General features: G+C 43.6%; 2 protein-coding genes across 5 annotated transcripts; both read right to left on the bottom strand.

Annotated features, from left to right (window-relative positions):
* Positions 1-418: 418 nt before the first annotated feature.
* LOC122751853 (zinc finger protein 260-like) lies at positions 419-18,581 on the bottom strand. 4 transcript variants are annotated; one of them, XM_043999060.1, is made up of 5 exons: positions 18,449-18,581; positions 13,669-13,738; positions 11,103-11,229; positions 10,378-10,473; positions 419-3,892 (listed from the first exon to the last, which is right to left on the bottom strand). In XM_043999060.1, exons 2-5 carry the CDS (start codon positions 13,699-13,701, stop codon positions 1,962-1,964), a joined length of 2,187 nt encoding a protein of 728 aa, XP_043854995.1. In that variant the 5' UTR covers positions 13,702-13,738; positions 18,449-18,581; the 3' UTR covers positions 419-1,961. The 4 variants fall into 4 exon arrangements, with proteins under 4 accessions (XP_043854995.1, XP_043854994.1, XP_043854996.1 ...); XM_043999059.1 differs by lacking the exon at positions 18,449-18,581 and adding an exon at positions 18,289-18,415; XM_043999061.1 differs by lacking the exon at positions 18,449-18,581 and adding an exon at positions 18,289-18,333 and having other exon boundaries at positions 11,103-11,252.
* Positions 18,582-32,133: 13,552 nt separating this feature from the next.
* On the bottom strand, positions 32,134-43,154 carry LOC122751862 (zinc finger protein 883-like). The gene is made up of 4 exons (XM_043999088.1): positions 42,980-43,154; positions 38,374-38,500; positions 37,648-37,743; positions 32,134-34,892 (listed from the first exon to the last, which is right to left on the bottom strand). The coding sequence occupies exons 1-4, from the start codon at positions 43,010-43,012 to the stop codon at positions 33,316-33,318; spliced, it is 1,833 nt and encodes a 610-aa protein (XP_043855023.1). The 5' UTR covers positions 43,013-43,154; the 3' UTR covers positions 32,134-33,315.
* Between the last annotated feature and the right edge of the window lie 17,794 nt (positions 43,155-60,948).

Below are 60,948 nucleotides of genomic sequence, written 5' to 3'. Positions count from 1 at the left end.
CAAGAAAAAAAAAAGAAAGAAAGAATTGTGGAGTATAGATGCTGAATGAACCATACAATTTCTTTTGTTTTTCGTGCTGTTGTTTTTCCTATTTTGAGGATTTTCATCATTGCTCTGATGTTTCTCTTATAACATGACTAATACAGAAATATGTTTAATGTTATTATGTGTATATATAACCTATATCTGATTACCTGCTGTCTAGGGGAGGGGGGAGGGAGGGGAAGGAGGGAGAAAAATCTGAAATTGGAAAGCTTGTATAAACAAAAGTTGAAAACTATCTTTACATGTAACGGGAAAAAAAATACTTTATTAATTAAAAAAAACTTTTGGGCTGGGGCAGCTAGGTGGCTCAGTGGATAGAGCACTGGCCCTGGACTCAGGAGGACCTGAGTTCAAATCTGGCCTCAGACACTTAACACTTAATTAGCTGTGTGAACCTAGGCAAGTCATGTAACCCCAATTGCCTCACCCCCCAAAGAAAAAAAAAAGACTTTTGGGCTACAAAATCCTTTGGGGGGGAAAAAAGACTGCTGTTTTTCTCATAAGTTTCTAAGGTATGGGGGGACATCTCAGGTCTTTAAAGAAAAGTAATAAAGAAATTACAAACATTAGCTGGGAAACTCACCACTTTATAAAATGTACTATGTGAATTTACGGGTAAGTCTTTTTCTTTTAAAGTGCTAAAAGTATTAGGCCTTTGAAAATTAACATGTTCCATTTATTGTCTGATAAGACATAATGATTGAACCATACCCAGCCCCTGCCCCCCCCCCCAGTTTCAGGAAGCACGTGATTATTTATTTATTTGTTTGTTTATTTATTTTGCAGGGCAATGGGGGTTAAGTGACTTGCTCAGGGTCACACAGCCAGTAAGTGTCAAGTGTCTGAGGCTGGATTTGAACTCATATACTCCTAAATCCAGGGCCGGTGCTTTATCCACTGCACCACCTAGCCACCCCTAAGAAGCATGTGATTTTAAGGTTTCTGTGTAAAAGTATATACGACTGAATTAAGAACACCTGATTGGTAATTAATTGGTTTGGTTTCAAATATTTTTTTTAAAAATCCAAATATTGTTTGAAGGTATTATGTTTGTAAAAATCCTTATGATATAATTGGTGAATGATTGTATCAGCTATGGTGGAAAAGGAATTTCTCTTATATCTGGATGTCAAATTTAAAAAATTTCTGTTAAAATGGGAAATCTGAGTTTACCTATGTTTGATATTTAATCACCTTAAAAATGTTCCCACTGGGGGTTTTTTTATATATTTTTCTTTTTTTAGTGAGGCAATTGGAGTTCAGTGACTTGCCTAGGGTCATACAGGTAGTAAGTGTTAAGTGACTGAGGCCAGATTTGAACTCAGGTACTCCTGACTCCAGGGCTGGTGCTCTATCCACTGCACCAAATAGCTGCCCCTGTTCCCACTGTTTTAAGGAATTCTGAAGGCACTATACCTATCCCAATTCTTTTGTTCGTTATTAAGCATCTTATAGCAAAATCCATTTGTGTAATACTAACTTAAGGATGAAAAGCATCTGACATTATGGGACTCATGTTAATCTGAATCTAATTCCAAGCATGTTCATTGAGAAATACAACTTATTTGACATGCACTCTTGCCCCTATAAGTTCTTTTTTTTTTTTTTGGTGAGGCAATTGGGGTTAAGTGACTTGCCTAGGGTCACACAGCTATTAAGTGCTGAGTGTCTGAGCTCGGATTCGAACTCAGGTCCTTCTGACTCCAGGGCCAGTGCTCTATCCACTGAGCCACCTAGCTGCCCTCTGCTTAAGTCCTTTTTGATTCTTGCCCTTGCCACTTTAAGCTCTCCTTAAAGTCATCCAGGCTCATGGCTTCAATCTCATGGCAAAGCCCATGATTTTCTTACACTATATAATAGAAATTCTCAGATGGGAAGTAAGAGATGGTTATTGCCTGAAGGTCTGACCACATTAATTATATTTCTAAGATTTCTTTGCAGTGTGGATTCCCTTCTGTGCACAGCAAGACTGGAGCTGCATCTGAACTTCTTTCCACACTGATTGCATTCAAAAGGTTCTCTCCAGTGTGGATTCTCTTATGCTTATGAAGACTGGAATTCTGTGTGAAAGCCTTTCCACACTGATCACATTCATAAGGTTTCTCTCCAGCATGGATTTTCTGATGTCTAGCAAGATTAGAGCTCAATGTGAAAGCCCTTCCACACTGATCACATTCATAAGGTTTCTCTCCAGCATGGATTTTCTGATGTGTAGCAAGATTAGAGCAAAATGTGAAAGTCTTTCCACACTGATTACACTCATAAGGTTTCTCTCCAGTGTGGATTCTCTGATGTGCAGCAAGACTGGACCTCACTGTGAAAGCCCTTCCACACTGATTACACTCATAAGGTTTCTCTCCAGTGTGGATTCTCTTATGCGTCGTAAGATGAGAACTCTCTGTGAAAGTCTTTCCACAGTGATTACATTCAAAAGGTTTCTCTCCAGTGTGGATTCTCTTATGCTTAGCAAGAGTGGACCTCTCTGAGAAAGACTTTCCACAGTGATTACACTCAAAAGGTTTCTCTCCAATGTGGGCTTTCTGATGGTAAGAAAGACTGGAAATCTGTGCAAAAGCCTTTCCACACTGATTACACTCATAAGGTTTCTCTCCAGTGTGGAGTCTCTGATGCTTAGCAAGAGTGGACCTCATTGTGAAAGCCTTCCCACACTGATTGCATTCATAAGGTTTCTCTCCAATATGGGCTTTCTGATGGTTAGAAAGACCAGAAATCTTTGCAAAAGCCTTTCCACACTGATTACACTCATAAGGTTTCTCTCCAGTGTGGATTCTCTGATGTGCAGCAAGACTGGAGCCTGCTGTGAAAGCCTTTCCACACTGATTACATTCATAAGGTTTCTCTCCAGTGTGGATTCTCTGATGTGCAGCAAGACTGGAGCTCACTGTGAAAGCCTTTCCACACTGATTACATTCATAAGGTTTCTCTCCAGTGTGGATTCTCTGATGTGCAAGAAGATGGGAGCTCTGTGTGAAAGCCTGTCCACACTGATTACATTCATAAGGTTTCTCTCCAGTGTGGATTCTCTTATGCTTAGCAAGATTGGAACTCTTTGTGAAAGTCTTTCCACACTGATAACATTCATAAGTTTTCTCTTCAGTATGGATTCTCTGATGCACAACAAGATGCCATACCTGTGTGAAAGTCTTTCCACACTCATTACATTCATAAAACTTTTTTCCAGTGTGAATGTTCTGATGACTAATAAGATCTGAGTTTGAAGCAAAGGCCTTTCCACAATGATGACATGCATATCTTTTCATTCCATGGTCAAATGCAGCATGGCAAGGAAGAGATGAGTGAAGGGAGAAGGTTGCTTTACATTCATTGTATTCAACGGCTTCCTTTCTACTGTGAATTTTCTGAAGAGTAATGAGCTTAGAGCTCTGACTGAAGGCCTTTCCATGTTTGTCAGCTACATAAGGCATTTCTCCAGTGTCACTTTTCTGATGTCTAATGAGATCAGAATTTAAATTTAAGGCCATTTCCAGATGATTACCTTGATCCATTTGCATTTGTAGAGACTTCTCATGAGCCTTTAGTTGTTGAGGAAACCATTTATTATCTTCACTGTCCTGAACACCTTCATTCCATGAAATCCTTCTCTTACTGTTATTTAAGACTGAAGACTGTGTGAAGGCCTCTCCAATTTCACCAAACTCCCAGATACTCTTAGTATTTTTATCCACCTTGGTATTAGAGCCACAGATGTCTCTCAAACTGAAGTCACAGGCACCATTTTTACTCTGAAATCTCTGATAGAAACATTCTTCCACAACAATGTCCACCTTTGTAGTCATCTCCTTCACTTCAAACCTGGTCTCTGCACCTGAAGGAATCAATTATGTATTAACAGAAAGACAGATACACCTAAATATGTTCTGTTCTCTAATGGCGTCATGGAAACTCATTCATATTCTACTTCCTCAGTCAAAATGAAGAATTTTCCATTTAAAATAAGCAAAATCAATCTTTGGAAACACCTGCAAGATGGCTTATTTGATTTTGTAAATAGTATTTTCTTTTTTCCAATTACATGTAAAGGTAGCTTTCAAAATTTATTTCCCATTCAATTTTGAGCTTCCAATTTTTTCTCCCTCCCTCTTTTTCCTTTCCTCTCCTGAAGATGGCAATCAATCTGATAGAACTTATACATGTGGAACCATGCATATACATTTCCACATTGGTTATGTTATGAAAGACACAGGACAAAAGGGAAAAACCACTTTTGGGAAAATTTCAAAGTCCCAGGGTTAGACAAAGAAAGTGAAAAGAAAATAGGTTTATTGAAAGAGGGATCCTTCCTCACGGTAAAGCTGGAGCTATCAAGACTTTCCACCATATTGGTTAAGCTTGGCTTTCCAACTTCTCTCCAGCTCTGACTGGTCCCTTATACTTCAGAAGTTACTATTTTAGCTATCTGACCTTTAAGCTGATTGATTTCTATATATAACCACAACTGGAAGTCAGGTAGTTGAATATTTGGTTTAAGTTTGTAGGCAAGTTAGCATTTGCCTTAGCTCCTTTCTTTCTTTCTTTTTTTTGTCCTTTATTTTTTGGGGGGCAATGAGGGTTAAGTGACTTGCCCAGGGTCAAACAGCTAGTAAGTGTCAAGTGTCTGAGGACAGATTTGAACTTAGGTCCTCCTGAAATCAAGGCCAGTGCTTTATCCACTGTGCCACCTAGCTGCCCCCTTAGCTCCTTAAAATCTATCATACTTACTTCATTATCATTTTAAGCTACTAAAGAATATCTAAATCTTTTAAATCACATGTAGTAGTGTATAAACCGATTAGTATTACTGTTAAATCACTCATATTTAAGGGGTGGGGAAAAATCTCACACTATGAGAAAGAGAAAACAGAAAAAAAAAGTCAAAATAGTATGTCTCAAACTTTTTTCAGATTGCATATTTTTTTCTTTGGAAGTAGAGAGGGGGCAGCTAGGTGGTACAGTGGATAAAGCACCACCCTGGATTCAGGAGGACCTGAGTTCAAATGTGACCTCAGATACTTGACACTAGCTGTGTGACCCTGGCAAGTCACTTAACTCTCATTGCCCCACCCCCACCCCCTCAAAAAAAGAAAAGAAAAGGAGGTGGAGAGCATTTTCCATGATGAGTCCTTTGGAGTTGTCTTAGAGCATAGTATTGCTGAGAACAGCTAAGTCTATCATAGTTGATTATAGCACAGTGTTGCTGTTACTGTGTACAATGTTCTCCTGGTTCTGCTCACTTCACTCACAGTTAAGTATTTCCAGGTTTTTCTGATATCTGCCTGCTCATCATTTTTTAAAATAATGATAGGATTTTATTACATTCATATTCCACAATTCATTCAGCCATTCCCTAATCAATGGGCATTCCTTCCCTTTCCAGTTATTTGCAACAGCAAAAAAAGCATCTACAAATATTTTTGTACATGTAGGTTTCTTTTTTATGATCTTTTTGGCATACAGATTTAGTAATGCTATTGCTGGATCAAAGACTGTGGAGTTTTATTGCCCTTTGGGCATATTTACAAATTGCTCTGCACAACCGTTGTGTCATGAAAATTTCTAAGTCTGAGGAAGAAAAGAAATAGTGAAGTCTCCAAGCTGTAGAAATATAGATTTACTGATAGGGGGATCCTGTCTCACAATAAAGCCAGTATCAGGTTTAGGACCCAGAAACATAGAGCAGTACCGGTCTAAGATTTTTACACTACTATGAGGCTTAAATGCTTATATGCCTTACTATTTTTAAACAATCTCCTCCCATTTTACAGTCCACCAAGAAACATAATAAAGTCAATCAAAATAATATACAGACTATTGCAGACAGTCAACAAATGAACATATTGCCATGAAAATGGGACAGTCTGACTTTTTAATTTGTCTAAAAAGAGATTCACAGAATCAAACAATTGTGAAATTGTCTATAATAAGTATTGTCAAGGCTGAAGTCAATCTTGTCTTCATTTAACATTTTATAAGCACTGCTGCCTTATTTGCTCTATAAGAAATACTTAAACAGGTTAAATCACAATTTATACACTATATGCTGATTATTAAATCATAACTTGTAATATATAATATTGATTAAGTCACTTATACCTTAAAAAAACATCCTATATCAAAGGGTTGGGAAAAATTTCACTCAGTTGAATCAGTTCACAACTCTACCAACAATGCATTAGTGTTTTAATTTTCCCACATCTCCAACAGTTATTTTCCTTTTCTGTCATATTAGCCAATCTGAGAGGTGTCAGGTGGTACTTCAGAGTTCTTTGAATTTTTATCTCTCTAATCAAAAGTGATTCAGATTTGCATTTCTCTAATCAATGGTTCAATCTGAAAATTGCCTGTTCATATCCTTTGATCATTTCTCAATTGAGGAATGACTTGCATTCTTATAAATTTTATCTAGTTCCCTATATATTTTATTTAACTTTTTTCTTTTTTTTTTTGAAGTATCACCTCACACCTTTCAGATTGGCAAATATGACAAAAAGGAAAATAATAAATATTTGAGCAGATATGGAAAAATTGGAACACTAAAGCAATGTTGGTGGAGTTTCGAAATGACCCAACCATTTTGGATAGCAATTTGGAACTATGCCAAAAGGGCTCAGGGACTATGCATACCCTTTGACCCAGTAATGCCACTACTAGATCTGTATCCCCAAAAAATCATAAAAAAGGGAAAATGACCCACATGTTGAAAAATATTTTAGCAGCTCTCTTTGTGATAGCAAAGAATTGGGTATTGAGGGGATGCCCATCAATTGGAGAATGGCTGAACAAGTTGTGGTATATGAATATAATGGAATACGACTGTGATATAAGAAATGATGAGCAGGAAGATTTCAGGGGAAAAAAAAGCAAACAAACAAACCTGGAAAGACTTAAGTGGACTGATACTGAGTGAAGTGAGCAGAACCAGAACATTGTACACATTAACAGCAACATTGTGTGGTGGTCAGTTGTGATAGACTTAGCACTTCTCAGCAATACAGTGATCCAAAACAATTCCAAAGGATACATGAAGAAAAATGCTCTCCACATCCAGAAAAAGGACTGTGGAATCTGAATGCAGATTTAACCATAGTATTTTTACTATTTTTTTCTTTATTGAGTTTTTCTCTTTTGTTCTGATTCTTCTTTCACAACATGACTAATATGGAAATATGCTTAATGTGAATGTACATATATGACCTATATCAGATTGCTTGCCATCTTGTGGAGGAGAGAGAGAGGGAGAAAATTTTGGAGCTTAAAATCTTATTAAAATAAACATTGGGGGCAGCTAGGTGGTGCAGTGGATAGAGCATCAGCCCTGGACTCAGGAGTACCTGAGTTCAAATCCGGCCTCAGACACTTAACACTTACTAGCTGTGTGACCCTGGGCAAGTCACTTAACCCCAATTGCCTCACTAAAAACAAAACAAACAAAAAAATAAAATAAAATAAACATTGAAAACTAACAGAATAGAATATCATGGGGAAGGGAATAGGATGGAAGGGAAACAGTTAACAATAGTAATCACGAAAAAGAGAAAAGGGGGAAAAATTGTACAAAAAATATTTATAGCAACTCTTGGTGGAGGCTAAGAATTGAGAATCAAGGGAATGTCCATCAATTGAGGAATGATGGAAAAAGCTTTGTTATATGATTGTAGTGGAATGGTCTTGTGTTACAGGAAATGAAAAACAGGATGATCCCCGAAAAACCTGGAAAGACTAATGAACATCAATGTATAGTGAAGTGAGCAGAGCTGGGAGGACATTGTGCATAGTGACATCAGTATTGTTTAATGAGTAATTGTGAATGACTTAACTACTCTCAGCAGTACAATGATCCAAGACAATCTCAAGGAACTAATGAGGAAGCTTACTATGCACCCCTATAGAAAGAACTGATAAAAAGAACACTTGTGGATTGTACATATATAACCTGACTGTGATCTTGTGGAGGGGGGAGGAAAGGGAGAGAGGGAGGGAGGGAGAAAAATTTGGAACTCTAAATCTTATGAAAATGAATGTTGAAAACTACCCTTACATGTAACTGGAAAAGAAAATAAATGTTTGTTGCTGGAAAAAAAAAAGTAAAACTAAGGGGTCAGAGGAATGCATTGAGACAGAATGGAAAGGGAGAGGGGGAATGGGGTAAAGTATCTCACATAAAAGAAACAAGAAAAAGCTTATGGAAGGGAGGGGAAGATGGGGGAGGGGCTGGGGAGTGAGTGAGCCTTTCTCTCATCAGACTTGGCTCAAAGAGGGGATAACATACACACTCAATTGGGTATAATAATGTCTTACCCTGCAGGAAAGTAGGAGGGGAAGGGGATAAGAGGGGAGGGGTGAAAGAAGGGAGGACAGATTGGGGTGGGGGCAGTTAGAAGTAAAACACTTTTGAGAAGGGATAGGGTAAAAAAACCGAAAATAGAGTAAATGTCATGGAGAGGGAGTATGATGGAGGGAAACACAGCAATAGTAACTGAAAAAAAATCTGAAGCGGGAGACAAGAGCCATGTAAGATGATGATGATGATAAAACATGGTACTTTACTGGGCTATTGTGAAGAAAATTCTTTCTCAGGTATAAGGTACTGTATAAATGTTATCTATTATTGTTTTTGGAATAATCAACCTAGTGGGTTTATTGTAAGGAAATCTCTCTATAAAGTACTATATAAATGTAGTTTACTATTAAGAAAATAAAAAAGATGAACAGGATGCTATCAGAAAAACCTGGAAACACTTACATGAGCTGATGCAAAGTGAAGTGTACTGTATACAAAATTACAGCAATATTGTAAGATGAACTTCTGTGAATGACTTAGATTTTTCCAACAATACAATGATCCAAGACAATTCTGAAGAACTCTACAGAGAATGAACTGATGGTATCTGAACTCAGATTGAAGCATAATTTGTTAGTTGCTTTTTCTAAAGTTTTTATTTCTGTTTTCTTTCTCAACCTGACTAATGTGGAAACGTTTTATATGACTACACATGTACAACTTTTATTGAATTGCTTGCATTCTTAAGGAGGAGTGGAGATAGAGGGAGGAAGAGAATTTGGAACACAAAGGTTAAAAATTGATGTTAATATTTGTTTTTACATGTAATTTAGGAAAAAAATTCTAAATAATATAAAATAAATTTAAAATGATTTAATGGCACCTTATGGAGTAAAGAATTGCCATGGTATGTTTGCCATATATTTTTCCCATGGAACAACAAGTAGATGCTTGTTTGAGGCATTAATATATTTCACTGTGTAGTGATTTCCAACCCTTATGATTAGGCACAAAATGATGTTATTACAAAAAGACATTTGGTCGGTACCACTGCTTCAAGTCTCTCATTCTAATCCCCCACCCAACTATCAAATTCATCTACTACAGGACACTTCCAATCATGTCACTGCTCACTCGATAAAACATCCTATTACCAGGATCAAATATAAAATCCTTTGCTTGGCTCTTAAGGCCCTTTATCATCAGCCCCTCTCTGACCGACCCACTCTTTTTACTCCTTACTCTCCTTCCACATGTGTAATCATCAGTGACACAGGTTTCTTTGTTTCTTGACCCGCAGCATCTCCTGACTACAAGTTCTCTCTGGATGCCCCTCAAGCTTGCTCTGGCTTCCCTGAAGCGCCACATAGAATTCCTCCTTTTATAGTAAGTCTTCCCCAGTCTTTCCTACCCATAGGGCCTCCCCTCTCTTGATTATCTCCAATTCATCCTGAATATATTGGTTTTGTAGATAGTTGTTTACAAGGTGTCTCCCTGGGGCAGCTAGGTGGCGCAGTAGATAGAGCACTGGCCCTGGATTCAGGAGTACCTGAGTTCAAATCCGACCTCAGACACTTAACACTTACTAGCTGTGAGACCCTGGGCAAGTCACTTAACCCCAACTGCCTTACCAAAAAAAAAACACCACACACACACACACACACACACACACACACACAAATAAAACAACTTGTCTTCCCCATTAGACTGAAGTCCTTGAGAGCAAAGCCTATCTCTTGCCATTCTTTGTCTTTCTGGTGAGGTGCTTAGCAGCGTCTGGAACATGGTTGGTGCTTAATAAATGTTTTCTTTTATCACTACAGGGGAACTGAAAGGCAAGTCCCCTGTATTATAGGTGAGGAAAGTGGGGCTGAGAGGATCAGTTCCTTCCCCAGGATCCCACTGCTGAAATGGGTCTAAAACCCACTTCCACATCAGACCTTCCTGCCCACAAGTCTAGCACTCCCTGCACCACAACACTCAGAGACCTCTTATGAGAGCAACCCTCAAACACCTGCTTTTATGTCACTCACCTGGACAGGAGCTCCTTGCACCTTTTTCTTCTACCATCCCTGGTGCTTCCCCTTCCTGGAAAGGGGAAGGCAAATCTTCTCTAGAAACTGGAAATCCTGGGAATACAGAGTAAGGAAAGAATGAAAAGATACAATTTACTCCTCTTGAGGGAAAGGAGACACGCAAGCAAAGATGACAGGATGGTTCCCAGGGTATTGCTTGTTGGGATCTCTGGAGGCAGACGGACATCACCCAGCCCACTGGGAATCAGAAAACTCCACCTTTATTCCCCTCTTTCCTAGAAGGACGACAGGCACAATGACTAGCTTCCATTACCTAGAAATTAGAGGCTGCTGTAGTGCAGGGGTAAAAGCCCTGTGCCTGCAGTCAGAAAAACCAGGTCAAACCCATGTCAGACACATGGTAGCTGTGACCCCTGGGCAAGCTGTGTAACCTCTGTTTGCCTCACTTCCCTCAACTGTGAAATGGGCTTAATAATACTAGAAAAATCGTAGGGATATTGTGGAGACCAAATGAGAGTGATTCTAATACACTTTGCCCAGTGCTGGATATAAAGCAGGTATACATAAATGGCTATTCCATTATCTTCCTTTCCCAACATCTGGACTGGAATTTGAGGGAACAAAGAGGGAAGAATCAGGACAAACTTGCTAGGCCTGGCAGGATGAGGAGCAGGGAGCTGCCATGTGAGTAGCTCACAGTCACCAGGGGCAAAGGTCCTTACCCACAGAGAGCAGGGTCTGGACATTCTCCAGCATGACCTCCTTGTACAGCTCTCTCTGAGAATGGTCCAAGAGGCGCCACTCCTCCTGGGTGAAATCCACAGCCACATCCTTGAAGGTCACCAACTCCTGAGCCATCAAAAGTCCCATCACTTACAAGAGAACAAGAATTCACAATTCATCTAGTCCAACCCTCATCGACACAGAGAAGAAACTGAAGCACAGAAGGGAGGGCCCCAAAGCTCCTTTAATCTTGATGAGAGTCAGAGAGAACACTTGACACCATGTCTAATAAAAGCCCAGTGGAATGTGGAGAAAACATCTATATCTGAACTGAGAATCATGATGGAATACTAAATGTTAAAGTGAAGAAAAGTTACATACTGTAATATTGAGGGATTGGGGTAACATGGGGTATGATATGTTATAACCAAAATAAATCTTATTTCTTTGCTTTATGATTGTTTTCACTAGTTTATAGAATATATTCATTCATGTTAATATTTAGTTATATAGAAATAAGAGTACCTGTGATGAGGAAAGGAGAACTCATTCATTTATAAAAAAAATACATTTTTATATATATATTTTTTTCTTGACTGGGGTTTGAGATTGAGCTAATTCATATATTAACTATTTATGAAAAAGAAATTCTCTCAACTTACCCCTAAAACGTTAGAACATTTGGGACCAAGAGTCAAGACAAACAGTTAAGAAGCAGACTGATGAATAACAGACAAGAGAGCAGCTACATCTGCAAGTCCTTTGATACTTGGGGAGGTTCCTCTATTTGTCCAATCTGCTACATGCAGAACCAGAATTTGGCCAATGAACTTGGTTTTTGATGCTCTTCCATCTCTAGTAGAATGATAGGATCAACTTTTTTTATCACCCACTCTGGGAGGGTGTCACTCTCTTGAAATAATAAGTAAATAATTCTCAGTTTATGGTTTGCTTGTAACTTTTACTCCCTTATTCTGGCTGTCCCTACCAAGGACCCTAACAAATCTCCCAACAGGATCCCGGGAGATGTTTCTATGCCTCCAACACATAGCAGACTCCAAATATCCCTATCCAGTCTTCTTGCACCTCAGTCCTCTTCTTCTCCCTGACCCAGCGACACAGGCCTCCTGGCTGAGCCTTGACCAAGACTCTCCACAGCCTGACTCTGTGCCTTTCCAATAGCCGTCTCTCACGTTTGCACTGACCACCCTCCTCACCTGGGCCTCCTGGTGGCCTGGGACGAGGGATCCCAAACCCTAAGGAATCATTAAACTTTGCCAAGGGAAAAGCCCCTCTGCCCTCTCAGGAATGTGGTGTGGCTGAGCACAAAGACCCTGGTCTGCAAGGAACAAAGGTGATGTACTGATAAGGATGGGTTATCCCACCCAGGCACTGCTTCCCCTTTGTTTCCCTCACGGCTGCTTTGCACACTGCTTTTGGTTGTAAACATACAAAAGACCAGGTCTTCTCCTACCCAGGGGGACAGTTTTCCCACAGTGATTCTGTCCCCTGGCCATATATACCTCTCTCCTAATGCATCTCTTTTCCTTTTACGAGATTTGTGATCAGCCTCCAATGTGTGGATGAGCTAGCTGGTCCCCAGATCCAGGTCACGAGGCCCCCTCATTAAGGTGCTGAAATCCAGGAAAAGTCAACAGACAAGTAAAATGGAGGGCTGCTCATTTGGCTCTTGGATTCCCCAGGTGGGGTGTACACTGTGTTTTTTTCTCTAACAGGAACCTCAAACTCACTAGGCGCCCCCACTGTCTGGGGTCTGAAGAGCCAGGCAACTGCCAGATTTTGTTCTTTAAAATCAGAATACCTCCTGACTGGAGAAATGCTTAGGTTTTTGTCAGCACCTACCTGGAGGCAGGTGTGGTCATCTGTCCCTGTGGTCTAGCCCAGGCCATAATAAGGGACAAGCAGAAAGCATTCCCTATGATCCTTCCCCCTGGGCATATCCTTAAAAAATGGGGGGGGGGGGGAAATGGACTTAGGTACAAAGAAATGAATGATTTTCTATTGCCTCCAAACCTTTGGGTGAGCTAGACCCAGATCCAGGCCACCAGTCTGCCCCACACTGGCTTCCTTCACATCTCAGCAAAATCCTCACCTTCTGAAAATGAGCTTTGTCTGGTCCCTGGCACCGCTTGGGCCTTCCCTCTGAGGGGGCCTCCCACACATACTGTAGAGACTTTGTGTGGACCCAGCTGCTGCCCTGTTATCTCCCAAGGAGACACTGAGCCCCTTGAGGGCAGGGCCTGTTATTGTTTAAACCTTCCTTTGCATCCCCAGTAGATTGGCACAGTGCTTGGCACAGAGGGGCCACTGTCTAAATGCTCATTGACTTGACCTAAGAAATGACAAATGAGAGAGATTCAGAGAGACCAGGGAAGACTGGGGTGGCCTGAGGCAGAAGGAAATGAGCAGAACCAGGAGGACAATGTCTGCTCTGCTGACAGCCCTGCAGAGGACAATGTACATGTAACAGGATAAAGCTTCCTGGGCTCTGCTGGATTCCACCTTTGCTGATGCTAGTCAGGTCTGGGGATGGGCTGCACTCACCTGGGATGAGGGTCTCTGGGTCCCTGGGGCCATCCTCTCTGGTTCCAGTTCTGGTTGTCTGCAAACTGACCTGGGGAGGGAGAAGGGTCTCAGAGTTGGGGAGACATTGTCCTTGCCTTTTCTTCCTAGGGTGCACACTGGCCTACCTGGAATTACAGAGTTTGAAGTCTCAGAACACTTACAAAGGCCCTCCCCTCAGGGGAGAGACTCTAACCAGAACAGGAGGACAGCAGGGAGGGTCAGGGTCAGGCTTGGACCTGAACTTGGTGTGAACAGAAGAGGACTTGCCACCCTCTTAAACTGGGGTTTCTAATATATGTGTTTGTTACTTATAATTAGAAGCTTTAGCACCAGTTTGGGGGCATTAAGCATGTATTAAAGTATATTAGATATTAATTTTTGTTGTTGTTTTTGTTTGTTTTTTGGTGGGGTTTTTTTCTTTTTTGGGTGAGGCAATTGGGGTTAAGTGACTTGCCCAGGTCACACAGCTAGTAAGTATTAAGTGTCTGAGGCCGAATTTGAACTCAGGTCCTCCTGAATCCAGGGCCGGTGCTCTATCCACTGTGCCACCTAGCTGCCCCTATATTAGATATTAGTAAAGAGAGAACACATGGAGTTCAGAAAGTTCAGGAAGCCCTACATACCTAGGATAGAAGAGTCAGAACAAAGTGCTCTCACCACCTCAGAGTCTCAGGCCAAAAAGGAAGTTCCTGTGTCCCTGAGAACTGAAGCTCCCTCTGGATCCAGGTGAGAGGGGGGGGGCCCCTACACACCACTCCAAGCTAATTGGCTAGCATCACCCAAATCCATTGGTTCACTGGACTTGAGGACAGTCCATGAGCAGATCAGGCCTAGGTCAGAGAACCCTCCCTCTGAGGGCCAGGTTCTCAGGCAGGTGTGGTTTCAATCAAGTCAACTTCAAGTGAGTCAATCAGCAAAGTCAATCCAATCACTCTTAATATAATCCCCTCAAGAGAGGGGCCTCTGCATGTTCTAAAATCCATTATTTTCAGCACTTGAAAGAAAAAATGAAAGGCAAAAAGAAGCAGTGAAACTGTAATACTTGGACATAACAAGAGACCACTAGGGCAGAAATTAAAAGGATAAATAAGAAAGACGATTTAGCCCCTAATTAGCTACAGGGAGATGGGGCCAAGACAGAGGGAAGACTCAGGGATGGCTTCTAGGTTGCTAATGTGGAGGAAATGGCTAGGTTGCCAATGAGAATTTGGGGGAAACAGCTTCTCCCCCAATAGAATGACCCTGGAGGTCAAAGAAACTGAACTGTCTTACAGGATTATGTAAACAGAGAGAGACCTCAGGGAAGCCTCCAAAAACTGGGGAGTCGCCAATAAGATCTTCTGAGGGAATTAACCAGAGACCCACCTCCTCTGGCCCCACCAGATATTCTGAGCAAGAGAAAACATCCCCATTGAAACAACCTCTGCAACTCCTGAGAGGAAGGTTAACATTCTCCCCACATCACCCGCCATTCTGTCTCTATACCCAACCAGCCCAATGAGCAAAGTGGCTGCCCAGCCTCCCCAGATGGACTGAGGCTGTGTAAAACCCTATTTATGCCTCTACTTCCCCTTGTTCCCTTGAGATGCTCCCCACAGGGCAGCTGCCAGGGAGCTGATGCTACTTTACCTTCAGGCAGGGATTCCATCTAGGTGGGCCTGGGGGCAGGAAGAACTGAGTTCAAATCTGACCTCAGACACTTTCTCTGTGTGACTCTGGGCAAGTCACTTGACCTGCTTGTCTCACTTTCCTCAACTATGAAAGAAGGAGAATAATGGCATCTACCCCAAAGGCTGCTGTGAGGATTCTATTTCCCAAGTGCTCAGCAGTGCCTGGCACCTGGGTGCTAGAGAAAGGCCAGCTCTGATTATTCTTACTACTGTCCAGGAGGTTTTGGGGACCTCTGGGCTGAGCAATTCCCCAACACTGACCTAAACTTGCTGAAGGAACAACAATGATTGTCCTCTGCACCCCAGTGCAGTGTCTGAGACATACAGATGAGGAAACTGAGAGGGCAAGACATCAAGTCACTTAAGAGAGGTGATAGCCATGTGAGAGAGGTTTGGACTCAGGTCTAGCTGACTGAGGTCCAGCACTACCCACTGTACCACCCAGCTAGTTCCCTTCAGAGAGATGACTGAGAACCACTTCAGAAAAGCAGGCCCAGGACTGAGGGAGAGTTACCCCCATGGGGAGTGAGGTGGGCAGGTAGAGAAGGGAACCAAATCAGACCAGAGGAAGAACTTATAGATCCCCTGGTTATGAGTCCAAGAGGCAGGAGAACCAGGACTGGTGACAATCTCCAAAGGACAAGTGTTTATCCATCAGGTGGGGATGGTTGACAAGAACCATTGCTATAGAGAAGTCAGTAAAAAGCCAATGAAAGGGGCTGGGTCTTGTCAAAAATTAAAGATAAAAACTTGCCTGTCTCCTACCAAAAAAGTAATAATAAACAGATCAGATAAATTAATTTTATAACATCTCCTACCATTTGTTTCCAAACCTGTCCTTCTATGGAAAAAAAAAAAAGAAAACAGATCAGAGAACATGTATGTCTCCTAGAGAAAACAGATCAGAGACAGGGAAAACATAATACCAGTTTATTTGTCCCAAGAAGAAACAAGCATGATTCATGCAGAGACCCCTTCCAAAGGAGCCCACAGACTCCCCCTCTTTCTGTTCACTGGTCACAGGGTGTTGTCAGTCTCATTAGCATAATACAAATCAACCCCAAAGCATGGATGGAAAGAAAAGCAGTTTTAACAATTTCAGTTATAACAAGTATGGAGGAAATACAGAACCACCAGGATAAGATGACAGGATTCCAAAAAGGAGTTTGGCAAGGATGCAAATGCCCAGACTTCCCCATAAGATAGGGAGTTATCTGCTAGCTATCTGGGCTCAGTTTGGAGCTCAGTTGAAGGACACTGTGCTTCTGTTAATCCAGGGTTTCAGAAAATACTTTTGGATACTAAGGCACCTCCATCAAGCCCAGGTGATCCATACATTCATATTAACAATCTTTGGCAATGGGACCACCGCTTGTAGCTGACTGAAGGAACTCTGATTTCCAAGAGGTGGAGAAGGGAGCAGGGGGTGGGAAAGGGAAGGACCATCCCACACAGGGAATCTTTTCTGGGAAATCACCTGTGAAAAGGAAGACAGGGGATTGCTTAAGGATGAAAGGGTTAAGAAAAGGGTTTTTGTTTTGTTTTGTTTTTAAGATGGGGAGTTCTGGGCGTTGCATGTTTTTATATTAGCTGAGTGGACTGAGAGCTGAAAGATGTTGCTCATTTTCAGTCAGGAACGACTCTTCCTGACCCCATTTGGGAGTTTCCTGGCAAAGCTATGAGGCTGGTTTGCCATTTCCTCCTCCAGTTTGTTTTACAGTTGAGGAAACTGAGGCAAACAGGGTTAGGTGACTTGCTTAGGATCACACAGTCAGTAAGTGTCTGAGGCCACATTTGCACTCAGGAAGACAAGTCTCACACACTGTAGCCCAGGTGCTCCATCCCCCCTGCCACCACCCAGCTGCCTCCTTGAAGGGATGACCTGAGTTCAAATTCCACCAAGACCTTGTTATGTTCATGCTGGGCAAGTGAACTTGAGACTCCTCTGTAATAATATGGCTTCTGTCACAGAAACAAAGTCCTTGAAGTACCCCACGCCCTGTATAACTGGGATGTTATAACATCCAATGCAACCCTCAATTCCACAAATTGGGAAAACTAGACCATAGGATTGAACACGGGTTTGCTGCAGATCTCTGCATTCTTCTCCTACTCTTCCCCCTTCCAGGCATGTATTACACTCACCAGCCTTTCCCTCCCTCCCGCAAACAGAAAACAACCCCCAAGCTCTGCTCCCTCCTGCTTGGGGGCTCTCCCCTCCCCCTCTGCCTTAGCTTCCTTCAGGATGGTTCTCAGATCCCCCCTTCTGCAGGCCTGCCCTGGTTTTCTTCCTCCCTCCCCAGCTGCTGGTGCTTCCTCCTCTCAGACTACCTTCCACCTGTGTCCTCTCTACAGGCTTGATCTGAAGAATTGTGTACCTGTTGTCAATAGAGAGTCAGACTCAGGAAGTCAGGCTCCCAGCCCTGCCTCAGACCCAGGCTGTCAGGGCACCTTCCCCTGGGCCTGGGATGTTGCCAAAACCCAGGCTAGCTCAGACATTCAGGGAGCTGGCATCACCTCCCAGGAGTCGGGGCACTCCGGCACCCCCCCCGCCGTGATCTCCCCAATATTCGTAAATTATGTGGCAACCCCCTTATCCTCCCATTAGAGAGTGAACTCCCAGGACTAGGGCTGTCTTAGTCTTAGAATCTCCTGCAATTGACAGGCTGGAACTTGGCAGAGCTACAGTTTCAGAAACTGATCAAGGGGCTATTAATGAGAAACAAAGGAAGACTCCCAAATGGGAGGGGGAGAAGGGGAGGGGACTGGGGCAGGAGAGATCCTGGGGGCGTCATTAGCATTTCTAAGGTTCTAAAGTCAGACTCCCACCCGCTGCCCAGGGAAGGCTGAAGGGAAGGGGCCCCTTGTTTGTTACGGATGAAGACAAGAGGGGGAGCTTCCTGAACCCCTGGGCAGCATCTCTACCCACGTGTCCTCCTGCCTGACTCGGCGGGGGGTCAGCTCCTTGGCCAGCTCTTCCAAGAGGACTTTTTGGGCTCAGGACCGATTCCTCTTCCCTGTCACGGCTTCACCAGCGGCACTTTTATCTGTCGTCCTCCCTCTCGCCCTTTGACCCACGTGAGACAGACCTTTCCTGAAGACCTTCCGGGTTGTCTTAAGCCAGAAGATCGTTTCACTCCATCCTTCTGTAGGTTTAATTTAAGGTAATTTCCAAGGGAGATTTCGGGGAGCTCAGGCAACTTCCGGGTTCCTCTCCGCCATCTTGGCTCCGCCTCCTACAACCTGGGAGGCGTGTCCATGGGCCGCTCCAGCCCCAAGCCCCTCCCAGTCTAAACTCCCCTTAGGAAGGGGATTAGAGAGGAAAGCCCAGGCTGAGAGGTGGGAGACAATGAAAGGGGATTCCAGAGTCCAGGAGTGGGTGAGGGTGAAGGAATAAGCAATGCCAATCCCGTTGACTGGAGCCAGGCTCAGAGATGGAAGGAGGGGAGATGACCCAACAATTCCCTCTGCTTTCTGGGGATGGGTCTGTCACCAAAATGACTTGGATTTCTGGTCAGGGTTGCCAGCACCTGTACTCAGGTAGGCTCCTCAGGGCAGACCTGCTGGCTGGACCTTATTGCAAATTCTGGAATCTGTTCATTGGAGCTGATTTCCTTCCCCCATACACTGGGAGAGGTAAGAGGAATTGAGAAGCAAGCCCCAGTTCCCCTGACCCTTAAGAGGGAGCCACAAGTTCCCTGGCTCCTGGGACCCCGGTCCCTGCCCACAGGGCCCTTAGAAGTGAAGCTGAGCAGGGGCAGAAAGGGGTCACAGCCCCAAGGCTTCCTTAGAACTTCAGCATCTTCTACTTCCATGGCCAGCTCAGTCAAGAAGCCTGAACAGGCCAATCAATGAATAATGAATTAAGCATCTGCTGGGCGGTGCAGTGGTAGAGGACTTGGCCTGGAGTCAGGAGGACCCCAATGGCAGCCAGGAGAACGTTGGTGGTTGGAGCTGGGCTTCCTGCAGTCCCTCAGTGTGTCTGCAGGACTCTCCCAGTTCAGCCTGGGCCCCAGCCTGGGCCGGGCTGGGGGGAGGGCCAGATGAGCTGGCCAAGGGAAATAGAAAACTGAGCAGGGCCTGAGATGGTGCCCAAGGCTGGAGGCCACTTTTCATTGGCCAGCTCTCAAAGGCCCCTGGGCTAGAGGAGAGAAGAGACCTCAGAGCTCCAGGCCAGCATCTTGTCTTGGAGACTCTGCCTTCTCTGATTTCTTCTCAGGCTGGCCAGAGGTGACTGAAGCCAGATGGGGCCGCTCCTGGAATCTGTCTTCCCACCTCCCATAACGCCCATGATTGATGTTCCTGCTCTCCCCAGCCCTCACCCTTCCTGGCCATTCAAGGCCAAACTTGACTCCACCCTGCTCCTGCACGGCCCCTCCCCATGGGAATGGGATCCAGGGAGACATTCCTTTCCAAGCCAGATGTCTCCCCAGAGACATCTCCTCTGAGCCTGGGAGGAAGAGACAAAGACCTCTAGCCTGCTACCCCCTCCACTCACCCAGGCTCCCCTCTTCCCCACAAAACCATCACGAATGATAATCACTCACATTTATACAGCACATGAGGGTTTCTCAATCAGCTTTCAGCAAAACGTCATCGACTGTGCATACCCTTTGACCAGGAATACCACTACCAGGTCTGTATCCCAAAAAGATCATAAAGATGGAAAAGAACCCACAGGAACAAAAATATTTATAGCACGTCTCTGGCGACAAAGAATGGGAAACCCAAGGAATGCCCATCAACTGGGGAATAGCTGAACAACTGGTGGTATATGAATGGAATGGAATACTACTGTGCTGTAAGAAATGATGAGCAGGGGGCAGCTAGGTGGCACAGTGGATAAAGCACTGACCCTGGATTCAGGAGGATCTGAGGTCGAATCCAACCTCAGACACTTGACACTTACTAGCTGGGTGACCCTGGGCAAGTCACTTAACCCCCATTTCCCCACAAAAAAAAAACAAAAAAGAAGAAGAGAAGAAGTAATGAGTGGGCAAATTTCAGAAAAACCTGGAAAGACTTAAGTGGACTGAGGCTGAGTGAAGTGAGCAGAACCAGGAGATCATTGTATGCAGTACAATACTTAAAACACCTCCTTTTCTTTCCTTTTTTTTGGTGGGGCAGTCATGGTTAAGTGACTTGCCCAGAGTCACACAGCTAGTAAGTGTCAAGTGTCTGAGGCCAGATTTGAACTCAGGTCCTCCTGAATCCAGGGCTGGTGCTCTATCCACTGAACCACCTAGCTGCCCCTTTAATTGATTTCTAATGATTGATCTTTTACACCAGGATGAGTTAATATGAGCTCTGGTAACCTTTTATTGCTTCTTACAACTGCCTGAGATGAAAAATCACCCTATATAGGCCTAAGCTGGGCATTAGTGAAACTCTCCATTTGAGGAAGAGGATCTCTGGGTCCCAGGGGCTGTTCTCTCTGGCTCCAGCGTCTCTCCTTGGAATAGGATTTGATTGTCTCCAAACTGAGCTGGGGAGGGAGAAGATCTCAGAGTGGGAGAGACAGTGTCTTTGCCTTTTCTTCCCAGGGTGGATGCTGACCTACCTGGAAGTCTCAGAGCACTTGCAAATGTCCTGCCCTCAGGGGAGAGACTCTAACCAGAACAGGAGGACAGCAGAGAGGGTCAGGCTTGGAAGTGAGCTTGGCCTGAACAGGAAGAGGACTTGCCACCCTCTCTAACTCCTTCCCTTTGGCCTCCTGCAGAGACCCAGGAGGCAGAAAGGGCTGGGGATCCCAGAGGGGAGGAGACCAGGCAGAGCCTCCAGGACCCCAGACCCAGAGCTCTACCTCCACCTGATACTAGGGGTGAGATATGTGGGTCAGGCGACTGTGACCTCATGGTGAAACTGGGCATGGCATCCTAGAACATTTGGGATGGGCCAGGCTTCCTTTATGGGTAGCAAGGGACCCCCCAGAGCCAGGAATGAAGGCAGGCTTGCTCCTGGCCAGCCAAGAGGACACTGACCAAGAGGTGAGAAGGGGAGAGTTAGGTGGCCTGGTGCGTAGAGCACTGGCCCTGGAGTCAGGAGGACTTTGAGGTGAGACTTGACACTTACTAATTGTAAGTGGAGAAAGTGTCTGAGATCAAATTTGAACTCAGTTCTTTCTGCCCCCAGGCCCATCTAGCTAGAATCACTGCCTGAAAAGTTCAGTTTCTTTGACAATCAAGGTAATTCTTTTAGGGAAGCTGTTTCTTCCAAATTCACTGGATTTCCTCCACATTAGCAATCTAGCCGCCATCCCTGACTCTTCCCTCTGCCTTGGCCCTGTCTCCCTACAGCCAATTAGGTGCTAAATCTTCTTTCTTGTTTATCCTTTTAATTTGTCTGTCTGATAATTGCCTCTTGTTTTCTCCAAGTATTCCAGTTTCACTGTCTATTTTTGCCTTTCATTTTTCTTTCAAGTCCTCTCTGTACCTCTCCCCTGCACTATTTTCCTGAACCACCTTGGATACAGGCTGCAGGAAAAATTCTCTTTTCTGGGGCCAAGTAAACAAACCTCCGCATATGAGCCACTTCTGCACATAGGCCCTGTCCAGGAACTTAACTGGATTGGCTTATCTAACTCTATTGGGGGGGAAAAAAATCTAAGGTGAAGGTGATGGTCTCCTACAGGCTGAAAGTTCAGGCCTCCCCATATCACGTCCACTCAGGAAATTCCAGTGACTCCTGTAGAATTGTGGAGCAGGTCTAGATGCCTCTGGATGCTGTTTGAAAGCTCTTCAGAGCCTGGCCCCAGCTACCATCCGAGGTGCTTACACACAGTCCCCTTCACCCAGGCCTGAGCAGCCCAACTGGCCTTTTGGCTTCTCCTCCTTTGTGTTGCTCCTTCCCCAGGCTTTGTCTTTCTGCTGCTGTTCCCATTGTCAGAAAGCCATCCCTCTCTTAGCACCCCTGAGTTCCCTGGGAAAGCTCTTAATTGTCAGCTGAGCAGTAGGCTTTACCACCAAGCCAAGCAGACATAGAAGTGAATCTATCTATATGTGCATACTCCTTCATTTGGCTTTCTTTTACTTTTCTTGTTTTTTCCTAATTTTTTTTGTTTTTATTGTTTTCCTGTTATATGTAAAGATAGTTTTCAACAGTTGTTTTCATAAGACTTTTAGTTCCAAATTTTTCTCCCTCCCTCCCTTCCCACTCCCCAAGACAGAAAGCCATGTGATGTAGGTTGTGTATGTACAATCACATTAAATATATTTCTGCATTAGTCTTTAGTTTTATTTTTTTTAAATGCCAGAAGGATCATTAAGGATTCTGTGCTGGGGACTTGAGCTCCCCAGCCCAGGAATCCCACTTTCTGTCCCTCTGTGGCCTCCATCCTGGTTTCCTGGCATTCTTGTGCCCCAGGACCAACCTGTCCTTCTTTCTGCCCCTCTCCACTTCCCCTAGAACCTGGGTTTTGAGGGGTGAAGAGGGAACTAGTGAGACCTCCCAGGGGAGGGATTCCAGTGGCTGAGTCAGGTAACAGCCACACTGCTAGACTTAGAGGGAGATGTGAAGGTGTGTGTAAGTAGATAGAGAAAGGTTATCACATGTGCTGTGACCTATGCCCTGGTACCCAGGTGCCCTGGCCTCAGCTCCCCCTTAGGATCCAGCTGTCTTCCTCTGAGAGAACATCTCTGAGGGAAGAAAAACAAGACAGAAGGAAACGCTCCCTCAGTGTGAGGACTGGGGTATGGAAGGTCAGGAGTGGGGATGGGCCAAGGGGGTGAATGTTTTCAGTTTGGAGGGGAGTTAAGGAGGGGGGGGCAAGTCTGGAGCCCAGACTACAGAGAAGAAAGGGGGGCTTCAGGGGAGGGGAATGTCTGGGAGAACCAGGAAGAAGATGGGTGTGGTGGGGGGAGAGCTGGCAGGGCAGGAGTTTCTGCTGAGGAGGGTTGGAGTCCCAGAGCAGGTAAGGGAGGGGCAGAGGTGGTAGAGCAATGGGGGAGGAGAGGCCTCAGAACTGAGCAGCCAGGTAGGGGGTGGCCTTGGTGGAATTCTCTTCCTGGGGTGAAGTTTGGAAGCCTGGGAGGTGGGAAGGGGAGGAGAGAGGTCATTCCAGGAAATGGGGGGCTGGGTGGGGCTTGACCTTTGGGAATAGGAGGCCTTACCCAGAGCAGCATGGCTGGAGGCAGAAGCCCTTAGATCTGAGATCTCTCTGCCTTCATTTCAAGCTGAGGTCTCTTCTTCCCTCACAGGTGAGATCTCTCTGCCTTCCCTGGACCTGAGATCTCTCTGTCTTCTGGGAGCCAGCTCTGCACAAGCAGGTGCCAGGTAGGTCAGAACAAGGGCCCCTCTCCACATCCTGCTTCTGATGGTTGTCCTTTGCATGGGGCCTCATCTTCCCACTCTGTTGTTGTCTGTTCTTCTTCTCAAAGAGGATCATGACACATGTCATGACTTGCGATGAATTAGATTTAAGTGAGGAGGGTCAGGGCTCTAGCCACCAAGCCCCCTATCTCTCCCATTGTGACCTCTTGGTCAGTGTCCTCTTGGCTGGCCAGGAGCAAGCCTCCCTCCAATCCTGGCTCTGGGGGTGTCTCTTGCTACTTATAAAGGAAGCCTGTCCCATCCCCAAAGTCCTAGGATGCCATGCCCAGTTTCACCATGAGGTCAGAGTTGCCTGACCTACATATCTCACCCATAGTATCAGATGGAGGTAGGGCTCTGGGTCTCGGGTCATTGATGCTCTGCCTGGTCTCCTCCCCTCTGGGATCCCCAGTCCCTTCTTCCTCCTGGGTCTCTGCAGGAAGATGGGGGAGGGGCAGGAGGCCAAAGACAAGGAATTAGAGAGGGTGGCAAGTCCTCTTCCTGTTCAGGCCAAGCTCACTTACAACCTGACCCTCCCTGCTGTCATCCTGTTCTGGTTAGAGTCTCTCCCCTGAGGGCAGGACATTTTCAAGTGCTCTGAAACTTCAAACTCTGTAATTCCAGGTAGGCCAGTGTCCACCCTAGGAGGAAAATGCAAAGACAATGTCTCTCCCACTCTGAGATCCTTCTCCCTCCCCAGGCCAGTTTGCACACAACCAAAGCTTATTCCAAGGAGAGAGCCTGGAACCAGAGAGAATGGCTCCAGGGACCCAGAGACCCTCATCCCAGGTGAGTGCAGCCCATCCCCAGACCTGACCAGCATCAGCAAAGGTGGAATCCAGCAGAGCCCAGGAAGCTTTATCCTGTTACATGTACATTGTCCTCTGCAGGGCTGTCAGCAGAGCAGACATTGTCCTCCTGGTTCTGCTCATTTCCTTCTGCCTCAGGCCACCCCAGTCTTCCCTGGTCTCTCTGAATCCCTCTCATTTGTCATTTGTTATGTCACATCAGTGAGAATTTAGACAGGGGCCCCTCTGTGCCAAGCACTATGCCAACCTACTGGGGATGCAAAGGAAGGTTTAAATCATAACAATCCCTGCCCTCAAGGGGCTCAGAGTCTCCTTGGGAGATAGCATGGCAGCGGCTGGGTCCACACAAGGTCTCTACAGTATGAATGGGAGGCCCCCTCAGAGGGAAGGCCCAAGCAGTGTCAGGGACCAGGAAAAGCTCATTTTCAGAAGGTGAGGATTTTGCTGAGATGTGAAAGAAGCCAGTGTTGGGGGCCTTGTGACCTGGCTCTAGGGGCTAGCTCAGCCAAAGAATTGGAGGCTTGTCACAAATCTTGTGTTACAATGGAAAATCATTCACTTCTTTGCACCTAAATCCCATTTTTTCTCATTTCTTAAGGATATGCCTGAACAGGGAGGGCCACAGGGAATGCTTTCTCCTTGTCCCTTATCATGGTGGGCTGGGCTGGACCTCAGGGACAGATGCCCACACCTGCCTCCAAGTGGGTGCTGACAAAAACCTGAGCAATTCTTAAGTCTGGATGTCGTGTGACTATAAATCAAAGAGAATCTAGAAGTAGCCTGGCTGGCTATTCATACCTCAGACAGTGGGGCCACCCACTGAGACTTTGGATCCCTACAGGAGAAAGCAGAGTGTACACCCCACCTGGGGAATCCAAGAGCCACATGAGCAGCCCACCTTTTTACCTGCCTGATGACTTTTACTGGGTTTCAGCATCAAAATGTTGGGAGACTTGTGACCTGGATAAGGAAGCCCCTCACCCATGAATTGGAGGCTCATCAGAAACCTTGTCATATGAAAAGTGATTTATTAGGAGAGAGGAACATATGACCAGGAGACAGAATCACTGTTGAAAACCTGTCTCCCTGGGTAAGAGAAGAGCTGGTCCTTTCTATGTTTACAAACAAAAGCCATGTGCAAAGCAGTTAGGAGGGGCAAGACCACTGGCAGGGAAACAACTGGTAAGGAGTGCCTGGGGAGGAATAGCACCCACCCTCATCAGTATGTCATCTTTGTTCCTTGCAGACCAGGGTCTTTTTACTCAGCCACACCATATTCTGGAGATGGGAGGTGGAGCTGCTTTTCCCTTGGCAAAGTTTAATGATTCCTTGGGGTTTGGGGTCCCTGCTCCCACAACACCAGGAGGCCCAGGTGAGCAGGGAGGTCAGTGCAAGCATGAGACAGCCATTGGAAAGGCACAGATCAGGTGATGGAGGGTCTTGGTCAATGATCATCCAGGAGGCCAGTGTCCCCAGGTCAGAGAGAAGAGGACTGAGGTACAAGAAGACTGGACAGGGTTATCTGGTGTCTGCTGTGTGCTGGGAGCCATATAAACGTTATCTCCCATGATCCTTTTGGGACATTTGTCAGGGTCCTTCCTAGGGACGGCCAGAATAAGGGAGCACAAGTTACAGCCAGACAGTAAACTCTGGTTTATCTATTCTCTCTGGAGAGTGACGCCCTCCCTGAGTGGATGATGGATATGTGTGTCTCAGAGTTCCACAGATGACGGAGAGGCAGTCTTTCCTCCTAAGTTATGTGACCTATCCTTTGGGTAGGATGAGTTAGGTCTTGTTATCATAGACAGGCTTACAAAGACTTTTTAGATAAGATTGGGTTGGGGCAGAGAAATAGGAAAAGATACCTTTTTATCACAAAAATATTTTATTACTTTCTAGTTACATGTAGAGATAATTTTCAACATTTCGGGGGGAGTGGGGCAATGAGGTTTAAGTGACTTGCACACATTAAAAATATATCTGGGGGGGCAGCTAGGTGGCACAGTGGATAAAGCACCAGCCCTGGATTCAAGACTCCCTGAGTTCAAATCCGGCCTCAGACACTTGACACTTAACTAGCTGTGTGACCCTGGGCAAGTCATTTAACCTCATTGCCCTGCCAAAACCAAAACCAAAACCAAAATATATCTGCATATGTTGTGAAAGAAGAATCAGAACAAAAGGGAAAAAAGAAAAAAGAAAGACAAAAACAGTAGCAACAGTATGGTTCAATCTGCATCTAGATTCCATAGTTCTTTATTCTGTCTGGATGTGAAGAGCATTTCCATCATGAGTCCTTTGGAATTATCTTGGACCATTGTGTTGCTGAGAAAAGTTAAATGTATCACAGTTGATCATCACGAAATGCTGTTTGTACTATGTATATGATGTTCACCTGGTTCTGTTCAATCTGACTCAGAGTTAATTCATGTAAGCCTTTCTAGGTTTTTCTGAAATCCCTCTGCTCATCATTTCTTACAGCACAGTAACATTCCATTACATTCAGATATCACAATATATCACAACTTGTTTAACCATCACCCAATTGATGGGCATCCCCTTAATTTTAAATTCTTTCCAGCCACAAAAAGAGCAGCTATAAATACATACATACATACATACATGCACACACACACATACACATGTGTTTTTTAGGTTTTTGTTGTTTTGGGTTTTTTTTTTTTTTTGCAAGGCAATGAGGGTTAAGTGACTTGGCCTGGGTCAGACATGTAGTAAGTGTCAAGTGTCTAAGGCCAGATTTGAACTCAGGTCCTCCTGAATCCAGGGCCAGTGCTTTACCCACTGTGCCACCTAGCTGCCCCTCCTATAAATATTATTGCATATGTAGGTCCTTTTGCCTTTTTTATGATCTCTGGGATAAAGACCTAATAGTGGAGAAAAGTTACATTTTGAAGAAAAGGAAAAACTGAATTGAGAGTTAGACTTGAAAGTTTAGATATAAAGATGTTTAGCACTGGGACTCAAACCAGTCTAAAGAACGTAGGAGCTTCTTGATTAGTCAGGGAGTGAGTCAGTATTTGCTAAGCCCTTTGAGCCTCCTTGGACAGAATCACAGACAGGAAGTGAGTCCTCTGTGTTCTCCTAAAGTGATTGGGGAAGGGAGGTCCTGAAGGGGACATTCATTCAGTACTTTGATTGATGAACAGCATCAAATGGAGTTAATGATGTTTTCTCAAAAGATCACTTTAAGGACCATGAGCCACTTGGTACATCAGAGCCTCAGTGGTAAGAGTTGGGGGATGAGAGTACAAAAGATGTCCTTGTGCTTCTCAGAGTTAAAGGAGGAAAGAGACTGGTTGGGGGTGGCATAAAGATGTCCAGAGAGCAGCAGGAGGGGGACATGGGTTGGGCCTGTTGAAAGTCCTTCCCAGTGAGCATGGCCAGGGCTCTGGGGGGGGCTCTAGAGGGCTGAGTGAAGCAGGAATCATGGCATGTTCGGGGAAGAATAGTGCCCCTGGGGTGAGGGCTGCCAAGGCCTTTTCAGGGCTGCTTTCCTCTTTGGTGTCTACCTGGTCCAGCCAAGCCTCCCCTGGCTCCAAGAAGCTATATCATGCACAGCAGCCACAGCCCAGTCAATTATTTCTGCACAAGGACTAACCAGGTTGGGGTTAACTGAGGTGTCTCTAACCCTTGGTGAGTTAGTTGGGAGGGACAGGTGTCTACCCCAAGCCTGTGAAGACATCCCCCTGTGGAATGGGTGGATAAGAACACTTGATCCCAATGTCCATGAAGGCAGCTGAAGCAGGTGCTTTGGAGCACTGAGAGCTTGCTTGGACATTGAAGACCAAGGTATTCCCCTGACAAGCCCAGGCCATGCCCTGCAGCTCAAGCCATCACCAGGTACCTTGACTCTGTTCTGCCCCTGGGCTGTGACAGCTCTGGAAGGAGGAGTGAGGCTGATGACTTTGTCCAGCTCTGACTTAATTAAATGCAATTTATGAATGAATTAAAAGACATCACCCATAGCACTTTGCTATTTTTATCTCTCAAAGTCCTGTGGTGACAGGCATGTGATGTAGCAGCAGATGGAGATGCACTGGGAGGTATAGTCACAACCCTGCACACAGGTGGCCTAAGCCCCAGGCCCTCTTCTCCCTGAAAGCAGCAGTGGCACATGGCAGCCCAGGCTGGCCAGATTCTTCTGCACTGGTCACCTCCTGGGATGAGGAATGGGATAGAACAGATGCCCTAAGAATCATCTGCTTACTCAACCTTGGCCTGATTACCACAGCATGCAGTATGATCCCAGAGGCCATTGGAATTGTCTGAGTAGCAGTTACATGGTCAGATCCATGCTAAGGAAAAGAAGTTTGGCAATAGTGAAGAGGATGGCCCAGCGTGCTGAGAGACAAAAGTAGGGCCACCACTTAGGAGGCTGTGGGAGGGAGGAAAACGATGAGGATCAACATTGCCCTAGAATTTGCTATGGGCCAGGCATGGTGTGAAGTTCTTTACAAAGAACGTCTCATTTGATCCTCAGAAGAACCCTGGCAGGAAGGACCTCTTAGTATCCTCATGGTGCAGCTAAAACAGTTGAAGGAAATAAAAATCAAATTGGCATAAATTTGACAAATCTCATCTTTTGAGGAAACAATTAAAATGGCAATTATGTAAACAGAGACAGACCTCAGGAAAGCCTCCAATAACTGGGGAGCCACCAATAAGATGTTCTGAGGGCATTTACTAGAGACCCACCTCCTGTGGCCCCACCAGATAGTCTGAGCAAGAGAAAACGTCCCCACTGAAACAACCTCTGCAACTCCTGAGAGGAAGGTTAACATTCTCCCCAAATCACCTGACATCCTGTCTCTATACCCAACCACCCTGAGTGGGATATGGTGGACTTGAGTCAGTTCAGACTCTGAGGCTGGGGTCTGGAAAGGTCCCAGCCCCCCAGTCCCTGTCATTGTTAGACCATTCTGTCCATATTCCATCCCACTGCTAAAACACAAATTGACCCCTCCTTGTTCTGTGGCCAAGCAGGAGAGCCGTGTCCTGTTAGTGCAGACCCACCCTGATACCACCTCTCCCTTCTTGCATTCCTAAGCCCTAGCTCCAGGTAGCTCTTCTCTCCCTTCTTCCCCCACCCCCCTCCTTACACCTATGGAGTGGTTTCACCCTGTCCCCCTCCCCTCCCCCCAACTCTCAGACCTAGCTGAGCATGTCTCCCACTATGATAACAGGCATACTGGGTGAGACAGAATTGGACATTAGAATGTGAGCTCACCCTGTGCATAAGGGGACTGCACCTTCAAACTTCAATAAAAAGCCAACTCATGAGCTCATCAGCTCGCTCCACATCTCTTGCATGGGGTCACCCATTCTCATGAGAATGAAATCAATTTGTCTCTGTTTGACTTGGTCTCCTCAAATTATTTGGGTAAACTGAGGCAATTGTGCCATACACACCCCAGTGAGCAAAGTGGCTGCCCAGCCCCCCGCCATGGACTAAGGCTGTGTAACCCCCTATTTATACTTCTACTTCCCCTTATTCCCTTGAGAGGCTCCCCACAGGGCAGCTGCCAGGGAACTGGTGCTACTTTATCTTCTCGGAGGGATCCCAGCTAGATGGGCCTGGGGGCAGGAAGAACTGAGTTCAAATTTGACCTGACACCTTCTGTGTGACTCTGGGCAAGTCACATGACCTGCTTGTTTCACTTTCCTCAATTATACAATAAAGAGAATCATGGCATCGACCCCAAAGGCTGCTGTGAGGATCCCATTTACCAAGTGCTTAGCAGTGCCTGGCACCTGGGTGCTAGAGAAAGGAGAGCTCTTATTTTTCCTTTTGTTTTTGGTGGGTTAATGAGGGTTAAGTGACTTCCCCAAGGAGACACGGTTAGTGTCAAGTGTCTGAGGCCAAATTGGAACTCAGGTGTTCCTGAATCCAGGGCCAGTGATATATCCACTGCACCACCTAGCTATTCTTATTCTTTACTGTCCAGCTAGTTCCTTTCAGAGAGATGGCTGAGAACTGCTTCAGAAAAGCAGGCCCAGGACTGAGGGAGAGTTCCCCCCAATATGGGGGGAGCTGGGACAGGGAGAAATCAGATCAGATCAGAGGAAGCACTTATGGATCCCCTGGTCATCAATCTCACAGGCAGGAGGAGATCCAGGATGGGTGACAATCTCCAAGGACAAGTGTTTATCCAATGGGGGGGGGGGGATGGTTAACAAGAACCATCGTTACAGAGAAGTCAGGAAAAAGCCCATGAAAGGGGTGGGCTCTTTACCAGAGACCTCGGCTTTTAGCTGACTGCATTAGATCTGATTTCCAGGAGGAGGAAAAGGGAGCAGGGGGTCTTTTGTAGGGAAATCACCTGTGGAGAGGAGGAAAGAGGTGGAGGATGAGAGGGCTCAGAGAAGGGTTTTTGAAGATGGGGGAGTTCTGGGCATTCCATGTTTTGTTAGACGAGTGGATGGAGTGCTGAAAGGAACTTGTTGCTCAGTCATTTTCAGTCAGCAATGAGTCTCCAGTTAGGGAGTTTCTTGGCAAAGGTACAGGGGAAGTTTGCCATTTCCTTCTCCAGTTTGTTTTACAGATGAGGAAACTGATGCAAACAGGGTTAAGTGACTTGCTTAGGATGACACTGCTACTAAGTCTGAAGCTCTAGTTTGCTATATTATTATTATTATTATTATTTTGATGAGGCAATGAGGGTTAAGTGACTTGCCCAAGGTCACACAGCTAGTAATTGTTAAGTGTCTGAGGCCGGATTTGAATTCAGCTCCTCCTGAATCCAGGGCTGGTGCTTTATCCACGGTGCCACCTAGCTGCCCCCTAGTTTGCTCTTATGTGCGTTTATGTGTCTATCAGTTGTCGAGATTGTGTCTGAACAGAAAATTGCCTATAAGGTTAATCTCTGCAAAACCATGACACCAGAATGGTGACACAGGGCTTGAATCAAAGTGGAAGCCACCCTGTGTCCTAAAGGCCCCCCTCTTTCCATGTGGAAGCTTCTAAGAGGGATTTAGCATGATTGATCTGTTATATATTAGTACTTTCGAAATTTTTGGTAATAGGATAGCTTAAATTCAGGAATTGTTTGTAATGTGTATTTTTAAAAGTCTCAGATCACTGAACCACAGTGTCTTTAAGAACAGCTTTTGCCTTTGATTTACTTAATAACTCTAGTAAATCAGGTCACATCCTGTCTTCATTAAGACTTTTGGCCTGGGGGCAGCTAGGAGGCACAGTGGATAGAGCACTGGCCCTGAAGTCAGGAGTACCTGAGTTCAAATCCAGCCTCAGACACTTAACACTAGCTGTGTGTACTAGCTGTGTGACCCTAGGCAAGTCACTTAACCCCAATTGCCTCACAAAAAAAAAAAAAAAGAAAAAAAAAGACTTTTGGGCTACAAAAGCCTTGGGGGGAAGAAAAACTGCTGTTTTTCTCATAAGTTTCTAAGGTATGGGTGGATATCTCAGCTCTTTAAAGAAAATAAAGAAATTATAAACATTAGCTGGGAAACTCACCACTTTATAAAATGTACTATGTGAAACTATGGATAAGTCTTTTTCTTTTAAAGTGCTAAAAGTATTAGGCCTTAGAAAATTGAAATGTTCCATTTTTTGTCTGCTAAGGTATGATGATTGAACCATATCCCCCCAACCCCACCCCTGCCCCCGCCCCAGTTTCAGGAAGCATGTGATTTTAAGGTTTCTGTGTAAAAAGCATATACAACTAAATTAAGAACACCTGACTGGTAATTAACTGGTTTGGTTTCAAATTTTTTAAAAAATCCAAATAATGTTTGAATCCAGGACTATGTTTTTAAAAATCCTTATGACATAATTGGTGAACTATTGTATCACCTATGGTGGAAAAGCAATTTCTCTTCTATCTGGATGTCAAATTAAAAAAAATTCTGTTAAAATGGGAAATCTGAGTTTACCTATTTTTGATATTTAATCACCTTAAAAATGTTCCCACTGTTTTAAGGAGTTCTAAAGGCACTTACACCTATCCTAATTCTTTTGTTTGTTATTAAGCATCTTATAGTAAAATCCATTTGTGTAATACTAACTTAAGGATGAAAAGCATCTGACATTATGGGACTCACGTTATTCTGAGTCTAACTCCAAGCATGATCATTGAGGAATACAATTTATTTCACATGCACTCTTGTCCCCTTAACTTCTTTTTGATTCTTGCCCTTGCCACTTTAAGTCTGTTTGACCCAGGCTCATGGCTTCAACCTCACAGCAAAGCCCATGATTTTCTTACACTATACAATAGGAATTCTCAGATGGGAAGTAAGAGATGGTTATTGCCTGAAGGTTTGACCACATTAATTATATTCCTAAGATTTCTTTGCAGTGTGGATTCCCTTATGTGCACAGCAAGACTGGAGCTGCAGGGCAGCTCGGTGGTGCAGTGGATAGAGCACTGGCCTTGAAGTCAGGGGTACCTGAGTTCAAATCTGGCCTCAGACACTTAACTCTTACTAGCTGTGTGGCCCTGGGCAAGTCACTTAACCCCAATTGCCTCACTAAAAAAAAAAAAAAAACAGACTGGAGCTGCATCTGAACTTCTTTCCACACTGATTGCATTCAAAAGTTTCTTTCCAGTGTGTATTCTCTATGCTTATGAAGACTGGGAGGAACTCTCTGTGAAAGTCTTTCCACACTGATCACATTCAAAAGGTTTCTCTCCTGCATGGATACTCTTATGCTTAGCAAGAGTGGACGTCTCTGAGAAAGACTTCCCACAGTGATTACTACATTCATAAGTTTTCTCTCCAGTGTGGATTCCCTGATGTGCAGCAAGACTGGATCTCTCTGTGAAAGCCTTTCCACACTGATTACATTCATAAGGTTATTCTCCAATGTGGGCTTTCTGATGGTTAGAAAGACCGGAAATCTGTGCAAAAGCCTTTCCACACTGATTACACTCATAAGGTTTCTCTCCAGTGTGGATTCTCTGGTGTGCAACAAGAGTGGACCTCATTGTGAAAGCCTTCCCACACTGATTACATTCATAAGGTTTCTCTCCAATGTGGGCTTTCTGATGGTTAGAAAGACCGGAAATCTGTGCAAAAGCCTTTCCACACTGATTACACTCATAAGGTTTCTCTCCAGTGTGGATTCTCTGATGCTTAGCAAGAGTAGAGCTCTGTGTGAAAGCCTTTCCACACTGATAACATCCATAAGGTCTCTCTCCAGTGTGGATTCCTTGATGTGCAGCAAGACTGGATCTCTCTGTGAAAGCCTTTCCACACTGATTACATTTATAAGGTTTCTCTCCAGTGTGGATTCTCTGATGTCTAACAAGAGGGTACCTCTGTGTGAAAGCCTGTCCACATTGATTACATTCATAAGGTTTCTCCCCAGTGTGGATTCTCTGATGTGCAGCAAGACTGGAGCTCACTGTGAAAGCCTTTCCACACTGATTACATGTATAAGGTTTCTCTCCAGTGTGAATTCTCTGATGCTGAGCAAGAAGTGACCTCCTTGTGAAAGTCTTTCCACACTGATAACATTCATAAGGTTTCTCTCCAGTATGTATTCTTTGATGTGCAGCAAGACTGTAGCTCTGTGTGAAAGCATGTCCACACTGATTGCATTCATAAGGTTTCTCTCCAGTGTGGATTCTCTCATGCTTAGCAAGATTGGAACTCTTTGTGAAAGTCTTTCCACACTGATTACATTCATAATGTTTCTCTCCAGTGTGGAGTCTCTGATGGTTAGCAAGATGACAGCTCAGTGTGAAAGCCTTTCCACACTGATTACATTCATAAGGTTTCTCTCCAGTGTGGATTCTCTGATGCACAACAAGATGCCATACCTGTGTGAAAATCTTTCCACACTCATTACATTCATAAAACTTTTTTCCAGTGTGAATGTTCTGATGACTAATAAGATCTGAGTTTGAAGCAAAGGCCTTTCCACAATGATGACATGCATATCTTTTCATTCCATGGTCAAATCCAGCATGGCAAGGAAGAGATGAGTGAAGGGAGAAGGTTGCTTTACATTCATTGTATTCAACAGGCTCCTTTCTACTGTGAATTTTCTGAAGAGTAATGAGCTTAGAGCTCTGACTGAAGGCCTTCCCATGTTTGTCAGCTACATAAGGCATTTCTCCAGTATCACTTTTCTGATGTCTAATGAGATCAGAATTTAAATTCAAGGCCATTTCCAGATGATTACCTTGATCCATTTGCATTTGTAGAGACTTCTCATGAGCCTTAAAAGGCTTTAGTTGTTTAGGAAACCATTTATTATCTTGACTGTCCTGAACATATTCATTCCGTGAAGTCATTCTCTTACTGTTTTCTCTCAAACTGAAGTCATAGGCACCGTTTTTACTCTGAAATCTATGATAGAAACATTCTTCCACAACGATGTCCACCTTTGTAGTCATCTCCTTCACTTCAAACCTGGTCTCTGCACCTGAAGGAATCAATTATGTATTAACAGAAAGACAGATACACCTGAATATGTTCTGTTCTCTAATGGCATAATGGAAACTCATTCATATTCTACCTCCTCAGTCAAAATGAAGAATTTTCCATTTAAAATAAGCAAAATCAATCTTTGGAAACACCTGCAAGATGGCTTATTTTCTTTTGTAAATACTATTTTCCTTTTTCCAATTACATGTAAAGGTACCTTTCAAAATTTATTTCCCATTCAATTTTGAGCTTCCAATTTTTTCTCCCTCCCTCTTTTTCCTTCCCCCTCCTAAAAATGGCAATCAATCTGATAGAACTTTTACATGCCTAACCATGCATATACATTTCCACATTGGTTATGTTGTGAAAGACACAGAACAAAAGGGAAAAACCACTTTTGGGAAAATTTCAAAGTCCCAGGGTTAGACAAAGAAAATAAGTTTACTGAAAGAGGGATCCTTCCTCACGGTAAAGCTGGAGCTATCCAGACTTTCCACCATATTGGTTAAGCTTGGCTTTCCAACTTCTCTCTAGCTCTCACTGGTCCCTTAAACCTCAGAAGTTACTATTTTAGGTATCTGACCTTTAAGCTGATTGGTTTCTATACTTAACCAAAATTGGAAGTCAAGTAGTTGAATATTTGGTTTAAGTTTGTCAAATAGGCAAATTAGCATTTGCCTTAGCTCCTTCCTTTCTTTCCTTCTTTTTTTTTTGAGTCGTTTATTTTTTTGTGGGGCAATTAGGGTTAAGTGACTTGCCCAGGGTCACACAGCTAGTAAGTGTCAAGTGTCTGAGGCCAGATTTGAACTTAGGTCCTCCTGAATTCGAGGCCAGTGCTTTATCTACTGTGCCACCTAGCTGCCCCCCCCCTTAGCTCCTTTTAAAATCTATCTTACTTACTTCATTATCATTTTAAGGTACTAAAGAATATCTAAATCTTTTAAGTCACGTATAGTAGTCTATAAGCTTATTAGTACTACTGTTAAATCATTTATATTTAAGGGGTGGAGGAAAATCTCACACCATGAGAAAGAGAAAACAGAAAAAAAAAAGTCAAAATAGTATGCCTCAGGGGCAGCTAGGTGGTGCAGTGGATAGAGCACTGGCTCTGGAGTCAGGAGGACCTGAGTTCAAATCTGACCTCAAACACAACACTTACTAGCTGTGTGACCCCGGGCGAGTCACTTAACCCCAATTGCCTCAAAAAAAAAAAATAGTATGCCTCAAACTTTTTTAAGACTGCATATTTTTTCTTTGGAAGTGGAGAGGAGGCAGCTAGGTGGAGCAGTGGATAAAGCACCAGTCTGGATTCAGGAGGACCTGAGTTCAAATCTGACCTTGGATACTTGACACTAGCTGTGTGACCCTGGGCAAGTCACTTAACTCTCATTGCCCCACCCCAACCCCCCAAAAAAAAGAAAAGAAAAGGAGGTAGAGAGCATTTTCCATGATGAGTCCTTTGGAGTTGTCTTAGAGCAATAGTATTGCTGAGAACAGCTAAGTCTATCATAGTTGATCATAGCACAAGGTTCCTGTTACTGTGTACAACGTTTTCCTGGTTCTGCTCACATCATTCACACTTAAGTATTTCCAGGTTTTTCTGAAATCTGCCTGTACATCATTTTAAAAAATATGATAGTATTTTATTACATTCATATTCTACAACTTGTTCAGCCATTCCCCAATCAATGGAATGAGGTTAAAAATTGATGTTAATATTTGTTTTTACATGTAATGTAGGAGAAATGAAATTCTAAATACTTCAAAATAAATTAAAAAATTATTTAATGGCAACTTATGGAGTAAAGAATTGCCATGGTATGTTTGCCATATGTTTTTCCCATGGAACATCAAGTAGATGCTTGTTTGAGGCATTAATATATCACACTGTGTAGTGATTTCCAACCCTCATGATTAGGCACAAAATGATGTTATTACAAAAAGACATTTGGTCGGTACCACTGCTTCAAGTCTCTCATTCTAATCCCCCACCCAACTATCAAATTCATCTACTACAGGACACTTCCAATCATGTCACTGCTCACTCGATAAAACATCCTATTACCAGGATCAAATATAAAATCCTTTGCTTGGCTCTTAAGGCCCTTTATCATCAGCCCCTCTCTGACCGACCCACTCTTTTTACTCCTTACTCTCCTTCCACATGTGTAATCATCAGTGACACAGGTTTCTTTGTTTCTTGACCAGCAGCATCTGCTGACTACAAGTTCTCTCTGGATGCCCCTCTAGCTTGCTCTGGCTTCCCTGAAGCGCCACATAGAATTCCTCCTTTTAGAGTAAGTCTCCTCCAGTCTTCCCTACCCATAGGGCCTCCCCTCTCTTGATTATCTCCAATTCATCCTGAATATATTGGTTTTGTAGATAGTTGTTTACAAGGTGTCTTCCCCATTAGACTGAACTCCTTCAGAGCAAAGCCTATCTCTTGCTATTCTTTGTCTTCCTGATGAGGCGCTTAGCAGTGTCTGGAACATGGTCAATGCTTAATAAATGTTCGGTTTTATCACTACAGGGGAACAGAAAGGCAAGGACTTTGACCTAGTCCCCTGTATTATAGATGAGGAAAGTGGGGCTGAGAGGATCAGTTCCTTGCCCAGGATCTCGCTGCTGAAATGGGTCTAAAACCCACTTCCACTTCAGACCTTCCTGCCCACAAGTCTAGCACTCCCTGCACCACAACACTCAGAGACCTCTTATGAGAGCAACCCTCAAACACCTGCTTTTATGTCACTCACCTGGACAGGAGCTCCTTGTACCTTTTTCTTCTACCATCCCTGGTGCTTCCCCTTCCTGGAAAGGGGAAGGCAAATCTTCTCTAGAAACTGGAAATCCTGGGAATACAGAGTAAGGAAAGAATGAAAAGATACAATTTACTCCTCTTGAGGGAAAGGAGACACGCAAGCAAAGATGACAGGATGGTTCCCAGGGTATGGATCGTTGGGATCTCTGGAGGCAGATGGACATCACCCAGCCCATTGGGAATCAGAAAACCCCACCTTTATTCCCCTCTTTCCTAGAAGGACGACAGGCACAATGACTAGCTTCCATTACCTAGAAATCAGAGGCTGCTGGTAGTGCAGGGGTAAAAGCCCTGTGCCTGCAGTCAGAAAAACCAGGTCAAACCCATGTCAGACACATGGTAGCTGTGACCCCTGGGCAAGCTGTGTAACCTCTGTTTGCGTCACTTCTCTCAACTGTGAAATGGGCTTAATAATACTAGAAAAATCGTAGGGATATTGTGGAGACCAAATGAGAGTAATTCTAAAACACTTTGCCCAGTGCTGGATATAAAGCAGGTATACATAAATGGCTATTCCATTATCTTCCTTTCCCAACATCTGGACTGGAATTTGAGGGAACAAAGAGGGAAGAATCAGGACAAACTTGCTAGGCCTGGCAGGATGAGGAGCAGGGAGCTGCCATGTGAGTAGCTCACAGTCACCAGGGGCAAAGGTCCTTACCCACAGAGAGCAGGGTCTGGACATTCTCCAGCATGACCTCCTTGTACAGCTCTCTCTGAGAATGGTCCAAGAGGCGCCACTCCTCCTGGGTGAAATCCACAGCCACATCCTTGAAGGTCACCAACTCCTGAGCCATCAAAAGTCCCATCACTTACAAGAGAACAAGAATTCACAATTCATCTAGTCCAACCCTCATCGACACAGAGAAGAAACTGAAGCACAGAAGGGAGGGCCCCAAAGCTCCTTTAATCTTGATGAGAGTCAGAGAGAACACTTGACACCATGTCTAATAAGAGCCCAATGGAATGTGGAGAAAACATTTATATCTGAACTGAGAATCATGATGGAATACTAAATGTTCAATAAAAAGAGTAAGGTCTCATTATGAAATGTTTCTCCCCATAGGCTCAGGGAGAAGGGATGTGCTCTCAGAGTGAGGTATGAGAGTCTGTGGAGAAGAAAGCAAGGTGATATGAAATCCAGCCTCACTGGAAGGGAATTTTACACGTCATCAGGGATATTAAAGACATTTATAAAGATTTTGTGACAAGTTGGCCAATATTCTGTACTCTGGGGGGAATAACATTATTAGTCATCAATGAGAAGAGCAAAAAAAAAAAAAACACCTGGTTAATTTCCTAAAAGGCTGAAATAAAGTCGTACTTGGATAATAGCATGAAGAGCATTCTTAAGTAATATTGCTGACAATGTGCCCTGAAGTGAGAGTTATGAGAATCTGTTTACAGAAAAGTGAAGAAAAGTTACATATTGTAATACTGAGAGATTGGGGTAACATGGAGTATGATATGTTATAACCAAAATAAGTCTTATTTCTTTGCTTTATGATTGTTTTCACTAGTTTATGGAATATATTCATGCATGTTAATATTTCGTTATATAGAAATAAGAGTACCTATGATGAGGAAAGGAGAACTCATTCATTTCTAAAAAACATACATTTCTATACATATTTTTTTCTTTACTGGGGTTTGAGATTGAGCTAATTCATATATTAACTATTTATGAAAAAGAAATTCTCTCAACTTACCCCTAAAGCATTAGAACATTTGGGACCAAGAGTCAAGACAAACAGTTAAGAAGCAGACCGATAGGGGCAGCTAGGTGGCTCAATGGATAGAGCACTGGCCCCAGATGCTGGAGGACCTGAGTTCAAATCCTGCCTCAGACAATTGATATTTACTAGCTGTGTGACCCCGGGCAAGTCACTTAATCCCAATTGCTTCACCAAAAACACACACCAAAAAACAAACAAAACGAAACCAAAAAAAGAAGCAGACTGATGAATAACAACAAGAGAGCAGCTACATCTGCAAGTCCTTTGACACTTGGGAAGGCTCCTCTATTTGTCCAATCTGCTACATGCAGAACCTGAATTTGGCCAATGCACTTGGCTTTTGATGCTCTTCCATATCTAGTAGAATGATAGGATCGACTTTTTTAGAGGTTCTTTTTTTTTTTAAGTATTTTATTTACTTACTTTTCCCCATTACATGTAAAAATAGTTCTCAACTTTTGTTTATACAATCTTTCCAATTTCAGATTTTTCTCCCTCCCTCCCCCCCTCCCCTAGACAGCAGGTAATCTGATATAGGTTATATATATATATGTAAAATAACATTAAACATATTTCTGCATTAGTCATGTTATAAGAGAAAAATCAGAGCAATGATGAAAAACCTCAAAAGAGAAAAACAACAGCACCAAAACCAAAAGAAATAGTATGATTCATTCAGCATCTATACTTCACAGTTTTTTTTTTTTTTCTGGATTTGGAGATCCTCTTCTATCATGAGTTCCCTGGAACTCTTCTGTACCATTGCATTGGTGAGAAGAATATAGTCCATCACAGTAGGTCAACACTCAATGTTGATGATACTGTGTACAATGTTCTTCTGGTTCTGCTCATCTCACTCATCATCAGCTCACGTAAGACCCTCCAGGTTTCTCTGAACTCCTCCTGCTCATCGTTTCTTACAGCACAATAGTATTCCATTGTATTCATATACCACAACTTGTCCAGCCATTCCCCAATGGATGGGCATCCCCTCAACTTCCAATTCCTTGCCACAACATAAAGAGCAGTTATAAATATCTTTGTACATGTGGGTCCTTCTCCCCTTTCCATGATCTCCTTGGGAAAAAAGACCCAAAAGTGGTATTGCTGGGTAAAAGGGTATGCACAGCTACACAGCCCTTTGGGCATAATTCCAAATTGCTCTTCAGAATGGTTGGATCAATTCACAGCTCCACCAACAATGCATTAGTGTGGCAGAAATTAGGCATAGACCAACATCTTACACCTTATACTAAAATAAGGTCAAAATGGATACATGATTTAGACATGAGGTGATACCATAGGAAAATTACGGGAGAAAGGAATAGTCTACCTTTAAGATCTTTGGAAAGGAAAACAGTTTATGACCAAACAAGAGATAGAGAATATTATAAAATGCAAAATGGATGATTTTGATTACATTAAGTTAAAAAGGTTTTGTACAAACAGAAGCAATGCATACAAAATTAGAAGGGAGGCAGAAAGCTGGGAAACAATTTTTATGGCCAGTACTTCTGATAAAGGCCTCATTTCTAAAATATATAGGGAACTAAATCAAATCAAATTTTTTAGAGGTTCTATTCTTCTGAAGCCATTCTTTTTCCTTTTTTTCTTGTTAGGTCATATAGCTGAGATGGGGAGACTGTGTCTACATCCTCTGTGGAACTCTGAAACACACATGTCCATCACCCACTCTGGGAGGGTGTCACTCTCTTGAAAAAATAAATAAATGATTCTCAGTTTATGGTTTGCCTGTAACTTTTACTCCCTTATTCTGGTTGTCCCTACCAAGGACCCTAACAAATCTCCCAACAGGATCCCGGGAGATGTTTCTATGCCTCCAACACATAGCAGACTCCAAATATCCCTATCCAGGCTTCTTGCACCTCAGTCCTCTTCTTCTCCCTGACCCAGTGACACAGGGCTCCTGGCTGAGCCTTGACCAAAACTCTCCACAGCCTGACTCTGTGCCTTTCCAATAGCCGTCTCTCATGTTTGCACTGACCACCCTCCTCACTTGGGCCCCCTGGTGTCCTGGGAGGAGGGATCCCAAACCCTAAGGGATCATTAAACTTTGCCAAGGGAAAAGCCCCTCTGCCCTCTCAGGAATGTGGTGTGGCTGAGCACAAAGACCCTGGTCTGCAAGGAACAAAGGTGATGTACTGATAAGGATGGGTTATGCCACCCAGGCACTGCTTCCCCTTTGTTTCCCTCACGGCTGCTTTGCACACTGCTTTTGGTTGTAAACATACAAAAGACCAGGTCTTCTCCTACCCAGGGGGACAGTTTTCCCACAGTGATTCTGTCTCCTGGCCATATATGCCTCTCTCCTAATGCATCTCTTTTCCTTTTTTTTTTTTTTTTTTAGTGAGGCAATTGGGGTTAAGTGACTTGCCCAGGGTCACACAGCTAGTAAGTGTTAAGTGTCTGAGGCCGGATTTGAACTCAGGTACTCCTGACTCCAGGGCCGGTGCTCTATCCACTGCGCCATCTAGCTGCCCCATCTCTTTTCCTTTTACGAGATTTGTGATCAGCCTCCAATGTGTGGATGAGCTAGCTGGTCCCCAGATCCAGGTCACGAGGCCCCCAACATTAAGGTGCTGAAATCCAGGAAAAGTCAACAGACAAGTAAAATGGCGGGCTGCTCATATGACTCTTGGATTCCCCAGGTGGGGTGTACACTGTGTTTTTTTCTCTGACAGGAACCTCAGTCTCACTGGGCGCCCCCACTGTCTGGGGTCTGAAGAGCCAGGCAACTGTCAGATTTTGTTCTTTAAAATCAGAATACCTCCTGACTGGAGAAATGCTTAGGTTTTTGTCAGCACCTACCTGGAGGCAGGTGTGGTCATATCTATCCCTGTGGTCTAGCCCAGGCCATAATAAGGGACAAGCAGAAAGCATTCCCTATGATCCTTCCCCCTGGGCATATCCTTAAAAAATGGGGGGGGGGGGAATGGACTTAGGTACAAAGAAATGAATGATTTTCTATTGCCTCCAAACCCTTGGGTGAGCTAGACCCAGATCCAGGCCACGAGTCTGCCCCACATTGGCTTCCTTCACATCTCAGCAAAAACCTCACCTTCTGAAAATGAGCTTTTCCTGCACCCTGACACTGCTTGGGCCTTCCCTCTGAGGCGACCTCCCATTCATACTGTAGAGACCTTGTGTGGACCCTGCTGCTGCCCTGTTATCTCCCAAGGAGACTCTGAGCCCCTTGAGGGCAGGGACTGTTATTGTTTAAACCTTCCTTTGTATCCCCAGTAGGTTGGCACAGTGCTTGGCACAGAGTGGCCACTGTCTAAATGCTCATTGACTGGACCTAAGAAATAACAAATGAGAAGGATTCAGAGAGACCAGGGAAGACTGGGGTGACCTGAGGCAGAAGGAAATGAGCAGAACCAGGAGGACAATGTCTGCTCTGCTGACAGCCCTGCAGAGGACAATGTACATGTAACAGGATAAAGCTTCCTGGGCTCTGCTGGATTCCACCTTTGCTGATGCTGGTCAGGTCTGTGGATGGGCTGCACTCACCTGGGATGAGGGTCTCTGGGTCCCCAGGGACATTCTCTTTGGTTCCAGGTTCTCTCCTTGAAAGAGGCTTTGGTGGGGGCAGCTAGGTAGCACAGTGGATAGAGCACCAGCCCTAGACTCAGTAGTACCAGAGTTCAAATCCGGCCTCAGACACTTAACACTTACTAGCTGTGTGACCCTGGCCAAGTCACTTAACCCCAATTGCCCTGCAAAAAAACAAAACAAAACAAAAAAAATCCCTAGGTTTTAAGGGGCAGCTAGGTGGCACAGTGGATAAAGCACCGGCCCTGGAGTCAGGAGGACCTGGGTTTGGATCCAGCCTCAGACACTTAACACTTAACGAGCTGTGTGACCCTGGGCAAGTCACTTGACCCCAAATGCCTCACTAAAAAAACAAAACAAAACAAAACAAAACAAAACAAAACAAAACAAAAAAACGAAAGAGGCTTTGGTTGTCTGCAAACCGGCCTGGGGAGGGAGAAGGGTCTCAGACTTGGGGCAGCATTGTCCTTGCCTTTTCTTCCTAGGATGCACACTGGCCTACCTGGAATTACAGAGTTTGAAGTCTCAGAGCACTTACAAAGGCCCTCCCCTCAGGGGAGAGACTCTAACCAGAACAAGAGGACAGCAGGGAGGGTCAGGGTCAGGCTTGGAACTGAACTTGGTCTGAACAGAAGAGGACTTGCCACCCTCTTAAACTTGAGTTTCTAACATATATGTTTGTTACTTATAAGTTAGAAGCTTTAGCACCAGTTTGGGGGCATTAAGCATGTATTAAAATATATTAGACATTAGTAAAGAGAGAACACATGGAGTTCAGAAAGTTCAGGAAGCCCTACATACCTAGGATAGAAGAGTCAGAACAAAGTGCTCTCACCACCTCAGAGTCTCAGGCCAAAAAGGAAGTTTCTGTGTCCCTGAGAACTGAAGCTCCCTCTGGATCCAGGTGAGAGGGGGGGGCCCCTACACACCACTCCAAGCTAATTGGCTAGCATCACCCAAATCCATTGGTTCACTGGACTTGAGGACAGTCCATGAGCAGATGAGGCCTAGGTCAGAGAACCCTCCCTCTGAGGGCCAGGTTCTCAGGCAGGTATGGTTTCAATCAAGTCAACTTCAAGTGAGTCAATCAGCAAAATCAATCCAATCACTCTTAATATAATCCCCTCAAGAGAGGGGCCTCTGCATGTTCTAAAACCCAGTATTTTCAGCACTTGAAAGAAAAAATGAAAGGCAAAAAGAAGCAGTGAAACTAATCCTTGGACATAACAAGAGACCACTAGGACAGAAATTAAAAGGATAAGTAAGAAAGAAGATTTAGCCCCTAATTGGCTACAGGGAGATGGGGCCAAGACAGAGGGAAGACTCAGGGATGGCTTCTAGGTTGCTAATGTGGAGGAAATGGCTAGGTTGCCAATGAGAATTTGGGGGAAACAGCTTCTCCCCCAATAGAATGACCCTGGAGGTCAAAGAAACTGAACTGTCTTACAGGATTATGTGAACAGAGAGAGACCTCAGGGAAGCCTCCAAAAACTGGGGAGTCACCAATAAGATGTTCTGAGGGAATTAACCAGAGACCCACCTCCTGCGGCCCCACCAGATATTCTGAGCAAGAGAAAACATCCCCATTGAAACAACCTCTGCAACTCCTGAGAGGAAGGTTAACATTCTCCCCAAATCACCTGACATTCTGCCTCTATACCCAACCAGCCCAATGAGCAAAGTGGCTGCCCAGCCTCCCCAGATGGACCGAGGCTGTGTAAAACCCTATTTATGCCTCTACTTCCCCTTGTTCCCTTGAGATGCTCCCCACAGGGCAGCTGCCAGGGAGCTGATGCTACTTTACTTTCAGGCAGGGATTCCATCTAGGTGGGCCTGGGGGCAGGAAGAACTGAGTTCAAATCTGACCTCAGACACTTTCTCTGTGTGACTCTGGGCAAGTCACTTGACCTGCTTGTCTCACTTTCCTCAACTATGAAAGGAGAATAATGGCATCTACCCCAAAGGCTGCTGTGAGGATTCTATTTCCCAAGTGCTCAGCAGTGCCTGGCACCTGGGTGCTAGAGAAAGGCTAGCTCTGATTATTCTTACTGCTGTCCAGGAGGTTTTGGGGACCTCTGGGCTGAGCAATTCCCCAACACTGACCTAAACTTGCTGAAGGAACAACAATGATTGTCCTCTGCACCCCAGTGCAGTGTCTGGGACATACAGATGAGGAAACAGAGAGGGCAAGACATCAAGTCACTTAAGAGAGGTGATAGCCATGTGAGAGAGATTTGGACTCAGGTCTAGCTGACTGAGGTCCAGCACTACCCACTGTACCACCCAGCTAGTTCCCTTCAGAGAGATGACTGAGAACCACTTCAGAAAAGCAGGCCCAGGACTGAGGGAGAGTTACCCCCATGGGGAGTGAGGTGGCCAGGTAGAGAAGGGAACCAAATCAGACCAGAGGAAGAACTTATAGATCCCCTGGTTATGAGTCCAAGAGGCAGGAGAACCAGGACTGGTGACAATCTCCAAAGGACAAGTGTTTATCCATCAGGTGGGGATGGTTGACAAGAACCATTGCTATAGAGAAGTCAGTAAAAAGCCAATGAAAGGGGCTGGGTCTTGTCAAAAATTAAAGATAAAAACTTGCCTGTCTCCTACCAAAAAAAGTAATAATAAACAGATCAGATAAATTAATTTTATAACATCTCCTACCATTTGTTTCCAAACCTGTCCTTCTATGGGAAAAAAAAAAAGAAAACAGATCAGAGAACATGTATGTCTCCTAGAGAAAACAGATCAGAGACAGACAGGAAAAACACAGTACCAGTTTATTTGTCCCAAGAAGAAACAAGCATGATTCATGCAGAGACCCCTTCCAAAGGAGCCCACAGACTCCCCCTCTTTCTGTTCACTGGTCACAGGGTGTTGTCAGTCTCATTAGCATAATACAAAGCAACCCCAAAGCATGGATGGAAAGAAAAGCAGTTTTAACAATTTCAGTTATAACAAGTATGGAGGAAATACAGAACCACCAGGATAAGATGACAGGATTCCAAAAAGGAGTTTGGCAAGGATGCAAATGCCCAGACTTCCCCATAAGATAGGGAGTTATCTGCTAGCTATCTGGGCTCAGTTTGGAGCTCAGTTGAAGGACATTGTGCTTCTATTAATCCAGGGTTTCAGAAAATACTTTTGGATACTAAGGCACCTCCATCAAGCCCAGGTGATCCATACATTCATATTAACAATCTTTGGCAATGGGACCACCGCTTGTAGCTGACTGAAGGAACTCTGATTTCCAAGAGGTGGAGAAGGGAGCAGGGGGTGGGAAAGAGAGGGACCATCCCACACAGGGAGTCTTTTCTGGGAAATCACCTGTGAAAAGGAAGACAGGGGATTGCTTAAGGATGAAAGGGTTAAGAAAAGGGTTTTTGTTTTGTTTTGTTTTTAAGATGGGGAGTTCTGGGCGTTGCATGTTTTTATATTAGCTGAGTGGACTGAGAGCTGAAAGATGTTGCTCATTTTCAGTCAGGAACGACTCTTTCTGACCCCATTTGGGAGTTTCCTGGCAAAGCTATGAGGCTGGTTTGCCATTTCCTCCTCCAGTTTGTTTTACAGTTGAGGAAACTGAGGCAAACAGGGTTAGGTGACTTGCTTAGGATCACACAGTCAGTAAGTGTCTGAGGCCACATTTGCACTCAGGAAGACAAGTCTCACACACTGTAGCCCAGGTGCTCCATCCCCCCTGCCACCACCCAGCTGCCTCCTTGAAGGGATGACCTGAGTTCAAATTTCACCAAGACCTTGTTATGTTCATGCTGGGCAAGTGAACTTGAGACTCCTCTGTAATAATATGGCTTCTGTCACAGAAACAAAGTCCTTGAAGTACCCCACGCCCTGTATAACTGGGATGTTATAACATCCAATGCAACCCTCAATTCCACAAATTGGGAAAACTAGACCATAGGATTGAACACGGGTTTGCTGCAGATCTCTGCATTCTTCTCCTACTCTTCCCCCTTCCAGGCATGTATTACACTCACCAGCCTTTCCCTCCCTCCCGCAAACAGAAAACCACCCCCAAGCTCTGCTCCCTCCTGCTTGGGGGCTCTCCCCTCCCCCTCTGCCTTAGCTTCCTTCAGGATGGCTCTCAGATCCCCCCTTCTGCAGGCCTGCCCTGGTTTTCTTCCTCCCTCCCCAGCTGCTGGTGCTTCCTCCTCTCAGAGACTACCTTCCACCTGTGTCCTCTCTACAGGCTTGATCTGAAGAATTGTGTACCTGTTGTCAATAGAGAGTCAGACTCAGGAAGTCAGGCTCCCAGCCCTGCCTCAGACCCAGGCTGTCAGGGCACCTTCCCCTGGGCCTGGGATGTTGCCAAAACCCAGGCTAGCTCAGACATTCAGGGAGCTGGCATCACCTCCCAGGAGTCGGGGCACTCCGGCACCCCCCCCCGCCGTGATCTCCCCAATATTCGTAAATTATGTGGCAACCCCCTTATCCTCCCATTAGAGAGTGAACTCCCAGGACTAGGGCTGTCTTAGTCTTAGAATCTCCTGCAATTGACAGGCTGGAACTTGGCAGAGCTACAGTTTCAGAAACTGATCAAGGGGCCATTCAGGAGAAACAAAGGAAGACTCCCAAATGGGAGGGGCAGAAGGGGAGGGGACTGGGGCAGGAGAGATCCTGGGGGCGTCATTAGCATTTCTAAGGTTCTAAAGTCAGACTCCCACCCGCTGCCCAGGGAAGGCTGAAGGGAAGGGGCCCCCGGTTTGTTATGGATGAAGACAAGAGGGGGAGCTTCCTGAACCCCTGGGCAGCATCTCTACCCACGTGTCCTCCTGCCTGACTCGGCGGGGGGTCAGCTCCTTGGCCAGCTCTTCCAAGAGGACTTTTTGGGCTCAGGACCGATTCCTCTTCCCTGTCACGGCTTCACCAGCGGCACTTTTATCTGTCGTCCTCCCTCTCGCCCTTTGACCCACGTGAGACAGACCTTTCCTGAAGACCTTCCGGGTTGTCTTAAGCCAGAAGATCGTTTCACTCCATCCTTCTGTAGGTTTAATTTAAGGTAATTTCCAAGGGAGATTTCGGGGAGCTCAGGCAACTTCCGGGTTCCTCTCCGCCATCTTGGCTCCGCCTCCTACAACCTGGGAGGCGTGTCCATGGGCCGCTCCAGCCCCAAGCCCCTCCCAGTCTAAACTCCCCTTAGGAAGGGGATTAGAGAGGAAAGCCCAGGCTGAGAGGTGGGAGACAATGAAAGGGGATTCCAGAGTCCAGGAGTGGGTGGGGATGAAGGAATAAGCAATGCCAATCCAGTTGATCGTTGCAAGGGTCCCAGAGAAGAGGAGGGGTGACAGCCCAAAATATGGAGTCTGAAAAAAGATTAAGGCATACTATTTGCTCTTTTTTTCTGTTTTCTCTTTCTCAGGGGCAGCTAGGTGGCGCAGTGGATAAAGCACCAGCCCTGGATTGGAGAGGACCTGAGTCAAATCTGGTCTCAGACACTTGACACTTACTAGCCGTTGACCCTTGGCAAGTCACTTAACCCCAATTGCCTTACCCCTCCCCCCAAAAAAAGTTGTCCTGTTTCCTCTTTCTCATGGTGTGAGTGAGATTTTCCCCCACCCCTGAGATATGTGATTTCACAGTAGTACTAATCAGTTTATAGACTACTAAATGTGATTTAAAAGATTTAGATAATCTTTAGTAGCTTCAGAAAATGATAATGAAGTCAGTAAAATAGATTTTGAAAGGAGCCAAGGCGGGCAGCTAGGTGGCACAGTGGATAAAGCACAGGCCCTTAAGGCATGATTCACTTTGCATTTCATGACTTCTCTATCTCTTGTTTGGTGCTAAATTCTTCCTCTGTCCACAGATCTGAAAAATAAACTCCTCTTTGCTCTCCTGATTTGTTTCTGCTACCACCCTTTATATCTAAATCCTGTGCCCATTTTGACTGAATCTCGGTGTAAGGTGTGAGATGTTGGTCTTTGTCTAGTTTCTGCCACATCATTTTCCATGCTAACCAGCAGTTTTTGTCAAATAGGGAGTTCTTATTCTAGAAGCTGGAATCTCTTGGTTTCTCAACCTGTAGATGACTATATATAATCATTTACTCCTCCTTCTTGGATACCTAACCTATTCTGCCGATCCAGAGTCACACAGCTAGTAAGTGTCAAGTGTCTGAGACCGTAAGTGAACTCTGATCCTCCTGAATCCAAGGCCGGTGCTTTATCCACTGAGACACCTAACTGCCTCAACTCCTGCTTTTCTAATATAGTTTTAGTTCTGCTCTAGCTAAGCCACCGTCCTTTGCATTTCTTTATTACTTCTCATCATAATCTTGACCTTTTCTTCTTCCAGATGAATTTTATATCTTTTTCCATATATATAAAATAATTTTTTTCATAGTTTGTTGTTGCTTGAAGATGACCAAGACATTGGGGAGGTGATGTCATGTCTTGCAAAGGTCACCTACCTAACTCTGTCCTCCTGAGCCATCTGGGTCCAGTGGATAAATATTCATCAGGACATCTGGAGATGGCCCCAAATGCAGTGAGAGACCTTGGCCTTTTCAATTAAGGCCTTTCTCAGGTCTCAGTTTATCTGAGGCAATGCCTATTCAGTGATTAAGGTTAGGTTGTTGTTTGTCCTTCATTCTCAAGAGGGCCATGACATCAGGTTGATGTCATGGGGCCAGTGGCAAGGCATATATCAACACCACTGGAGACGGCCCAGGATATTTAAGGCTACTAGGGTTGAGTGACTTGCCCAAGGACACACACTTAGTCAAAAAATAGAACAGACAAGATTAGGGAGTGAAACCAGCAAGCTGCCCGAGCTCTCCCAAATTTCCCTCAGAAACAATGTTAAATTAAGCCTCTCAACAGATTCTGGAGCTGCAAGGCCTACCAAAATGATGAAGTGAAACAATCTTTTGGCTTAAGATAACCTCAAGGATCTTCAGGAAAGGTCTATCTCACCAGGGTAAAAGAGGACCTCAGCTCAGCTCAGAGGGTGTCTGGGCAAGCCAGCAAAAGACTCTTAGCCTGACTTCCAATTGTGGTTAAGTATGTAAAGGTTAGATACCTAAAAGAGTAACTTCTGAGGTGTAAGGGACCAAGGAGAGCTGGAGAGAAGTCGGAAAGCCAAGCTTAACCAATATGGTGGACGGTCTTAATAGCAGAGAAAAAAGTCAGAGAAATATAGGCCAGAGAGGTCACATCCAAGTTGGTAAAGATGCAATCCAGTATCTGCTTTCATATGTTATGAGCCTGTTACTTAGTAACAGGGTTATTTTAAGTAGGAAATATACAATGGAAAGTGTTTATGCTAGTATCTGACTGATGGTTTCTTTTTCCCTATTCCATACTCATTGGATTTATACTGCTTGGATTATGATAATAGTGGGAGGAGTCATTGTGTCTGAATATCTCTGGATCCTGAGGCCTGGGGTCTTTGGGTCCTAGAACTGAGACAAGTGTTATTGTGAGAAAGGATCCCTCTCTCAATAAACCTATTTTCTTTTCACTTTCTTTGTCTAACATTGGGACTTGAAATTTTCACAACAGTGGTTTTTCCCTTTTGTCCTGTGTCTTTCACAACATGACCAATGTGGTGTGAGATTTAAAATTGGATATTAGATCATAAATCTCCCCTACTTAACCTTTCCCTTAATTTATCTCCCAGACTAGTAAATGGAAGAAGCTTTTGGTTTTCTAGATAGACCTTTTATTGTTATGGTAGTCACAAGGTGATGTTGATTAGAAGGATAGGAAAGTAGAAACACAATACAAATCGTCTTAAGTCTAAGCTTAGTCTATATTCCTTATAAAAACTCACCAAAACCAAAGGCCACCTTTGGAGAGAGAGAGAGAGACCGACTGTGCAGTGCAGTCAGGAGACCAGCAGATCAGGAAAAAGCCCCACTTCCGTTCTCTCCTTGTCTTTTAAGCTCTCACCCCGGAAGTCGAGTGCGTAGCAGGCAGTCTGACGTGCGCAGCAGGCGGACTGTCGTGTGTAGCTCATGCAGTTGGTCTCCTCCCCAAAATCAAATAAGCCATCTTGCAGGTGTTCCCAAAGATTGATTCTGCCTATTTTAAATTGAAAATTCTTCATTTTGACTGAGGAAGTAGAATATGAATGAGTTTACATGACGTCACTAGAGAAAAGAACACATTTAGGCGTATCTGTCTTTCTGTTAATACATAATTGTTGGGGCAACTAGGTGGCGCAGTGGATAAAGTACCAGCCCTGGATTCAGGAGGACCTGAGTTCAAATCCGGACTCAGACACTTGACACTTACTAGCTGTGTGACCCTGGGCAAGTCACTTAACCCCCATGGCTCCGCAAAAAAAACCCAAAAAAACAAAACAAAACATAATTGTCGGGGCAGCTAGGTGGCGCAGTGGATAGAGCACTAACCCTGGATTCAGGAGGACCTGAGTTCAAATCCGACCTCAAACACTTAACACTTACTAGCTGTGTGACCCTGGGCAAGTCACTTAACCCCAGTTGCCTCAACAAAACAAACCAAACAAACAAACAAATACATAATTGTTTTCTTCAGGTGTAGAGACCAGGTTTGAAGTGGAGATGACTACTGTTATGGGGAAATAGATGGGGGTACAGGGTAGAGGTTTTGGGTCCTTAGGAATTCCTCTTTAAAGAATTACACCCTCTTGCACACAAATCCAATAGAATAAGATAATAGTTTATTTAGGGGCTAGGGAAGGGAAACCAAGAGAGAAATCCTTGGACATCTCATGAGGAGAAGGCATAGCACAGAGACTTGGCTCTGAGATATCTATCTTCTCCAGCAGGAGACAGGCAGATACTTTTACAGAGGTCCTGATGGTTGTCAGATGAGGTGATCATCTGACTGTGGAAAGTTCCCCTATTGAGGGAGGACTGTCCCCCACTACTAGTGGCTGGGGGAAGTTGGGCGAGGGGCAGCTCTGGCTCTCTCAAGCCATCTCTGCTCCTCATGCCATAAGGCAGTAGCCACACCCAATCCCATCCCCCTGAGGGGTGGGGGAGACTGGTTAGGTGTGTCTGTCCTTTGGTTTAGTTTCTCAAGGAGAAGGTTCTTTGATGTACCCCAGAGAACTTCTGGGGGATGCTAGCCCTATAACAGCCCACATAGATTTCAGAGTGATGGTGCCTGTGACTTCAATTTGAGAGAAATCTGTGGCTGTAATACTAAAGTGGATAAAAATACTAAGAGTATCTGTGAATTTGGTGAAATTGGAAAGGCCTTCATACAGTCTTCAATCTTAAATAACAGTAAGAGAAGGACTTCATGAAAAGACTCTTTTTAGGACATTGAAGATAATAAATGGTTTCCTAAACAACTAGAGCCTTTTAAGGTCAGGAGAAGTCTCTACAAATGCAAATGTACAAAGGTAATCATGTGGAAATGGCCTTGAATTTAAATTCTGATCTCATTAGATATCAGAAAAGTAATACTGGAGAAATGCCTTATGTAGCTGACAAACATGGGAAGGCCTTCAGTCAGAACTCTAAGCTCATTACTCTTCAGAAAATTCACAGTAGAAAGGAGCCTGTTGAATACAATGAATGTAAAGCAACCTCCTCCCTTCACTCATCTCTTCCTTGACATGCTGGATTTGACCATGGAATCAAAAGATATGCATGTCATCATTGTGGAAAGGCCTTTGCTTCAAACTCAGATCTGTACGAGTACTGGCAAGCAAAATGAAATGGTTTAATGAGGAATGAAAAGGCTGAGACAATGGCATCTTGAAGATACAGAAAAAGAGCTCATAGGTTTGCTCTATCATGTCCTTTCTGTAGAACATCTTCCTTACTTTACTTGATTCAAATGCCCTGGCTTTACTCAGTTACAAAATACTGATAGGTATTCTGAGTTCAAACGTCCCCCACCCCCTCCCAAAAAAAAGTCCAGTTTGTTAGCTGCAGAGTAACTAAAGCTACTATACACTTCCTTGTGGACTGCTATTGCCTCCTTTCAAAAGATCTAAGTCATTAACTTTTTGCTCTGAAGTCTTAGCTCCTTGCAGCTTGCTCACTGCACTGGAGCGGCCCAGCCTAGTTGGTCTTGTTTTGGGTAACACCTACCCCAACTGGCAGATTGCCTTCTGCCGGGGACTCAAAACTGACCAGTTGTGCTACTACCTTGCTGAGCTTGGACTGGGGGTTCTCAGCTGCTGATCTGTGCTGAGGGTAGTAGGCCTTTGGTGGCTTGCCCAGACACACTTTGCGCTGACTTGTCCTCCCCCTTTACCTGGTGAGATAGAACTTTCCTGAAGATCTTCTAGGTTATCTTAAGTCAAAAGATTGTTTCACTCCATTTTTTTTTTTTTTGCAGGTTTACAGCTCCAGAATATGTTGAGGCATATTTTAAACATTGTTTCTGAGGAAAATTTGGGAGAGCTCAGGCAGCTTGCTGGTTTCATTCCCCAACCTTGGCTCCTTATCTATTTTTTTCATTAAGTGCATGTCATGGGGCAAGTAACTCAACTCCAATTGCACGAAATATCCTGACCCATCTTCAGTGGTGCTTATGTATATCTTGCCACTGTATCCATGAGATCACCGTGATATCATAGTCCTCTTTTAGAATGAAGGATAAAAATGACCTACCCTCAATCTCTGAATGGGCATTGCCTCAGACAAACTGAGACCTGAGAAAGACCTTAATTGAAAAGGCAAAGGTCACTCAGTGCATTTGGGGCCATGTCCAGTTGTCCTGATAAACATCTAGCTGCTGGACCCAGTTTTGTCTGGAGGAGAAGGTGAGATTGGTAACTTTGCAGTCTTTCCTCACTCAAATCCAGTTCATTGTAAGTCATGATGTCACCCCCCAATATCTTTTTTTAATTTAATATTTTTTTTGCGAGGCAATGAGGGTTAAGTGACTTTCCCAGGGTCACACAGCTAGTGTCAAGTTTCCGAGACCAGATTCAAACTTAGGTCCTCCTGAATCCAGGGCCGGTGCTTTATCCACTGAGCCACCTAGCTTACCCCACTCCCCAATATCTTGATCTTCTTCAAGGATGAAGGATAAACAATCACAAACTACCAAAAAATAATTGTTTTATAGAGATAGAGAAAATATAAATTTTCTCTGGAAGAACAAAAGGATAAGAATATGAAGAGAATTAATAAAGAAATGCAAAGGAAGGTGGCCTAGCCATACCCATCTAAAACTATATTATAAAGCAGCAGTCATCAAAACTCTCTGGTAATGGATAAGAAGTGGAATGCAAGATCAGTGGAATAGGTTAGGTACACCAAATGGAGGAGTGAAGGACTATAGTATAGGGTTTGAGAAACCAAAAGAGTACAGCTTCTAGTATAAGAACTCCCTATATGACAGAAACTGCTGGTTGACATGGAAATTGTATGGCAGATACTAAACATAGACCAACATCTCACACCTTATACCAAGGTACAGTCAAAATGAGTACATGATGTAGATATAAAGGGTGGCACCCCCAGCAAACTAGGAAAGCAGAGAGTAGTTTGTCAGATTTGTGGACAGAGGAAGATTTTAGGCCCAAACCAGAGAGAGAGAACATCATGAAATGCAAAGTGGATCATATTGCTTACATTAAGTGAAAAAATGCTTACAGAAACACAATCAATGTAACCAAGATTAGAAGGAAAGCAGAAAGTAGGGGATCACTTTTTTATAGCAAGTGTTTCTGAAGAAGGCCTGATGTCTCCAACATAAAGAGAACTTAACCACATTTAGAAGAACACAAGCCATTCCCCTATTGACAAATGGCCAATGAATGTGAGCAGGCAGTTTTCAAGGTCAGGAGTCAAAGGGACCGCTACTCATATGAAGAAGTGCTTTAAATCACTTTTGAGTAGAGAGATGAAAATGAAAACAACCACCTGACACCTCTCAGACTGGCTAATATGACAGAAAAGGAAAATGATCACTGATGGAGATGTGGGTAAATTGAAACACTAATGAATTGTAGCTGGAGTTGTGAACTGATCCAATCCCTGTCCAGAAAAATTTGTAACTATACCCAAAGGGCAATAAAGCTGTGCATAGTATTTGATCCAGCCATACCATTACTAAGTCTCTATCCCAAAGAGATCATAAAAAGAGACCTACATGTACAAAAAGATTTGTAGCTGCTTTTCTTGCCTTTCCAAATAATTAGAAATGGAAGGAATGGCCATGGATTGGGGAATGGCTGAACCAGTTGCGGTATATGAATGTAACAGAATACTGTTGTGCTAATAGAAATGATAAACGGGCAGATTTCAGAAAAACCTGGAAAGACTTAAGTGGGCTAAAGCTGAGTGAAGGGAGCAGAACCAGGAGAACGTTGTAAATAGTAACAGCACCATTGTGGGATGATCAACTGTGAAAAACTTAGCTCTTCTCAGCAATACTGTGTTATAAGACAATGCCAAAGGACTCATCATGGTTAATGCTGTCCACATGAAGGGAAAAGAACTGTGGACTCTGAATGTACATTAAACCATCCTCTTTTGAGGTTTTGAGATTTTATGTATTTGTTTTTCTTCCCTCTTGTTGGGATTTTTCTTTTTAACAACAGGACTAACATAGAAATATGTTGGGGTTTTTTTCCTTTTCTGTTTGGCAGGGCAATGAGGGTTAAGTGACTTGCCCAGGGTCAAGTGTCTGAGGCCAGATTTGAACTCAGGTCCTCCTGAATCCAGGGCCGGTGCTTTATCCACTGTGCCACCTAGCTGCCCTCTAGAAATATGTTTAATGTGATTATACATATATATAACATATATCACATTGCTTTATATATTGGGGAAGGAGGAGGGAAGAGAAGAAGAAAACTTTGGAATTCAAAATCTTGTAAAAAGAAATTTGAAAACTCTTTATATGTAACTGGAAATAATAAACTATTATGATTGGTCAAAAATTTTATATATATATATGTATATATATATATACATATTATATATATACACACTGAACTGTTGCTGAGTGAAATGAGCAAAACCAGAAGATTGTACACCATAACAGCAAAATTGTGCAATGATCATCTATGAAAGACTTAGCTCTTCCCACTAATACAATGATCCAAGACAATTCCAAAGGGCTCATGATGGAAAATGCTATCCACATCCAGAGAAAAAACGATGGAGTCTGAAAGAAGATTGAAGCATGCTATTTTCATTTTTTTTAATTTTCATCATGCTGTGAGTGAGATTTCCCCCACCCCTTAAATATAAGTGAATTAACAGTAGTATTAATCAGTTTATATACTAGAAACTGTGATTTAAAAGATTTAGATATTGGGGCAGCTGGTGGCACAGTAGATAGAGCACCGGCCCTGGAGTCAGGAGGACCTGAGTTCAAATCCAGCCTTAGACACTTAACACTTACTAGCTGTGTAAGCATGGGCAAGTCACTTAACCCCAATTGCCTCACCAAAAAAAAAAAAAAAAGATTTAGATATTCTTTGGTAGCTTAAGAAAATGATAATGAAGTAACTAAGATAGATATTGAAAGGAGTTAAGGCAAATGCTAACTTGCTTACTCGACAAGCTTAACCAAAGGTACAACTACCTGATTTCTAATTGTGGTTATAGTATAGCCACCAATCAGCTTAAAGGTCAAATACCTAAAATAGTAACTTCTGAGGTGTAAGGGACCAATGAGAGCTGGAGAGGAGTTGGAAAGCCAAGCTTAACCAATATGGTGGAAAGTATGTATCTTTTGTGTGTGTGTGTGTGTATGTATCTTTCTGTTAATACATAGTAGTTTTCTTCAGGTGGAGAGACCAGGTTGGAAGTGAAGAAGATGGCATTTCTGTGGAAGAATTTGTCCAGCTTAGATTTGAGAGTGATGGTGCCTGTAACTTCAATTTGAAAGAAATATGTGACTCTGATCCCAAGGGGGGTAAAAGTATCTGGGAGTTTTGTGAAATTGAAAATGCATTCATACAGTCTTCAGTCTTAAATAACAGCAAGAGAATGACTTCATCGAATGAATATTTTCAGGAGAGTGAAGAAATGAAATGGTTTCCTCAACAACTAGAGCCTTTTAAGGCCCAGGAGAAGTCTCTTCAAATGCAAATATACAAAGGTAATCATCTAGAAATGCCTTTGAATTTGAATTCTAATCTCATTAGACATCAGAAAAGTGACAAAAGGGAAGGCCTTCAGTGAGAACTCTAAGTTCATTCCTCTTCAGAAAATTCATATTAGAGAGGAGCCTGTTGAATACAATGAATGTAAAGCAACCTCATCCTATCAGTCATATCTTCCTTGCCCTGCTAGATTTTACCATGGAATGAGAAGATATACAGTTCATTGTTGTGGAAAGGCCTTTGGTTGGAACTTAGATCTCATTAAGCATCAGAACATTCACATTGGAAAAAAGTTTTATAAATGTAATCAGTGTGGAAAGACTTTCACAGGGGAATCCCATCTTGTTGTACATCAGAGAATCCATGCTGGAGAAAAACTTTATGAATGTAATCAGTCTGGAAAGAAGTTCAGATGCAGCTCCCATCTTGATGCACATCAGAGAATCCACACTGGAGAGAAACTTTATGAATGCTATCAGTGTGGAAAGGCTTTCAGAAAGAGCTCCCATCTTGTTGTACATCAGAGAATCCACACTGGAGAGAAACCTTATGAATGTAATCCGTGTGGAAAGACTTTCACAGTCAGCTCCCATCTTGTTAGACATCAGAGAATCCACATTGGAGAGAAACCTTATGAATGTAATCAATGTGGAAAGACTTTTGCAGAGAGTTCCCATCTTGTTGCACATCAGAGAATCCACACTGGAGAAAAATGTTATGAATGTAATCAGTGTGGGAAGGCTTTCACAGAGAGTTCTACTCTTGCTTAGCATGAGAGAATCCACACTGGAGAGAAACCTTATAAATGTAATCAGTGTGAAAAGACTTTCACAGTCAGTTCCAATATTGTTAGACATCAGAGAATCCACACTGGAGAGAAGCTTTATGAATGTAATCAGTGTGGAAAGAGTTTCGCACAGAGTTCCCATCTTGCTGCACATCAGAGAATCCACACTGGAGAGAAACCTTATGAATGTAATCAGTGTGGAAAGACTTTCGCAGAGAGTTCCCATCTTGTTGCACATCAGAGAATTGTAACAATTAGAATGATGCCACCTGCTGGAGACTTACTGTAGAAAAGCTCCGCCATGAGGTGAAGGTCTCTGAGGGCAAGACCATGCGTCTTTAAGAATTGGCGTCAGGAAGTGATGTTTGCTTGTGGGAAGAAGAAAGAAGAGACTGGCGCTTTGACTCTGGCTCTTTTCCTGTGGACTCTGGTAGAGAGTGGAGCTAGGAATGCTTGCTCCCTTTAATAGTTAGATGAATCTAGGCCTCTCTCTCTCTCTCTTTACAAAATTCTTATTCTCCTTAATAAATGCTTAAAATTCTAACTTTTGCTAAAGCTTATAATTTATTGGTGACCACTCATTAGATTTTAGACAGACTAGCTAAAATTTTAGCCTTAACAGATGACTGGCCATGAAGAGGAAAGCTGAACCTCAGTCTTCTGGGTAAGAAATTTCCCCTACCCTGTCCCTTTAAACTGCTAAGTACTGGCTGGTTTTTTTCCCTTTAAATTTTCAAATGGGTTTTTTCAACTCCCTAATTACCCTATTTTTGAGTTTAGTCTGTTTAACCAGACAAATGGGAGACAAGATCATGTTAATGCTTTGTTTTTGTGGATTTTCTGTTTTTATTTTAATTTTTGTTAGAAGAGCCAGCAAGGTGCTCACACTAGGGTGCTCCCCCTCTCCCAGCCATGCTTTTTCAGAGAAGCCTCTGGTTTCTGCAGCTTTTCTAAATTCTAACACTAATTGTTGCTCTAATTTTGCATGCCTGGAGGCTTCTCTAGAAGCTTTTACTCCCCTAGAAGCCGGGGAAGGGAAAATCAGGTCTGAGTTCGATTCCCTGACTGTGCACCACATGGGAGAGGTGGTCTCCTCCCCTCTTCTTGGGACCCCACCTCCTCCCTCTCCTCTTGCGCCACCTCCCATGGCATTTGCAGCTTCAGGCTCAGCCCTTCCCCAGCCTGGCTGTGCTTCTGACACAACCTTAGAAAACCCTTTAAATTCCAGATATGCTCATTTTGTTCATAATTTTGCTAATCTGCTTTTGTCTTTAATTAGTAACCTTATAAAGCATTTGTATGGTGAAAAGACTGACAGACAATATAGAGGGGTTAAAGAAGACAAACTTAAGCTGAATAAAAATGACAATCATCATCATAGTTCAAGACTCCGCTTCTTTTGCCATGGAAGGGTACATATTTTACAGAAATGTAGAAGTAAGTGGCAAGGTATTGATATGAGTATTGGGGATTTTAGATACCGGAGTCAAAAGTGTTCTAAATTCACTCAGAGTAATAGTATCAGTTCAGAGGTTACATAGGATTTCTATGCTATTACATCTACTTTTTGAAATTAATAGTATAGGTTTATTTTCATAGAGATTTTCATGCTTTTGAGATTGTGTCTTATACTTAGTTTTTAAAACAAGGAGAATATTTGTAAAAGCTTTTTATAGTCATGTGATCAAGTTTATATTTTGTAATACTCTTATTAATGTTAAGTTCATATTCATTTAGATTTCCCTAGTTTAAATTTCATTGTCTTTAATTCTTTCATGTGTATTTTCTTCTATTCATTTGTCTATCTCTATTTTGAAACAATGCAAGATGGTTTTGATTTCATAATACAATGTTAATTCTGGGAGTATTGTGCTCTCATATTCTGAGTTATTTGTTTTTGTTATTTTTTTCTCTCAACTGATTATTTGATCAAACTCTATAAAGCATTTCCCTGGCAAATTGGTTGCCATGGCAAGTGTAAATTGATTCTAGAAGTATTATCTTTGATTAGCCTACTCAAAAAAAAAGAGGGGAACATTTGTAAAAGTTTTCTTTTTTCAAAAAAAAAAGTTTTCTTTGAGATTGTGTTGCGCTTTAACTTGTATTTAAATATGTTTTGATTTTTCACAAAAGTAATTGTATACTTAGCCAAAAAAAAGGTATTATGTGAAATTGTTGCATAATTATATATTACATTCTGAGTCAAGATGTATTCACATTTTTTTGCGATCATTTATTATCCTCAATTTTTAAATCCATATGAGACTTGGATTATGGGAACTTATCATTTAAGACATTAATTGCCTTTATTCTGAGTTATCAGATGCCAGTTGGCCAAGATGCCATCCAATCACAAGAGGAATACATGCAAGAACAGACATTGAACTGTCACATGAGGGAAGACATGCATGAAGTCAAGGTATGGCCAAAGGAATGACTTTTGACAAATGTTGAGGCTGGATTCTCTTGGTTTAATTCTTGTTTATTTTCTTTTTCCCCACAATACTGTACAGATGGCTGGAAGTTTTGATCCCACCCATCTCATTCTTCACCCGGCTTCTATGCCCCCTTCTATATGCCTAATGCCATGGACATCTCAATCCCATGCATCTGATTAAGTCTGACTCAGTTTCCTCCAATATGTTCAGTGGCATGGACATATATTCCATCCACCTATTTTAAGCCTGGCATACTGTATGGGCAGTACATATTGCTCAAGTGTGGGAATGCTCATATCCCATCATTTCTCTGTTCTTTTATGGTAACCCCCATAATTATCTCAGGTGTCATGATAAATACAGTGTTGGATTTGGCCTTGATATGTGTTACCAATTATATTAGATTTTTAAAAATTTCTCATAATGGCATGGGGATAATTAGGCAGATGATGCAAAAAGTGATGAAACAAAGATAAAAATTATTTTTTAAAATTAATATTGCATCAATTGCCTTCTCAATTTATCCTCCATAAGGGGGGGACTATAGTAATATTAAGTCTTAAAGAATGTTTCAATTTTTGTTTTATTATGTTTCATGTGTAACAACTAAGATTCTGAATTTCCTTAGACATGTTTTTGAGAACTTTCATTGTTTGATTTGATTACTGACAAAGCTA

The sequence above is a fragment of the Dromiciops gliroides genome, chromosome 3 (genome assembly GCF_019393635.1).
Source record: "Dromiciops gliroides isolate mDroGli1 chromosome 3, mDroGli1.pri, whole genome shotgun sequence".
Lineage (NCBI taxonomy): Eukaryota > Metazoa > Chordata > Mammalia > Microbiotheria > Microbiotheriidae > Dromiciops > Dromiciops gliroides.
The sequence above is the reverse complement of the archived record's forward strand: the minus strand, read 5'-3'. Positions and strand labels throughout refer to the sequence as shown.

Coding starts and splice junctions, on each gene's coding strand:
- LOC122751853 (XM_043999060.1), bottom strand. CDS start 13,701: ATGGCCCCAGGGACCCAGAGACCCTCATCCCAG. Junction 10,474..11,102: donor CCAGACCCTGCTCTCTGTGG/GTAAGGACCTTT, acceptor CTGTATTCCCAG/GATTTCCAGTTTCTAGAGAA. Junction 3,893..10,377: donor TGCAAGGAGCTCCTGTCCAG/GTGAGTGACATA, acceptor TGATTCCTTCAG/GTGCAGAGACCAGGTTTGAA.
- LOC122751862 (XM_043999088.1), bottom strand. CDS start 43,012: ATGTCCCTGGGGACCCAGAGACCCTCATCCCAG. Junction 37,744..38,373: donor CCAGACCCTGCTCTCTGTGG/GTAAGGACCTTT, acceptor CTGTATTCCCAG/GATTTCCAGTTTCTAGAGAA. Junction 34,893..37,647: donor TACAAGGAGCTCCTGTCCAG/GTGAGTGACATA, acceptor TGATTCCTTCAG/GTGCAGAGACCAGGTTTGAA.